This window comes from Chionomys nivalis, chromosome 23 (assembly GCF_950005125.1).
Source record: "Chionomys nivalis chromosome 23, mChiNiv1.1, whole genome shotgun sequence".
Taxonomy (NCBI): Eukaryota; Metazoa; Chordata; class Mammalia; order Rodentia; family Cricetidae; genus Chionomys; species Chionomys nivalis.
The window spans coordinates 45,159,469-45,231,557 of NC_080108.1; the positions used below are offsets into that span (position 1 = coordinate 45,159,469).

A 72,089-nucleotide genomic window follows, 5' to 3' on the forward strand; every position below is an offset into this window, starting at 1 on the left:
GAACAACCACAGACTCACACGAGGGACATCTGTCCGATGAAATTCTATTCTCATGTATCTGATATAAAGATTTTAAGAATAAACTGTATTACATGAAAAAACAAAACATGCCGTTAAATAATTTTTTCTGTATAAAGAATGAGCCTCATGCCTAGTAAGGATGCAATTCCTTTGAGTCTTGTGTCTGTTTGTCATTGGCTGACTACTTACCCACCTGATCCTGTGACCCTGTCCCGTTGGTCCCAGTGCCCCATTGGTTCCAGTGTCCCAGCCAAGCTGGTCCATCACAGTTTTGAGCTGTTCTTGAGAAAGTTGGTGCCCTTTAATGATCTGCACAACATGTCACCACAATTGAAATTAAGGAATGTTAGGAAGTTTGTATATAACTTGTTTTACATCCCCAAGATTTCCACTGCTCCTTTTTAATTGCCTGATGTTAATAGCTGTAGGAATTGGAGATTTCATGGTCAACACACCATTATAGAGATTGTTTTCTTCTGTATTCAGAACTCCAAAACATGAAAAATAACCTCACTGAGTCCTGCTGTTTGTTATTTGTGTGCATGTCATTTATTTGTTCACATTATCCTTCTTCCCAAGTAACTGTAGTGCTCACCTACAGTCTTAGGATGGAAGAACTTTGCTGTATTTGAGCAGAATGCACTACTCTTATTTCATTAAACACATTGTGTTCAGCTTGCAGTGGTGTGTCTATTAGTCATTTCAAACACTACCTCTCCCCATAGATTTAAAACTTGAGTATTTTCATGCTGAATCATACAATATAGAAAGCACATCAGGAAACAATATTTAGGAGGAGTTAGATAAACACATAAAATCATTACTGCTCACTTCAGACTTTTAAACAATATGGCATTTATTTTAGTCTTTAAAAAATCATCAAACTACAATTTGAATAAAAGTTATATGCAGTTTAGGTTTCAGTTCTGTGTCAACCAGAAGATTTTAATCTTACTTTATTATTTTTTTGGTACAAAAAATAAAATTAATTTATTTTATCTGTTTTTGTGTGTTCTGGCTACACATATGTTTGTGTGCCACATATGTTCCTGGTGCCAAGGAAGTTAGAAGAGGGTACTGGATCTCCTGCAATCAGAGTGACAGATGGTTGTGAACCACCATGTAGGAGCTAAAATCAAAGGTTGCGTCCTCTGGAAGAATAGCCTGTTCTCATAACTGTTCAGGCCTCTCTCCAAAGTAAATAAAATTATTTAAAAAAGCCAGTCCCATAAGTAATTTGCTTCAACACCAAAATAGAGGTAACATCAATTTAAAGAGAATAGTTAGAGGTATAGATATAAAATGAATCACAGTAACCTGCCTCTTTGTGATGGCATTGCCTGTGGCCAAGCAGTTTCAAAGCTGATGCAGGAATATCAGAAATTCCAAGAAAGCCTGGGCTACTATAAATTCTAGGACAGTCCATGACATATGTTTAAACTTATCTAAACAATTAAAAATACCTAAATGTTTTCCTTTTCTGATCTTCAGGCTAGCTTTATTTATTAAAATACAAAAGAAATTCTCATGTGGGATTTTTTCTGTATGCTATGAATACCATTGATTAATAAAGAAACTGCCTTGGCCTGTTGATAGGGCAGTACTTAGGTAGGCAGGGAAAACTAAACTGAATGCTGCGAGAAAGGAGGCAGAATCAGAGGAGAAGCCATTGTAGCCTTGCCAGAGACAGATGCCAAAATTTTATCCAGTAAGCCACAGTCACATGACAATATACAGATTACTAGAAATGGGTTAAATTAACATGTAAGAATTAGTCAATAAAAAGCTAGAGCTAATGGGCCAAACAGTGTTTTAATTAATAAAGTTTCTGTGTAATTATTTTGGGGCTGAGCAGTCAAGGACAAACTAGAATCCTCCTGACAACAAACTGGTGTGCCAATTTGGTCAAATAAATCTACACAATACCTGAGAGGGCTTGGCAAAGAATTCTAGACACTAAAAAACAAAGTTTAGCCACAATTATTTTCCTGGATGGGCTTTGCTTGCTGGTGGCATGCTGCAGCTCCTTTAAGAGTTTTCCTGATTCAGCAGTAGCAGAAAGAAGCTCTGGTTTCGAAATGCTGGCTTTCTGGGCCATATTGCCAGTGAGAACTCCGACTCTGGAGGCCTAGATATGGAACAATTAAGTGGGGTTTCTGAACAGAGTGCTGCAACCTGATTAATGGCATGACTTAGACCCACTGTGTGCCTTAAAATGGGCGATATGCATGGCTATCAGAGACAGTGAAATGTCTTTGCCATGTTGGACTGGGTGAAGCAATAAGGCAGGCCGTATTTCCTCTACCAAGGCAGCAGCTTAAGCTTTTGAGAAGCATTTAGCATTTTAAGAAGTAGTCCTGGTCATAAAATAATTATAAATACACAATAAAGACAAATTCAAATGGAAAAGAACTCTACATGGGTCACAGTGTTGGATAAAAGTACATAGACTTGGGAGAAAGAAGAAAAAGTAAGTCAGCACAGCACATAAAATGTGAGTTAGTGTTCACTAAAGGAGTATGCCTGCTTACTTTATCTGCTCCAAGTCCTTTTACTATGAAGTCTGCTCCCTGCATCCTCACAGCCTTGAACCAACAGACTGCAGCTGCTGGCATTCTGGAATGCAGCTTGCTGGGAGTTTCTTCCCTCAGCAGGACACTGAAACTCTGCCATAATAGTAAATGGGGTTCCCACTCAAGAACAGCATTTGACAGCTGCAGAGGCTGTGTCCAAATGTTTGCGCAGCTCCTAGTCTCCAAACCAAACACAAACACACTGTGTTCAATAAAGTTAATTAGCAGGTTGTCCTTTATTTTGGTCTCTTAACAATCTGTCACTGTTTTCCTTAAAATAGCATTCTAAAAGAATAAAAATTGTATCACTTAGCTATTCTCCATTCCAGTGATTCTAGAGAAACTATTTTACCAATAATATTATAATTTCCCAACAGTCTATCATTCATTATTGACTATTCATTCAAAAATAAAAATAATGCATGTATATTTAATTTGAATGCATGTAATACATATATAATCATGTAAATATATGTGGCATATTTTATACCCAAACATAAATGCAATATACTATATAATATATAAAATGTGTATAAGTATACAGATAGCCTTGGGAAACATAACTCTACATGAAAACATTTTTATTTTGACTGTAAATGTTTCAGAGTTAATATATAAAATTCCAGTTTTTCTTTGGAACCATTGAATATCTCCTTAGTTCTAGAATACAGGCCAAGGGGTGATTACAATCAGTTTCTGTGGCCCAGGTCGAACCCTCCTCTGCTTCTTTTGAGCTATGTGGCCATGGGTTCCTGCTTCCATTCTCCTGTATCTCAGAAAACTCTTCTGTACAATGAGAGTGGCAACCACATTGACCTCAGCGCATGGCTGGCATGATCACTCGGCCTTTGCGTGGCTCTGTAAGACTCCAATAAACATTGCCTATTTCTGTTTCTATTGCCTACTCATTGAGCTCAGAGAAATTGCATTAGAAACAAGAATGGTGTGTATAAAAATCACCTTTAAAAGAAGCAAATGAAGCTATGCCTGGCATTTCATTTAACAAACACAATTAGTTGTAGCAATTAAGGCTGTATCTGTGAGTATCCAAAAGCCCTGTTAATCTTGAAGCCATAGAACTGCTTTCCTGTCCTATTGTAATTGGGGAGATTTGCAGTTTCTAGCCTGTGTTTAGCTGCCTGGCTCTGTTGTCAGAGAAGATGGCTTGAACTCCAGCAGTTTCAAGACAGCTGGTGCTCAGTTACAAATCACAGAAACTTTCAAGGGTGGGATGAAGCTGGAGTGGGGCAATATCTCTGCATCTTGCCTTTCCATTGGGAAACTAATATTTTCCTGACTTTCTATTGAAATAATGCTAACATCTTGTTCACATTATCTATGTCAGAAGCTTATTCCTGACTGTGAGATGTTCTAAAATAGCAGAATGGGACCTCACTCTCTCTAACAAATTCAAGATTATATTAAAAGGAAGAATAGGAATGAGATACGAGATGATATTTTATTGTCTTTTGTAATGGCTATCATGGGAAATATTATCATTTGGTTGGAGTTTCCTGTACTCATTTTACAGCTTAGTATTTATTGTTTTAATATTGAATTGCCTATGGGACTATGGTGCTACAAACTTTTCATTGCTTAGTTCCTCTGAAGCTTAACAAGGAGCTGATGTAAGGAGATTTTATTTTGTACCTGAATTTTTTATGTGTTTTGTTGTTTGTTTATTTTCCTTGAAAAAAAAATAGTTGAGCAACTTGAGAAGTTAAACAACACTGCTCATCTCTCTCAGGTGTTCTGACTAGACTGGCTTTCTATATTTCTCTCAAATATGCAAAACACATGCCTACCTCACAGTCTTTGTCACTATTCTTCCTTTAAACTTGGAAGTCTCTGGAAGTCAAAATCTCTACTGACACTGTTAGTTTCTCAAGTAGGATCCTCCATTAGGTCTGGCGCACGCTTCTGCTCCTTGAGGAAATTAGTCTGACCCAATAGCTTTTTAACTTTTCTGTGTCTCATTGGTCAAATTTTATTTGTTGGTTTTCCATTTTTATAGTTCTTCCTGTGACCCTGTTACTCATGTTAGTATATAATCAGACATGCCCAGCATTAAAGTAATTCCTCTTGATACTTGTCTGGCTAATTCGATAGTTTTCCAAACCTAAAACAGAGCCAACCACAATTATTTAATATATGTTAATCAAATGCAAAAAGAGGAACATGGGATGTACTCACTCATATTTGGTTTCTAGCCATAAATAAAGGACATTGAGTCTATAATTCGTGATTCTAGAGAAGCTAAATAAGAAGGTGAACCCAAAGAAAAACATATAAGCATCCCCCTGAATATTAACCTTCATCAGGCGATGAAAGAAGACAGAGACAGAGACCAACATTGGAGCACTGGACTGAAGTCTCACGATCCAAAGGAGGAGCAGAAGGAGAGTGAGCATGAGCAAGGAACTCAGGACTGCGAGGGGTGCACCCACACACTGAGGCAATGGGGATGTTCTATCGGGAACTCACCAAGGCCAGCTGGCCGGGGACTGAAAAAGCATGGGACAAAACCGGTCTCGCTGAACATAATGGACAATGAGGACTACTGAGAACTGAAGAACAATGGCAATGGGTTCTTGATCCTATTGCACGTAATGGCTTTGTGGGAGCCCAGGTAGTTTGGATGCTCACCTTAATAGACCTGGATGGAGGTGGGTGGTCCTTGGACCTCCCACAGGGCAGAGAAACCTGCTTGCTCTTTGGGCTGAGGAGGAAGGAAGACTTGATTGGGGGAGGGGGAGGGAATGGGAGGTGGTGGCAGGGAAGAGGCAGAAATCTTTAATAATTAAATAAATTAATTAAAAAAAATACTTTGACTAGCCGGGCGGTGGTGGCGCACGCCTTTAATCCCAGCACTCGGGAGGCAGAGGCAGGCGGATCTCTGTGAGTTCGAGACCAGCCTGGTCTACAAAAGCTAGTTCCAGGACAGGCTCCAAAAATACACAGAGAAACCCTGTCTCGAAAAACCAAAAAAAAAAAAAAAAATACTTTGACTAGCTTATTTCAAAATAGATTCAGGTGACACATGTTGTATTTGACAAAGATACCAGATTTAATTTCTTTGATTCTTGTTTGTGCAACCATTTATCAGATCATCAATAGATTTGGATCAGCTATTTATTAAGAAATTTAAGATAACAATTTCTACTAAGATTTCTATTCAAGCACATTAATATTTGTGACTTTATATACAGATATAAAAATCAAGCTTAGCAAATAATATGCACATTCAAATTATGTATAATTATGCATAGAAGCATTCTCTGTCTTCTAATTTTGATTAAATTTCTTTGCTTTGTTTAATATGCTATATTAACACACAATGTCTCTTGAAGTTAAAATATTTGAAATGAGTTGTCTGGATTATGACTTTGGTTAACAATGTGAACCTGCATGTGAACTAGCAAGTTATTATGATCTTTTGAAAATAAACTCTAAATTTTGAAAAAAAAAAAAGAAACATTCCCTCCTTACCTACTTTTCAAGGTGGAAAAGATAGTGGAAAAGATTGTGAGAAAAAAATTTGATTTTTCTAGACAGTTTTTCTCTGTGTAGCTCTGGCCATGCTCAAACTTCCTCTGTAGACCAGGCTATCATCAAACTCAGATATTCATCTGCCTCTGCCTCTCTAGTGCTGGGATTAAAAGCATGCACCACCACCTGGCAAAATATTTATTTAAATTTTATTTATTTTTATTTTTAAAACAATCTTATTGTACATACCAATTTCACTTTCCTCTCCCTCCCATCATCCCATTTCCTCCATCTTCTTCTCACCCCACCCCAAAATACTACACAAAGAGGGTGAGGACACCCATGGGGAGTCAACAAAGTCTGTGCTATCACTTGAGACAGTACCAAGTCCCTCCTCTCTGTGTCTAGTCTGAGCATGGTATCTCTCCATAGGGAGTGGGCTCCAAAGACCGAGTTCATGCACTAGGGGTAAATACTGGTTCCATTTCTAGTGGCCCCAGAAACTTCCTAAGACACACAACTGTTACCCACATTCACATGGCCTAGTTTGGTCTTATACAAGTTCCCCAGTACAGTGTTAGTGAGCTCCTACAAGCTCCTGTCAGTTGTTTCTGTGGGCTTTCCATCACGGTCTTCGCTACTTTCCTCATTATATTGTTCCTCTTTCTCTATGACTGGATTCCAGGAGTTCAGCCCAGTGCTTAGCTGTGGATCTCTACTCTTGTGTCCATCAGTATTTGATGAAGGTTCTATAGGAAAAATTAAGATAGTCATCAATCTGATTACAGAAGAAGAAGGTATCCTCTCCACTATTGCTTAGATTCTTACCCAGGATCATCCTTGTGGATTTCAGGAAATTTCTCCAGAGCTTTGTTTCTTGTTAACCTCATAATGAATCCATAGTTCAAGATATTTCTTTCCTTGCTCTCCCTCTCTGTCCTTCACCCAACTGAGCCTTCCAGTTCTCTCATGTTCTCCTCCCAGCTCCCCTTCCACTCCCCTAACACACTCCCCACCATGCTGCCACATTACTAAAGAGGTCTTGTCTACATCCCCTCCACAGGGGGATCCAGGTATATCTCTTTTAGGGTACTCCTTGTTTTCTGTCTTCTCTGGGGATGTATACTGTAGGCTTTTATCTTTTTTTGGTCTAATATCCACTTATGAGTGAGTACATACTGTGTTTGTCTGGGTTACCACACTGAGGATGTTTTGTTGTAGTTCCATCTTTTTTGCCTACAAATTTCAAGATGTCATTTTTTTTTCTACTGAGTATCACTTCCTTGCATAAATGTACCACATTAAAAAAAATCTATTCCAGCTTTTACAAATAATACTGCTATGAAAATAGCTGAACAAATGTCCTTACAGTATGGGTCTGCATCCTTTGGGTATATGCCCAAGAGTGGTATTGCTGGATCTTGATGTAGATTGATACCCACCTTTCTATGAAAATATCATACTGGTTTCCAAAGTGGCTGTACAAATTTCCACTCCTACCAGGAATAGAGGAGTTTTCCCTATACTCTGAATCCTTTTCAGCAAAAACTATTCTCAATGTTTTTGTTCTTAGCTATTCTGACTGATGATGTTATCTCAGGGTCATTTTGTTTTTCATTTCCCTAATGGTTAAAGATGTTGAGTGCTTTTCAGTCATTTGAGATTCCCCCATTGATAATTCTTTCTTTAGATCTATACCACTGTTTGTTGCAGGGAGGCTGCTTGTTCTTCCTGGCCGCCTGGCTAACTCAGCCCTGATATAATCACACAGAAACTGTATTATTTAAATCACTGTTTAGCTCTAGCTTCTTATTGGCTAACTCTTTTATATTAATTAACCCATTTATATTCATCTGTATATCACCATGAAGTCATGGCCTACCCTACCAGCATAGTTTCAGCATGTCTATCTCTGGCAATTGCTCCATGGTGTTTCTGTAACTCCACCTTTCTCCTTCCAAGACATTTCTATATTCATTAACCAATAAAAACAACACATAGAAAGAGGGACCTTCCACACCTCATGTTTAATTGGATTATTTGATATTTTGATATTTACTTTCTTGAGTTCTTTGTATAGGTTAGAGTTCAGTACTTTGTCCAACATGTGTAACATGAAGGGCCAGGCCTGCTTTGGGCGGGGGAGGTTTCTGTCCTGCCCAGTATCCCCAACTGTTTAGCCCCAAAGAAAATCACACATAGATCTCTATAAGTTATAAAGCTGATTGGCCCATTAGCTCTAGCCTCTCACTGGCTAACTCTCATATCTTGATTAACTCATTTTTCTGATCTATGTTAGCCATGTGGCTCAGTACCTTTTTTTCAGTGGGGCAGACCACATCCTGCTGCTTCAGTGATCTGAGCAGGAGTGGGAGGAATCAACTTCCTCCTTCCCAGAATTCTCCTGTTTTCATTACCTCATTTCTACTTCCTGCTGGTTTTCCAACCTATATTTCCTGCCTGGCCAATCAGCATTTATTTATAACATGATTGACAGAATACAGACAATGCTCTAGCACCAAACATGGGGTTGGTGAAGATATTTTTCCCATTCTGAAGGTTGTTTTTTTATTATTATTATTATTATTGTTATTATTATTATTATTATTATTATTATTATTATTGACTGTTTCCTCTGCCTTACAGAAGCATCTTAGTTTCAGGAGATCCCATTTATTAATCGTCAGTGTCAGTGTCTGTGCTGTTGTTTTATATTCAGGAGTTGGTTTCCTATACCAATATATTCAAGGCTAATTCCCACTTTCTCTTCTATTAGCTTCAATGTGCCTGGATTTATGAGGTCTTTGAAACATCTGGACTTGAGTTTTCTGCATTGGGATAGATAAAGATCTATTTGCATTCTTATACATGTCAACATCAAGTCATACCAACATCATTAGTTGAAGATACTTTCTTCCATTGTATAATTTTAGCTTCTTTGTCAAAAATCAGGTGTTCATATGTTGCCAGCAGAGACTGCTTGAAGTTTACCTGTAAGATTCCTGCCATCCCAATCCAAAATAGTTACTCAAAAATTATATTAAGTCACTCCTTGGCCAATCACCTAAGCGTATTGGTAGCTAGCTCTTATATCCTAAACTAACCCAACTCTATTAATCTGTGCATCACCATGAAGTCATGGCCTACCGGCAAAGTTTGAGCAGGCTCCAGCAGGGCATTTACATCTGGTGGCAGCTACATGGTTTCTCACTGACTGCCTACTATATATATATATATATATATATATATATATATATATATATATATCTTTCACCCTGGTTTTACTCTTTTAAGCCTTTTGACAAAGCAGCTTCTTTATTAACCAATAAAAGCAACACAGAAGGATTTCCCACACCATTCATAGGTGCCTGGATTTATATCAGCATCTGATTCAATTTCAAAGGTACACCTGTCTTTTTTGTTCCAATATTAAACTGTTTTCATTGCTATAGCTGTAAAATAGAGCTTGAAATCAGAGATTGTAATACTTCCAGAAGTTTCTTTATTATACATAATTGTTTGGGTTTCCCTGTTTTTGTTTTTTGTTTTTCCATAAGAAGTTGCTTATTTTTCTTTGAAGGTCTGTGAAGAATTGTGCTAGAATTGTGATGGGGATTACATTGAATTTGTAGGTAACTTTTGGTAAGATTGTCATTTTACTATGTTGATTCTACCTATCTAAGAGTATAAAAGATATTTCCATTTTTTGATATTTTCTTCAATTTCTTTCATTAAAAACTTCAAGGTTTTGCCATACAGGTCGTTTACCAGTTTGGTTTGAATTACCCCAAGATATTTTATGTTGTTTGTAGCTATTTTAGATGATGATATTTCTCTGATCACATTGTCAGCTCATTTGTCATCTGTATATAGGAGGGCTACTGATATTTTTGAGTTAATCTTGTATCCTGCCGTATTACTAAAGTTGTTTATATAGTTTCCTAGTAGAATTTTTCAGGCCACTTGTGTAAACGACACATATCATCTGCAAATAGTACATGTCTGACTTTTTCCTTTCTGATTTGTATCCCCTTGATCTCCTTTAATTGTCTTAACACTGAAAGATTTTCAGCACTAGGGGAGGGACCATTGGGAAACAGAATATGCCATGCAGAAAGAAAGTGATTATGGAGAGCTTATTGACTGGATAAGGGTGAGGAGGTAAGGGGGGAAGAGAGAGTAAGGTGGGATTGGAGAGAGATGGGAAGAAGAGGAAGAAGGAAGGCAGAGGCTGCCTTTTCAGACGAATAGCAGGCAGAGAGAGATAAAAAGGGAAGAGGGCCAAGATCTGCTTGCATCAGAGAGAAGGGAGAGTTTGGGAGTGGCAGAGCTTCTATCTTAAAGGCTCAGGGTACCTATGTGGGTGGGCAGGCCACCATAATTATAATTATAACATTCCTGTCCTTTCCTTATAATAAAGAGGCAATGAGTTAGGCATGGCAGGGTAAAAGGATGGAGGTGTTGATTTCTCAAGACTGCTTCCTGCTGATTTGTGGACATTTAAATCTTGTAGGACCTGAGAAAGCTGGGATGCTGGCCACATTCTGGGGTAGCTGGTTGCATCACTGATCTCCAGGATTTCTGTTGTGGAACTGTGAGGTTCTCTTGGACCTGGTGAGGTATTGGCAGAGCACAACAAGGGTAAGTTTAGAAAGAAAAAAAATTTCCTTAGGTCCTGGTGATTGAGGAGGCTGTCAGGACCAGGAAAAGGTGGGGATATTTGGGATCTTACGGTCTTGTAATTGAGAGAGGGGTGCATCTGACCTGTTTAAGATCAATCTTTTGATTTTGCTCCCTGGAACTCAGAAGAATTCTTTGAGTTTGTGAAAATATAAGTTTTAGACACATATGTTGTATAAACAGCAGCATATATATGCCAGAATGACTGTAACATATGTTGCTCAGTCAAAAGTATCTTTAGAAAACAACCAAGGAGAATTTACAATCTTTATCTTGGAGTATAGTAGTGGCAGTACTCTTCCAGAGTTATATTAATAACTTATCAGCACTTTATTGATGTTAAAACTGTGAATGGCAACATAGTAAGAGAGAAATTTGATAACTTGCATTTGTCCTCAGACCTGTATAACTTGTAGATTCACACCTTAAGTAACTTATACTTGTATACCTTAAAACACCTTTTGGTTTGAGCTTTGTATCTTAAAGCACCTTTGATTTCAACATGGTAAGAAGTTATGATGAAATCTGTTTTGTGAGGTTGTCCCTTTATAAACTGGCAAAACCTCTCAGCCATCAAACTGCAAAAGAGATCTTTAAGAAAAATGAAAGTTTACTTGAATTATTGATTTAAAAACTGACAGAGAACTTACTTGACTGGCTACATAGAGCCACTCCTCAGGGTCCTTCATGGTCACTGAGGACAGGGGCTTCAAGTCTGCAGTTGCCTTTTGTTGTTAGCATAGGGCCTGCCAGACTTCAGATGATCCCCTCGGTTAGGAATCTGTAGGAAGAGAAGCCTATCTTGCACTGAGCAGCCAGGCAGTCAGTTTCAGTAGATTTCATCCACTGTCTGTAGATCTTTAGGGAGTTTAGATGAAAGGCAGTCCAGCCCAGTAGTTAGCACTTTACTTGGTGAAGTGAATTATGGGTGGATGTTTTTCTGTGCCAATCTGTCTTCTTTGGAGGAAATGGGGTGGTGCTGCTAGGAGCCAACTTATCTCTATGTTAAGAAAAGCCTGAGCTGTTTCTCATATATAATATATATATTTCATATATATGTTTCACACACATATGAATATGTATATGTATATTCATATGTGTATGTCTTATGAATATAGTACAGAATCTGCCTGGAGAGTTGGGTCCAAGCTGAGAGGTTGTGGTTGTAGAGGAATGTTTTATCCAGTGTCCTTCAACTTGACTGTATTGTATTATAACTTACCAGGTGAGATTAATGTTTGTGAAGTACAAAGAAGAAAAAAACTGTTTGAAATAGAAGCTTAACAATAAAACTGACAATAGTGGAAAACATCTTGCAGAAAGGGCTGCAGGCTAGATTTTGTGGATCAAAATTAGATCTGTACAACCTTAAGATTTTATGATTATATACAAAGTAGAGTTGAATCACTTATACAGTATGTTGTAACAGATTTAAACATAAATTTATCATTATTTCAAAGTACATAACAATTTAAAATACTGAGGCTTACTGTATTGTAGTCTGGAATGGGATGCAATGACTAGAGTGCATTAGAACTTCTTGAGACACTCAGCAGAAAGTGCACGGATGTATACATACAGTTGGATTTAAGTTACACATAAAGTTAAATGAAAAATGAGTGAGGGAAAGATGGCTTTTTTCTTTATTTCTGAGTGACACTTTTTTTTGTTTATTTTTTGTTTTTTGAGACAGGATTTCACTATGGTTTTAGAGCCTGGCCTGGAACAAGCTCTTGTAGACCAGGCTGGCCTCGGACTCACAGAGATCCACCTGCCCCTAACTGACATTTTTTTTTTTTGCATTTTCAAGACAGGGTTTCTCTGTAGCTTTTGGACTGACACTTTTTCTAACAAGCAGACAGGGCATTTAAAGGGGGAGAGAAAAAAGAAAGAAACTGGAGAGTTGAAGTCATAGATGTTTAACAGTGAAAGAGAACAGATCGCTGCAGGTGAGTGGGGTCCCAGTGAACTACCATAGCTAGTAGGCAGCGGCAGTGGTCACCCATTGCAAAGATGGTACTGAGGTCATCTGACCGCTGTCCTTGCCCTTAGTCATGATGGTGGCGATCACATTGTGCAAGGCATAGAAAAAACGTGGGAATGGTTGACCCTAACAAAGGTGGTGCTTGGAATTGTGGAAGTCATGTGGTTGCCCACGTGCTGTAACTCTTTCCATTTAACTGTCTGCTGGCAGAAGTTAGAAATGTTTTTGGTTTTGTCAGCCTGTTTCCCAGGCTTAGAAAGAAAGATAAATGACTGACTCAGGCTGATATCTGTACATCCACAAGATACTGGACACTGAGAACAGGCAGTGGTCTGAGAGGCACTAGACTGAGAGGGGAACCTTATCCTGAAAAGGATCAGTAGATCTGAGATGCAAAGCCTCTGTGCAGGTGGTGTTAGGGCCCTGGGGCAAAAAGGACTGCACTATTCAGTGATTGTAGTGCTAGGGCAAAGCGGGGAAAAAATTGTTCATGGGAAGTGCTGGAGGTGATTATCAGCAAAAGCTGACCAGGAAGACAGGATTCGACCAGTTGTAGCCAGTATTGGGTGGAGTATCCCCGTGGACAGAGAGTTGGAAAGTGGGCTGATAGCAGGCGAGGGTCCAGGATTCCGGTGTGCCTTGGACCATCCACCCTCGGGTAGGAAGAGGGATCCATGGTTGCAGTGGTTGCAGAGAGAGGGTTCCATAAACAGAAGATAGACAGATTCTGCAACAGATAGGCTTAGCCCTGCTGGGAGGTGGCGGGGCCCAATGGCAGGACAGAGTTTAGCATGGCTATGATTACATTCCAGGACTGAAAAGTAGACAAACATAGAAAAAGGAGAAAGCATAGGAGCTGCATTCCCAACTAATGATCACCAGCAGAATGTAAGCTGATGATAGGAAACTGTGCGGGGAGGCCGAGTTCGCATGAGTGTGGAAAGAAGGAGGTCCAGGAAACCAAACTGCAGTGCCTCCCGACTAAGATCAGGCTGGCCTTGGGTTAACAGGTACAGAGGTCTTGAGAATGGGTGGGTACAAACCAAATCCATACATCATCATGTGGAGGCAGGGGACCAGACCCGAGCAAGAGGTTTTAAGGCAGATAGGCAAGTGGTGACCAGTACTGGGTCTTTTCACATGGGGGGACACTGCCCGGGCAAATCTACACTCACAGAGGAATGGCTGGAGGTAAGGCGAGGGATCTACCATTAGTGTCAATTTTGGGTGTAGAATTCCAGCGATTTTCAATTGGAAAAATGACCTTATAGGAGGGTTAAAAGTTACAGGATCCCTAGCATTCCTCAGCTGCAAGGGAGAGCCTGCCCAGCTTATGGAATCCATGGAAGATTTTTGGTACAAGTGACTCTGGAGGGCAGGAAAGGGGCCATGTAGGAAACAGAGTAAGCCGTGCAGAGAGAACTTAGGTTTGGAGAGCTTATTTAGTGACTATTGGGAGGATATAGGAGTAAGGAGGTATGGGAGAAGAGAGAGAAAGGGGGAAGCTGGCTCTTGAGAAGAGTAGACAGAGAAAGAAAAGGGAAAGAGGGGCAAGATCAGTTTGCCTTGGAGGGAACAGGGAGATCGGGAGTGGGCAGAGCTTGTCTCTTAAAGGGACACGGTACCCAGGTTACAAGGAAGGCCAGCATAATTATTATAATAATAATTGCTCTAGCTAGAACTTTGAGTACTGTATTAAGTAGACAAGGAGAGACTGATCAGCCTTGTCTTGTTTCTGATTTTAGTGGAATCACTTTGTCTCATTGATTCTTTGTATTGTTTTCTTTGTTTCCATTTTAGCCCTCAATTTAATTATTTACTGCTGTCTTCTCCTCCTGGGTGAGTCTGCTTCTTCTTGTTCTAGAGCTTTCAAATGTACTGTTAAGTCACCAGTATAAGATTTATCCACTTTCTTTATAAGGATCTTAGTGCTATGAACTTTCCTCTTAGCTCTGCTTTCAAAGGTTCCCATAAGTTAGGATATTTTGTGCTTTCATTTTCATTGAATTCTAGGAAGCTTTTATTTTTTTTTCTTTATTTCTACCTTGACCCAAGGGTGATTCAGTTGAACACTGTTCAATTTCCATGAATTTGTAGACTTTTTGCAATTAATATTTTTGTTGAATTCTAACTTTAAGCCATGGTGATCCAACAAGATACATGTTTCCCCCACACACTTTTTTCATGTCTGCTGATGTTGGCTTTGTTAGTTAGTCAACTTTAGAGAAGGTTTCATGAGGTGTTAAGAATAAGGTCTATTCTTTTGTATTTGGATGGAATATTATATAGATGTTTGTTAAACCCCTTTGAGTAATAACTTCTAATATTTCCTTTATTTCTCTGTTAAGTGTCTAGCTTGCAGTCCTATCCAGTGGTAAGAGTGGGGTGTTGAAGTTTCCCTCTATTTGTGTGTAGTGTTTGATATATTATTTGAGATTTAGTTTGAGATTTAGTAATTTTTTTTTTACAAATGTGGGTACCCTTGTATTTGGGGCATAAATATTCAGAATTGGGACTTCATCTTGATGGTTTTTTTTCCTGTGACAAATATGAAATCTTCTTTATCTCTTTGATTAATTTTAGTTTGAAGTCTTTTTTGTTAGATATTAGGATAGGTACACCAGCATTTTCTTCTTTTTTTCCATTTGATTGAAAAATCTTTTACCAATTCTTTACTCTGCAGTAATGTCTGTCTTAGAAGTTTAGGTGTGTTTCTTGTATGCAACAGAAAGAAGAATTCTCTTTTCTTATACTTTCTGCTAGTCTGTGTCTTTTTTTTTTTTTTTTTTGGTTTTGGTTTTGCTTTTTGAGACAGGGTTTCTCTGTAGCTTTGGTGCCTGTCCCAGAACTAGCTCTTGTAGACCAGGCTGGCCTCGAACTCCCAGAGATCTGCCTGCCTCTGCCTCCTGAGTGCTGGGATTAAAGGCATGTGCCACCACCGCCCGGCTTAGTCTGTCTTTTTAGAGGTGAATTGAGACTATTGATATTAAGATATTAATGACCAGTGATTGTTAATATCTATTACTTTTGGTTTTGTTGTTGGTGGTGGTGCTCTGTGTTTTACTCCTTTGGGATTAGCTGGTGTGGGATTATCTATTACCTGTATTTTTGTGCATGTAAATAAGTTCCTTGGGTTGATGTTTTCCTTCTAGTATTTTCTGTATGATTGGATTTATGGATAGGTATTGTTTGAATATAGTTTTGTCATCTAACATCTTGTTTTCACCATGTATGGTGATTGAAAGCTTTGCTGACTGTAATAGTCTGGGCTGGTGTCTGTGGTTCCCCAAGATCTGCAGAAGAACATCTATCTAAGACCTTTTGATCTTCAGAGTTTCCATTGAGAAGTTGGGTGTAATCTGGTAGGTCTGCCTTTATATGTTACTTGGCCATTTTCTTTTATAGATCTTAATATTCTTTCTTTATTCTGTGTGTTTTGTGTTTTGATTATTATGTGGTAAGCGGACTTTATTTATTTGTTTATTTTGTGCCAATCTATCTGGTGTTCTCTAAGCTTATTGTACTTTCACAGGTATGTCCTTCTTTAGGTTGGGAAAGTTTTCTTCTATGATTTGGCTGAATAATTTTTCTGTCCCTCTGATTGTGGTTGAGAGTTGCATGGCTGGGGTAGACTGATGCACCCCTGGCAGTGACACCAGGATTTATCTCTACTGCATGTACTGACTTTCTGGGATCCTATTCTATTTGGATGTATACCTTGTTCAACCTACATATACTAGGGAGGGCTTTGAACCTTCTACAAAGCAATGTGCCTTACCCTCTTTTAGGATTAGATGGGGGTGGGGTGGGAGTGTGTGTGGAGGGAAAGGGAAAAGGAGAGGGAGTGGGAATTTGGATTGGTATTTTAAAAAAAAAATCTAATAGATTAAAAAAAGAACAACAAAAAAAGAAAATGTATGCTTTCAAAAAACTGTATTTAGAAGTTTATTTATAATTTATTCATAACCACAAGCAATCAAAATAACCTCCAGTAAGTATGTGAAATTGAAAGATCAAATATTGGTTATTAATAAAATTTGGAAGTATCCAGTCATAAAAATGATAATCTAATATAGGTAAGTGAGAGAACAATATGAAAAGATTAAATAATATATGATATAAAATTGATATTTTCCAAAAGGTATTGCTATGAAAGAACTAAAGAGATTTGTTGTTGCCAGTTTCTGAGGCTGTAAAGACAGATAGACACATGGTGTATCCAGATTTGATTAGAGGGCATAATTGTGTGAGTTGAAACATGTGTTTTTAAGGAATCTGGCTAACAGAGACGTCTACTATGGTATTGTCATGGTAGATACACCTAATAGTCTAAGAATGGTTACCTTTATTTTTGATATTTCCTCTTCATAATTTACTATCCAGTGACCTTCCCACTGTATCCTGGTTACACATCCCCACTACCATGTCACATGTAAAATCCTGACTCCCCATCACTGTACAACACACTGAGGCCATCCATAAAACCATTAGGAAAGACCTGTTGAAAGGAACCTTCCTCAAATCCTCAACAAAACATAGGATGTCTTCCTTTCACATCCATGTATTTGTTTTGTCCTCTTCACTCCTTAGCATATTTAATAAGCAAAACTCAAAAACATCTCCAAGTGCTAAATCATAAGAATCAATTTTATTAATTAAAATTTCGTTTTTAATGGCTTTTCATGATTGTTAACCAAACAAAACATCCATCATCTCCTTGGGGACAAATTTGGATCAGGAAACTTAATGAAAAAATAATTATAACACTATTGTCCATAGCTAAACTGAAAATATTCTGTTTTTTTTTAATGTAAGAGGAAAACAAGCAAGCAATAAATTAATTAAATAATTTAAAATATTTTTTTACCATCTTGTAATTAAGTTTTATTATTCTCTGTGCATAGTATGTTACATTATTTCACACCAAAATTAGTGAGACATTATCACTTCTAGCAGGCTTGAGTCCGTGAAATTTTTTTTAATATTTTTTTTATTTTATTCTTTTTTAATAAAAATTTACGCATCCTACCCATTTCCCATTTCCCTCCCCCTCGTCCCACACATTGCTCCCTCCCCCCCTCCCCCTTTCCCCACTCCCCTTCCCCTCCCCCACTCCATTCCCCCTCCCTCTTTGTACTGAACAGCAGTCCAAATTCCTTGCCCCGCAGGAAGTCCAAGGTCCTCCCACTTCTATCTAGATCCAGGAAGGTGGGCATCCAAACAGGCTAAGCTCCCACAAAGCCAGTTCATGTATTAGGATCGAAACCTAGTACCATTGTCCTTGGCTTCTCATCAGCCTTCATTGTCTGCCATGTTCAGAGAGTCCAGTTTCATCCCATGCTTATTCAGTCCCAGTCCAGCTGGCCTTGGTGAGCTCCCAATAGTTCAGTTCCACTGTCACAGTGGATGGGTGCACACCTCGTGGTCCTGACTTCCTTGCTCATGTTCTCCTTCTTTCTGCTCCTCATTTGGACCTTAAGAGCTCAGTCCCTTGCTCCAAATTGGGTCTCTGTCTCTACCTCGATCCATCGCCAGATGAAGGTTCTAAGATGATATGCAAGATATTCATCAGTATAGGATAGGGTCATTTCAGGTTCCCTCTCCTCAGTTGCCCAAGGTACTAGCTGGGGACCTCTCCCTGGACACCTGCGAGCCCCTCTAAGTCAAGTCTCTTGCCAACCCTAAGACGGCTCCCTTAATTAGGATATATATTTCTCTGCTCCCGTATCCACCCTTCCTATATCCCAACCATCCCATTCCCCCAAGGTCCCCTCATCCTCCCCTTGTCACATTTCTCACCCCATTTCCCCTTAGCCATATGCCACCTCACCCAGAAGTTCCCAGTTTTGCCCAGCAATCTTGTCTACTTGCCCTATCCAGGTGGATGACTATACGTTTTTCTTTGGGTTCACCTTCTTATTTAGCTTCTCTAGGATCACAAATTATATGCTCAATGTCATTTGTTTATGGCTAGAAACCAACAATGAGTGAGTACATCCCATGTTCCTCTTTTTGGGTCTGGCTTACCTCACTCAGGATAGTGTTTTCTATTTCCATCCATTTGCATGCAAAATTCAGGATGTCATTGTTTTTAACTGCTGAGTAGTACTCTAATATGTATATATTCCACACTTTCTTCATCCATTCTTCCATTGAAGGGCATCTAGGTTGTTTCCAGGATCTGGCTATTACAAACAATGCTTCTATGAACATAGTTGAACAAATGCTTTTGTCATATGATAGGGCATCTCTTGGGTATATTCCCAAGAGTGGTATTACTGGATCTTGGGGTAGGTTGATCCCAAAATTCCTGAGAAATTGCCACACTGATTTCCAAAGTGGTTGTGCAAGTTTGCATTCCCACCAACAATGGATGAGAGTGCCCCTTACTCCACAACTTCTCCAGCAAAGACTGTCATTGGTGTTTTTGATTTTAGCCATTCTGACAGGTATAAGATGGTATCTCAAAGTTGTTTTAATTTGCATTTCTCTTATAGCTAAGGAGATTGAGCATGACCTTAAGTGTCTTTTGGCCATTTGAATTTCTTCTGTTGAGAATTCTCTGTTCAGTTCAGTGCCCCATTTTTTAATTGGGTTAATTAGCATTTTAAAGTCTAGTTTCTTGAGTTCTTTATCTATTTTGGAGATCAGACCTTTGTCTGTTGCAGGGTTGGTGAAGATCTTCTCCCAGTCAGTGGGTTGCCTTTTTGTCTTAGTGACAGTGTCCTTTGCTTTACAGAAGCTTGTCAGTTTCAGTAGGTCCCATTTATTCAATGTTGCCCTTAATGTCTGTGCTGCTGGGGACATACGTAAGAAGTGATCTCCTGTGCCCATATGTTGTAGAGTACTTCCCACTTTTTCCTCTATCAGGTTCAGTGTGTTGAGACTGATATTGAGGTCCTTAATCCATTTGGACTTGAGTTTTGTGCATGGCGATAGATATGGATATATTTTCATTATTCTACAGGTTCACAACCAGTTCTGCAAGCACCATTTGTTGAAGATGGTTTCTTTCTTCCATTGAATACTTTTAGCTCCTTTATCACAAATCAGGTGTTCATAGGTTTGTGGGTTAAAATCAGGGTCTTCTACTCGATTCCATTGATCAACTTCTCTGTTTTTATGCCAATACCAAGCTGTTTTCAATACTGAAGTTCTGTAATAGAGTTTGAAGTCAGGGATGGTAATGCCTCCAGAGTTTCTTTATTGTATAAGATTCCTGGGTTTTTGGTTTTTCCATATAAAGTTGATTAATTTCCTCTCAAGATCTGTGAAGAATTTTGATGGGATTTTGATGGGGATTGCATTGAATCTATAAATTGCCCTTGGTAGAATTGCCATTTTTACTATGTTGATCCTCCCAATCCAAGAGAAAGGGATATCCTTCTATTTTCTGGTATCCTCCTCAATTTCTTTCTTCAAAGACTTAAAGTTCTTGTCAAACAGATCCTTTACTTCCTTGGTTAGAGTTACCTCCAAGATATTTAATGCTATTTGTGGCTATCGTGACGTTTGATGCTTGTGTGATTTCCCTCTAAGCTTCCTTATACTTTGTGTATAGAAGGGCAACTGATATTTTGGAATTGATCTTGTATCCTGCCACACTACTAAAGGTGTTTATCAGCTGTAGAATTTCTTTGCTGGAGTTTTTGGGGTTGCTTATGTACACTATCATACCGTCTGCAAATAATGAAAGTTAACTTCTTCCTTTCCAATTTGAATACCTTTGATCCTTTTATGTTGTCTTATTGCTATCGCTAGAACTTCAAGCACTATTGAAGAGGTATGGAGAGAGTGGACAGCCCTGTCATGTTCCTGATTTTAGTGGGATGACTTTGAGTTTCCTTCCGTTTAATTTGATGTTAGCTGTCATCTTGCTATGAAAAGCTTTTATTATAGTTAGGTACGACCCTTGTAACTCTAATCTCTCTAAGACCTTTATCATGAAGGGATGTTGAATTTTGTCAAATGCTTTTTCAGCATCTAATGAAATGATCATTTTTTTCTTTCAGTTTATTTATATGATGGATTACATATCAAGATTTATGTATGTTAAACCAGCCCTGCATCCCTGGGGTGAAGCCTACTTGATAATAATGGGTAATTTTTCTTTCCTTTTTTTTAAATTTTTTTAATTAATTTATTTATTTATTAAAGATTTCTGCCTTCTCCCCACCACCACCTCCCATTTCCCTCCCCCTCCCCCATCATGTCCCCCTCCCTCATCATCCCTAAGAGTAATCCGGGTTCCCTGCCCTGTGGGAAGTCCAAGGACCACCCAGCTCCATCCAAGTCTAGTAAGGTGAGCATCCAAACTGCCTAGGCTACCACAAAGCCAGTATGTGCTGTAGGATCAAAAACCCATTGCCATTGTTCTTGACTTCTCAGTAGTCCTTATTGTCTATTATGTTCAGCAAGTCCGGTTTTATCCCATGCTTTTTCAGACCCAGGCCAGCTGGCCTTGGTGAGTTCCTGATAGAACATATCCATTGTCTCAGTGTGTGGGTGCACCGCTCACGGTCCTGAGTTCCTTGCTCGTGCTCTGTCTCCTGCTCTTGATTTGGACCTTGAGATTTCAGTCCGGTGCTCCAATGTGGGTCTTTGTCTCTGTCTCCTTTCATCGCCTAAATGTTTTTCTTTGGGTTTACCTTCTTAATTAGCTTCTCTAGGATCATGCATAATAGGCTTTTTCTAATGTGTTCTTGGATTCGGTTTGCCAGTATTTTATTGAGGATTTTCGCATCGATGTTCATGAGTGAGATTGTCCTGTAGTTCTCTTTCTTGGTTGGGTCTTTGTGTGGTTTTGGTATCAGAGTAACTGCAGCTCATAAAAGGAATTTGGCAATGACTTCTCTGTTTCTGTATTGTGAAACACATTAAGGAATATAGGTATTAGGTCTTCTTGGAAGTTCTGGTAGAATTCTGCATTGAAGCCTTCTGGACCTGGGCTTTTTTTGGTAGAGAGGTTTTTATAACAACTTCTAATTCTTCGTGACTAATAGGTCTATTTAGATTGTTCACCTGGTCCTGATTTAACTTTGGTATATGGGGGGCTGGAGTGGTGGCTCAGTGGTTAAGAGCATTGACTGTTCTTCCGGAGGACCTGAGTTCTATTCCCAGCAACCACATGGTGGCTCACAACCATCTGTAATGAGATCTGGTGCCCTCTTCTGGCACCAGAGAGAGAGAGAGAGGTGAGACAGAGAGAGGAGAGACAGAAGCTGCCTCTCTGATAGGGAGCTGGAAAATCCAACCTACACAATCTTAACCCAACTTTATACCTTTGAACTCACAAAGATAACCAGAAGGTTGTGATAACCCTAAAGATGCACTATTGTCAAACATACCTTAGTGCTGACCACAAGCTCTCCAATTGCTTTTAAGACCCATATGTGAAAAGGAATACCATACATTGTAGGGGTAAACTACCTAACTACTCAGTCCTAGAGAAATTATGGTTATTATAGGAGAATGTACAGCCACTAAACCAGAATAACCTGTAACAACTATAAACAAGAATCTATACTCACTGATAAGTATAGTCATCATCCTTCATCAATGAATTTCCCTTTGCAACAGATGGAGACTACTACACAAAACCACAATCAATCAAACCACAGGGTTGTGTAGTTCACACTCCCACACCCCAGATAAAGTTGAGTAGGAGGAGGTGGAAAGATTGTAAGGGACAGAGAGTCAGGGAGTTTGCTGTGAGACGGTGCCTCCCAGTAGCATATAACAGAAGCATTTAACATAATGTCTCACCAACATGTATGTACTAATGAAAATCCAAGGACTCAAGTCTAAATAAAAACACCTCAACCAAAGAATGTTGAGGGTAGGAGAAATAGCCTTCCTCATGAGGAGCACACACTTGCTATTGGTGACCCCAAACTAATGGTCAAACCTAAAAACATGCTTACAAGAAAGATTATATAGATCCTCCGCCCCCCGACTGCCGCGCGCTCCCTCCCTCGCGTCTCCTCCGGGCCCCTCTCTCCTCCGTTCCTCCGCGCTCCCTCCTTCTCCCTCCTTCTCCCTCTTCCTCCCTGCTCCCATCCCCCTCTCCCGAGCGCCCTCCCTCTGCCGTCCGCTTTCCTGTGCGAGTCGCCGGACGCGCCGCCCAGCCCGTCCGCCTGTCCGCCCGCCCGCAGCCCGGCGCCGGGCCGGGGCCTCGGGCCAGGACGCGTTTGTAGGCGGCTGGCCTCGGGGCGGGCTAGGGGCGCGCGGCACGAGCGGCGGGAGGGTCGGGGGTCGCGGGCCTCGCTGTGGCCGCGAGTGCGGGCGGAGGCGGGCGGCGCGGCGGGGGCGGGCGGCGCGTTCCGGGCGGGCGGGGAGTGCGAGAAGCCGATCGGGGCTGCGCTGGGAGAGAGGCATGGGGGCCACCCTCCGGGGGGGCCGGGGCCGCCGCCGCCGCCGCCGCCGCGGCAGCAGCGACTGAAGCCGCGCAGCGAGGAGGGGCGGGGAGTGGCCGCCGCCGTCCCCGGGAGGCGCCGGAGCCCGACTGCACTCGCAGCCAGCCAGCCGTCCCGAGCCGCTCACAGGTCACCTCTGACCCTGTTTTCCTAATCCCAGACCTAGTTACTTCGTGAAGGGGGCACTGAGGCTCGGCAGTGTTTCACAGAGAAAACCCTGCGAGTACCACGTGCCTACAACTGCTTCCAGCTTCCCAGACCACAGCTGTGGGGAGCTTGGGGTACAGCATACGAGATTCTGTATTAAGCTGCCCAGGCAGAGGAGAATGGGGTCTCCACAGCCTGAAGAATGAAGACACGACAGAATAAAGACTCAATGTCAATGAGGAGTGGACGGAAGAAAGAGGCCCCTGGGCCCCGGGAAGAGCTGAGATCAAGGGGCCGGGCCTCCCCTGGAGGGGTCAGCACGTCCGGCAGTGATGGCAAAGCTGAGAAGTCCAGGCAGACTGCCAAGAAGGTGCGAGTAGAGGAGACCTCTACCCCAAAGGCCAGCAAGCAGGGCCGCAGTGAGGAGATCTCAGAGAGCGAAAGCGAGGAGACCAGTGCACCCAAAAAGACCAAAACTGAGCAGGAGCTCCCTCGACCACAGTCTCCCTCGGATCTGGACAGCTTGGATGGGCGCAGCATTAATGACGATGGCAGCAGTGACCCTAGGGACATAGATCAGGATAACCGAAGCACATCTCCCAGCATCTACAGCCCTGGAAGTGTGGAGAATGACTCCGATTCATCTTCCGGCCTGTCTCAGGGCCCGGCCCGCCCCTACCACCCACCTCCACTCTTTCCTCCTTCCCCTCCACCACCAGACAGCACTCCCCGACAGCCAGAGCCCGGCTTTGAACCCCATCCTTCTGTGACACCTACAGGATATCATGCTCCAATGGAGCCACCCACATCTCGATTATTCCAGGGCCCGCCTCCTGGAGCCCCTCCCCCACACCCACAGCTCTACCCTGGGAATGCTGGTGGAGGTGTTTTATCTGGGCCCCCCATGGGTCCCAAAGGGGGAGCAGCTGCCTCTTCAGTGGGTACCCCTAGTGGAGGCAAGCAGCATCCCCCACCCACCACCCCAATTCCAATATCAAGCTCCGGGGCCAGTGGTCCCCCTCCAACAAAGCCACCTAATGCTCCAGTGGGTGGTGGGAACTTACCTTCTGCTCCACCATCAGCTACTTTCCCCCACGTGACCCCAAACCTGCCTCCTCCACCTGCCCTAAGACCCCTCAACAATGCCTCAGCCTCTCCTCCTGGCATGGGGGCTCAGCCAATCCCTGGGCATCTGCCCTCTCCCCATGCCATGGGTCAGGGTATGAGTGGACTTCCTCCTGGCCCAGAGAAGGGTCCAACTCTGGCTCCCTCACCCCACCCTTTACCCCCAGCTTCTTCCTCCTCTGCCCCTGGGCCCCCAATGCGGTATCCATATTCATCCTCCAGTAGCTCTGCAGCAGCTTCTTCTAGTTCTTCCTCCTCCTCGGCCTCCCAGTACCCAGCTTCCCAAGCTCTGCCCAGTTATCCCCATTCCTTCCCTCAGCCCACAAGTATGTCTGTCTCTAATCAGCCACCCAAGTATACCCAGCCTTCCCTCCCATCCCAGGCTGTGTGGAGTCAGGGTCCTCCACCTCCTCCTCCCTATGGCCGCCTCTTGGCCAACAACAACACCCATCCAGGCCCTTACCCTCCTGCTGGAGGCCAATCCACAGCCCACCCACCAGCCCCTACACATCACCATCACCAGCAGCAGCAGCCACAGCCACAGCAACAACATCATCCTGGAAACTCCGGGCCCCCTCCACCCGGGGCATATCCTCACCCCCTAGAGAGCAGCAGCTCCCACCATGCACACCCTTACAACATGTCTCCCTCCCTGGGGTCTTTGAGGCCCTACCCACCGGGGCCAGCACACTTGCCTCCTCCTCATGGCCAGGTGTCCTATAGTCAAGCAGGTCCCAATGGCCCCCCAGTTTCCTCCTCTTCCAACGCTTCCGGCTCTTCCTCTCAAGCCTCCTACTCCTGCTCGCACCCCTCCTCATCCCAGGGTTCCCAAGGGGCATCCTACCCCTTCCCACCCGTTCCTCCAGTCACTACTTCCTCAGCTACACTTTCTACTGTCATCGCTACCGTGGCTTCCTCGCCTGCAGGCTACAAGACGGCCTCACCACCCGGGCCCCCTCAGTACAGCAAGAGAGCCCCATCCCCTGGGTCCTATAAGACCGCCACTCCGCCTGGATACAAACCGGGGTCACCACCCTCCTTTAGAACAGGGACCCCGCCTGGCTTTCGAGGCACCTCTCCGCCAGCAGGCCCAGGGACCTTCAAGCCAGGCTCACCCACTGTGGGGCCAGGGCCCCTGCCACCTGCGGGGCCTTCGAGTTTGTCATCTCTGCCTCCACCACCCGCGGCCCCAGCGACAGGGCCGCCCCTGACTGCCACGCAGATCAAACAGGAGCCAGCTGAAGAGTATGAAGCCCCCGAGAGTCCGGTGTCCCCGGCCCGAAGCCCCTCGCCCCCTCCCAAGGTGGTGGACGTGCCCAGCCACGCCAGTCAGTCAGCCAGGTTCAATAAGCACCTGGACAGTGGCTTCAACTCGTGCGCGCGCAGCGACCTGTACTTCGTGCCGCTGGAGGGATCCAAGCTGGCCAAGAAGCGCGCGGACCTGGTGGAGAAAGTGCGGCGCGAGGCCGAGCAGCGCGCACGCGAAGAAAAGGAGCGCGAGCGCGAACGGGAGCGCGAGAAGGAGCGCGAGCGCGAGAAAGAGCGCGAGCTGGAGCGCAGTGTGAAGCTGGCCCAGGAGGGCCGTGCTCCAGTGGAGTGCCCATCTCTGGGTCCAGTGCCCCATCGGCCTCCCTTTGAGCCTGGCAGCGCTGTGGCTACAGTGCCCCCTTACCTGGGTCCTGATACTCCAGCCCTGCGCACTCTCAGTGAATACGCCCGACCTCATGTCATGTCTCCTGGCAATCGCAACCACCCATTCTATGTGCCCTTGGGGGCAGTGGACCCGGGGCTTCTGGGTTACAACGTCCCAGCCCTGTACAGCAGCGACCCAGCTGCCCGCGAAAGGGAGCGGGAAGCCCGTGAACGCGACCTCCGTGACCGGCTCAAGCCTGGCTTTGAGGTGAAGCCTAGTGAGCTGGAACCCCTACATGGGGTCCCCGGGCCAGGCCTGGATCCCTTCCCCCGACATGGGGGCCTGGCTCTACAGCCTGGGCCACCTGGCCTGCATCCCTTCCCGTTTCATCCGAGCCTGGGGCCTCTAGAGCGAGAACGGCTAGCGCTGGCAGCTGGGCCAGCCCTGCGTCCTGACATGTCTTACGCTGAGCGGCTGGCAGCTGAAAGGCAGCATGCAGAAAGGGTGGCAGCCCTGGGCAATGACCCTCTGGCCCGACTGCAGATGCTCAACGTGACTCCCCATCACCACCAGCACTCCCACATCCACTCCCACCTTCACCTGCACCAGCAGGATGCCATTCATGCAGCCTCCGCCTCGGTGCACCCTCTCATTGACCTCCTGGCCTCAGGGTCTCACCTTACCCGGATCCCCTACCCAGCTGGGACCCTCCCTAATCCCCTTCTTCCTCACCCTCTGCACGAGAACGAAGTTCTTCGTCACCAGCTCTTTGCTGCTCCTTACCGGGACCTGCCAGCTTCCCTTTCTGCTCCCATGTCAGCAGCTCATCAGCTGCAGGCCATGCACGCCCAGTCAGCTGAGCTGCAGCGCTTGGCACTGGAACAGCAGCAGTGGCTGCACGCCCATCACCCATTGCACAGTGTACCACTGCCCGCCCAGGAGGACTACTACAGTCACCTGAAGAAGGAGAGCGACAAGCCGCTGTAGAACCTGCGATCCAGAGAGCGCCCACTGCTCTTTCACCCAGACCTTGGAGGACTACTCCACCCTTTTGCCGCACCCCCACCCCCCCAGAGCCGAGGAGAGGATGCTGCCCACTGGCAGAGCTTCTGCAGCTGGGCAGAGGGAGGGAGGGAAGAAGGGACAGACAAGGTTAAGGCCCAGGGTTGTGTGCAGAGGTGGTAAGTGGCAAGGGTGGGGACAGAAAGTGCACAGTATCTTGGACCAGGTCCCTCTTCCTTATCCCCTGCTTTTCTTCTCCTCCATGCCCAATCCTTGGTGCCACTGCTCCTCCCCTAACCCATTGGTGTGATTATTTCATCTGTTAGATGTGGCTGTTTTGCGTAGCATTGTCTGCTGCCCCTGCCCCATCCCCCTGTGTGCACCCCCCTCGGCGATGTGTGCCCCTTGCCCGTCCCACATTAATAATTTATATATATAAATATCTATATGATGCTCTATAAAAAACATCCTGACCAAAACCAACCAAACAAAAACATCCTCACACTTCAAAAAAAAAAAAAAAAGAAAGATTATATAGTCTGAGTAGGTTGTGTTTGTGTACATAGAAATACATATATGTATATAAATGAATGTGTGTAAAAGTGAGCAAAGAGGCCATGGTTTGAAAGAGAACCAGGCAGAGTACACGGGAAGGACTGAGATGAATAAAGGGAAAAGGTATATGATGTAAGTATAATCTCAAGAAATAATTTTCTAAAAAAATCACAAGGCTAGACAGTTCTGAAATCTATGAACCAGGAAACCCTAATGAAATGGGTAAAATTCTAGATCAGAGATCAAAATTCTGGGTAAGAGAAATTAAATCAAAAATAGGTTCAAAACGTAAACAGACCTTTAGAAAAAAATGAGAACCAACTGACATAAGCCTTCCTTTAAATTCCATTTTATAGAAAATAGGGCACATCTTCTTCCTTCCTAAGCAGCTTAGAGGTGTTGTAATCCAGAAGTTTTATTTATTTTAATTGTAAAAAATATGGTGTCTCCCTTTACAATCTGACTGGTAGCATGGACATTATCTGTGGTAATAGAGTTGGTTGCTCATTCCTGGACTCTTAAAATGGTTAAGTCCTAAACATTAGATTGCAAAATCACTCACCCAGAAAAAAATAAATACTACAACTTGAAAGATATGAAAACCTACTACATCCTTTAAAACATCTGCAGAACAGCAGCGTGGGGCTTATGGAGATTAGCAGGGCTGTAGATTGAATAACTAATCTCTACCTCCAAGGATCTTGGCCACCACAGAACATATACTTTCCCTGAGAAGTGCACCATGATTGTAAAATAACTCTGTGTCCAAACAGAAATAAAACAAGAAAGTGCCCTCATCTGCAGGGTTCAGGATCCTGCATGGCCCCCAGTAGTGAGCACCACTCCTCTGGCATGCCGTGGCAACAATGGACACATAAGAAGGGAAACCGGTTACTGATACCAGGCTGCCTGTCCCACTAGAGCCCTCCACAAGGAACCAGAGACAAGGACGGCACAGGGTGCTGCAGCAGGACTTGTGCTTTATTGTGGGAGATATGAGGAACATGGGTGGGCAGCTGGGCTTTGTTCTTGGTCCTGACCACACAGCCCTTGGCCTCCATACATAAATAGGGGCAGACTCTGCACAGGTGGCCCCTCCAGCCCCGGAACAGGAACCCACTGTGTAAGGGGCCTCATGTCCAGACTGGCACTGAATCCGTCCCAGTGGTGCTGGTCATGCACGTCTCCATGCTGGCCAGGCAGCTTCCAGGCAGGCTGATGAGGCTTCTGTCATCCTCGTACTCATCCCCATCCTGCTCTGAGGAGTACACGAGGCTGCTCAGCTTGTTCCCAGGTTGCCCTCTCTGGTGGAGGTCTGCTTTGGCAGCTCCCCTGTCCAGGTACACTTTGTACATGGTGTCCCCATGTAGGTAATCAGGCTGTGCTCACTGTGAACACAGTCATCTTGTCCACAGCCAGCAGCAGAAACCTGATGAAGTTGAGCAGGGATTGAAAGAAAGTCCCCTCGATGGACGGGACCTTCTGTGCGCACCTTGTAAAGATCCCGTGGGCACCTTTCTTGTTTTTCAAACAGAGAAACAGTTGTACACAGCCTGGGCCATGAACTCACCCACCCGCTTCAGAAGCCTTGTGCAATAGAGTACCTGTCTGTCATGTTGGTACAGCCCTTGCCCTCAGTGGAGGGCAGGAAGTAATACTGAGACTTACAGTAGTATTGCAGACCCCACAGTGTGAGGGGCTGGTGGAAGCTGGGATGGCCCAGTTTCCCAGATCCTCCACTGGACCACTTCAGCTCTGGCCACCAACACTACTTGCTCTTGAGAATTTAGATCCACCAAACTGAACACTGTAGCTGGCTCTACAATTCTCTAACAGTTCATCAGCTATATACACTATTACCTTCTCCAGGGATTCGAGGACCGGCATGGTCATGTCAGCCTGGACTGCTCTGCTGGCCATGACCGAAGAAGAGAAATACTCCTGAGTACCTGAGATCTCAGGATTCTGAATGCTTGTTTTAGACATGTATCTGAAGAAGAGCATCAGGTACATCTTGTGTGCCTTGTGGTAGTCGCCCTTCTCGATGCTTGCACACAGTTTGCCTCCATGTGGTGGGGGCATCTTTCTGGGTGACCAAAATCAATACCATGAGCCTCTGCACTGTTCAGAACTGGTGCTGTGGCAGGCGATGTTGGTGGAGCCTCCTTGCTCCCTTCCCTGTGGCTGCTACATGCACTCTACCAGAACTGATTTGTTTTTTGGCAGAAGCTACTATTGATGGCTACTTCCCCATCTGCCTGTATCACTGTGGGAAACACTATTTTCCTAGATAATACAGCAGTGCTGAGCCTCACCCTTCATCTATAGTTCAGAGATGTGCAAATTTACATTTTTTGAGGCTTCTCTGGATCCAGAGAATGTAATGGAGATTCTAAGCCTCAGTGACTTGTTTGAGTCTTTGCAGTAGTTCAGGAAAACTCTGGGAGGGCTCCCCTCCATCTGCTGGACAAGTAAATGTTATTGCCAATGCCGTTTACACTCCTCAGGGCGCAGGTGAGTCTGGCTGTTGATCCAAGAGGCACAGAGGAGGAGGGTGTTTCTGTCAATGTAGTCTGAGAAAAGGAACCTGCCAAAGCAGAAACCACAGTGAACAGCAGAGTTGAGGTACAGCATTTTGGGGATCTGAACCAGAAGGGATTGACTGAGTTTAGGAGTTCTCCCCAGGACTCTTGGACCTGTCCGTACCTGTACATTGAGATGGAAAAATGAAGATGAGGGGAGTCCAAGCAATGGCAGGCTCAGCACACCTTCTTCTCAGACCAGGGTCTTCTGTCTGGGCTGTCTCATTATCTCATCATCTGGACCCCATAGAGGAAGATGTGCTAGTCAAGCAAATGAGTTCTCACTAACTCCTCCTAGTTCAGTGTGGGTTCCTGAAAGAGCAAGCCAGGTGAAGTGAATTACTTTCTCCATGGAATATAAAGTAGATGGTAAAACACCCAGGCCTGTGTGCAAAGACCTCTTTGAGATCCACAGGAGAGCGAGCAGCTGCTGATTCCTCACAAATTGGAGGACTCAGTCATGGGCCGCCTGTCTGTTGGGGTTATCGCATGTGGGCACCTGTCCTGCAGAAACTCCAGAGAGAGACTCAGCACACTCCTGTAAGTCGCAGAGCAGCCATCTCTTCCACAGGTGTTCACTGTATCAGTGCTGCTGTGGGTTTCAGACTTATGAAAGGAAAACTACAGGGAGCATGGCGATGTGTCCTAGCAAAGCCATCGCTGATGCATTTCCTGATGAATGTGGACAGGGACAGCACACGGGCAATCAACACAGGAGAGCTTGGGACCCACCCAGGAACTGAGGATGACAAACCCTGAACAGAGACAAATGAGTCTGATAATATGAACAATTCTGTTGCCTTTAATGGATCAAGGATGATTAGATCTGTCTTTATTTTAGAGGAGGAGGCACTTGTTCAAAATGCTGTGGGTGAAAAGGGGTTCATACAGTGAAGTAGGCCTTGATAAATGTCACAGGAGATGACACATCATGGCCTAGAATGCAGATCAAATACCAACATAGGGTCTGCAGGTAGCAGGCAGAGTGCAGAACCAGGCAATATGTCAAGATGTCATGTATGGCTTTCAGGCAAATGTGTTAATATGTTCAAGAGATATTTAACCAAAATGCTGCCTGTTGTTTCTTCTGACATTAGACACCCTACTTTGATAGATGTAATGGGCTGAACTTGCACAGAAGGGGCCTTGAAGAATGCATTTGCCAGAGGCTGATACAGTCCAACAGCTGAGAACCAGGGAAAGGCTGAAATGGGACAGATCTTGAAGGTGCAGCAGTGATGCAGTAAGCAGGCGTTGCAAAAAGAGGAGATGGTGCAGGGTACAAGATGCGTCGTAGACCTTGACTTAGGAAAGAAAGCAGGTTCAAGGACCCACTTAGGGGTTAGTGATATATTAACCACATGACACATGATAATGTGGAAACAGGAGTGTATTCAGGCATAGAGCTTTCCAGAATCATTTTCCATTAGTAAAATGTACCAAGCACAGGCTGATATTTCTATATTTAAGAGAAAAATGCCAACTCCATGGGATTCCCTTTAAACAATAGGTTCAATGGAAAGTACTTGGATTAGTAAACCAATCATAACCTTGATGTCTGTTTTATTGGCATTTTATGATCACTTAGAATCATTGAATGTGAACGAATAGAAGATACTGTAAGCAGAAGCTGTGTACAAAGGCAGCAGTGTAGACAAATACTGTTGCAGATGTGGAGATGGATCGAGGCCCAGGAGTTTGAGTATCCTGCACTGTTTCTCTTGTCTCTGTCATCTTGAGAAACTCACCTGTGCCAGACTTGAATGTAATATCCAGGTCCACCACCAGGCCACAACCCAAAGGTGTGTGCGGTGCCTATATTACCTGATGCATAGTTAGATTCACAGAAAGAGCTGGAGTCTGTTAAAAGTGGTCTTGAGAACACAAAGAAAGAGACCACCACTCCCACTAAAGCATCTTACTGATGCAACTTCTAATGAGGAGAATAGATGCTCACAGAAGTGGCAGAGCAAGCATACCTGGAGAGTAAGCTGTACTTTTTATCCCTGTTAACACTATTATCCATGACCAAAGGAAGGAAAGTAGTTGTTTGGATGAGCTGAGGTCCAACTTCACAGTGTATGCACAGTTAGAGCTAGTCTGGAAAGGAATTATGAACAGTGAAGAAGGCAAAGAGAAGAGGAGGTCACTGGATGTATAGATATTCTGTTTTCCTTTTTAAAAAAGGAAAGGAAATTGGTTCCATCTGTCTGGAAGAACATGTCTAACACTTGAAGAGAAGTGGGCATTTAGAATGGGACATTGGGAATGGAGGAAGAAAGTCTAAAAGGCTCAGGAGTGTTCAGGGTTGAAGGAAAAACAGCATTTGTTTTATAGTATTTGACAAGAAAAATGATCATTTAATATTTCTTACAGGACTGGTTATTATTGACTCATAGGGGTATCCAAGGAGATATGAGGAACAGATATTTGACTTTTTTACCTCATTGTACCCTAGAGACAATGGAACTGATTTCCATGATCAAGGTGCAGGCAATGTTAGCCAAGAAGCAGAGGGCAGGATGGACTGGGAAAGGATCCTTGCAGTAATAGAGACGAACAGATGGTAGATGAGATGCTGTGGTAAAGTGTAGTAGTGATCTGTGCTTCAGATGCAGATACAGCCAGGGTGACAGCAGAGCTCTTATGCCTGTCCCTGCCCTGCAGTGAGAAAGAAGCAGTTCAAGACCAAAGTTCTCCTCAGGGAGTCCAGGTTGTCCTAGGCCTCCTTTCCCACCCCTGCAGAGAAGTGGCTCTTCCTTTGGGAATGTTTCCACTGAGGCTGCCAAGACCCTTGTGAGCCCTGCTGCTAAAGCTCAGCTTCCATGGGAGCCTGAGGAGTAGCTAGGTAGGATTTCAGTTTTGGGGAGTCATAGCAGTAATCACTAGCTCTGGCTGACTCCTTTCACCCTGGGCTCTGACAGGACAGAAGGACAGCACTGCTGAGTCTCCTCAGTGAGCACAGGGTGAGCTCTAACAGGATCATTAGTCACCACAGAACACAGGCCTCAGAATCCAGCTGGATTCTACTAGATCATATCCTTTGATCTTCTGAAAAGATTGCCACATCCAGAAGACATCTTTAACACTCTTACAAAAATAAAAGGAAATAACACATTGTTAACTTTCCCACAGAGAATGCCATCAGATTATTTCATTGGTATGTGATTTACCACAAAGATATATATATTTGGGGTTCCTCAAAGAATTCATTATTCAGGGAACATATTCCAGTAACTATCAAATGAATTTACTGCACTACAGTCTCAACTTTTCGCCTATACAATAGTCTGCCCCATACACGATCAGACACTCATTTATGAGATTCCTGCACTCACTTCCAGTGTCTGTATGTTTTGCTAGTCGATGTACAAATTTCAAATCCATCATTCTTCTCCTACACCACTGCATCCAATTCCCACCACTTTATCTCAGCCAGCAACACCAGAGACACTATGTCCCTAGACACACTTGCAAGTAGGTGAACTTCAATCTCATTCTCATCCTCCAATCCCAGTTCCCCAGTCTTATTCCCAGATTTATAGCAGGCCACCTGTTCTGGACTCTCCTTTTTCTGTCCCCATTCCTGGAGTAAACAAATCCTCTCTCTCAGCCTTCTCTTCATCCCATTCCTTTGTCTTGGTCTCCTTCACTGGAGACAGTCTGTCACTGCAGCCCATGCTGACCATGGAAGCAAATAGGCAATATTTCCTCTCCTTTCCGTCCTCCATTTTCAAACACTCAGTCTCATCCCTAAGACTGTACAAGACCACGTGCTGGACAGGGATGTGATTTCACCTCTTAATCCAACTCCCTAAGGACTTTAGAGATCCAGATGGCTGACCAAACTTTTCTCCCTCCTTATGTATCTGCTGAGACACTTGCCAATCTAGCTCATCCTACTCTTTCCTGCAATCTCCCAATACTAGAAACACTGCCCACCTGCAACCACCAGTGGCCACACCTGGGAGAGACTCAGAGCACTCTCTAAAGGCTACCCACAGCCACCACACCCCCTCCAGAAATCCTGTGAGGGCAACAGAAACTAAGGAATGAAAAACCTACCCAACAGACAGGCAAGACCAGATATCAACTACTGGAAGTGAAATTTTTCTAAGCCCAGATGGCTGGATGTCAGCATGAGGACAGAATCAAAACAGCCCAACAGTGTGTCTCCATTAGAGCTCATCAATAGGACTTCAGTAGTTCCCAAGCAAGGCAAACAGCTGACACACAGAACAAGGACTTCAAAATAGCTATTATGAGAATGGTCAAGGACCTTAGGAGGACATGAATGAAATCTTTGGAACACAAACAATGGATTTGAATGAAGAAGACAGGTCAAGGGTACACATGAAAAAAAAAGATTCAATAAAGACAAGTGGAACCAAGGGAGAACTGGAAACAGTGTAAGGGACTGGAGCAAGAATCCTAGAGGTAAGACTTACTGACAGAATGTAAGAGATAGAAGCAAAAATCGCAGACATTGAAGACAAGATAGAAGAAAATTGTTTTCCCAGTCAATAACAATGTTAAATCTAATAAAATTTCCACCACAAAGCACCAGAAAAATTGGGATATTATGTAAAGGCCAAGTCCATGATTAAGGGGAATAGAAGGCGAAGAAAGCAAAGTCAAAGAAACAGAAACTATTTCCAATAAAATCATAGAAGAAAACTTCCCTAACCTAAAGATTGAGCTTCCTATTAAGGTAAAAGAAGCATACAGAACTCCAAATAGACTAGATCATCAAACAAATCATACTTGGCACAATATAATCAAATCAATAAAACAAAGAATGTTCAAGGGTATAATAAAAATAATCAAGTAACATATAATGGCAGGAATTATTAGAATAAAATGATGACTGACTGTACTAACACTGACTATTATTATGACTGGGGTGAACAGGGCACCATATAGGACTCGGTCAAGATTTCATCTACATGATGTAGCCAATGAAGTGGATTCCGGACAATTGATAAACTGTCACAAAGAACCATACTCCCATTCACCAGGACAGGACCATTGGCCTCTGCAGAGGAGAGCACACAATTGGGATGGTTGGTGTACATCAAGACCATGATACAGAAACTCATCATCTACCACAAGGAGATGCACATTGGACACGAATTCACTACACCTGACTGATCTCAAGATTGGACCCCTGAAAAGCTTGTCAGCTGGCTTGCCCCTGGTGACCCAAGAAGATGCTCCATATATGTATGGTGGGCAGGAGAAGACTGCAGGCAGCTCCCTCAACAAGGCTGCACACCATACCACTGGCCATCATCTGCAGCTCCTTGGCAATCAGGTTTCCTTCTAAACTAAAGCCTGATGATGGCCCTGGGCTCAAAGATGTTCCAAGTTTGTTGACTTTTTCTGGGCAGTGATGTTTCCCAGTCCTTTTAAGCACTGTTTACCTATTTCTAGTACAAACACCTATCTTGCTGTTTACTCAAAGTCAAGGAATCCCCCATGGGGACATCAAATTTATCTGTCTGAATAATCATTGGCTGAGACAACAGCACCTTAGGGCATGAAAGATGAAGGCTTGAACTCGGTCAAGCAGAAAGAAGAAGAGGCTCCTGAAAACATGTGGCTTCTCTTCTCTGCAGCCACACCCTCTCTGAGCACCTCAGGACGAGAACAGATTTCTCAGGCAGCACTCACCTGCTGCAGCTTGGAGCAAGCTGGAACCCATGAGGAAGATAGGGTCGTCTTCTCGGGGTACACATGCACCATTCACTCCTAACCTCCTCTTCAGGGGAATTTTGCTCCTCTCCTTCTTGGTTGTGGACCCTGTCACCACCCACACATTCATTCCTTACTTTTCTGCTCTCAGAATGGAATTTCCTCTGGATAAATCACCTCCTCCCCATCCAGATGCAAGCCCTTTCTTCTGCCCTCTCTCACTGCTTTTATCCTTTGACATGTCCCACTTTCCCCACTCCTCCTTCCCCCTCCTCTTCCTGTGCCTCCTTACCACCTAAGAGGAAAGTGTGCAAGCGCTTCTTTACAGGTGCTCATTGATTCTGTTGATGGAAGTGAGGGGAGAAGGAGATGGGGACCCAGAGTCATCTGGGACACTTAACTTTTCTCATGTGGACTTGAAGCAGGATGGATGCCTCGTCATCGCCCATGATGATGTGACAGGCTTCTATGTCCAGCTACTTCTTCTGGGAACAAATGAAGTTCACCCTTGCACCCAGTAGGAGAGGAGGGGTACAGAGCTCATGCCCTGGTGGCTGGAGCTGTCTATCAGGTAGATGTTTGGGGCACACCTCCTTTCATGCTCTGGCCTGGCTTGCTCCAGAAACTGTTATGCCCCAACCAGGCCGAACACAGACCCGGGGTTTAGGAATCCCGGGTCAGGGCCGCATCGTCAGCCCTGGAAAAGAGATGAACAAAGGACTGTTTTAGTGACATTGACATAGAAAGACTTAGCAAAAAGCTGAACTGAGGAACCAGAGTTCTCCACATACTTCTTCCATTCCTAAACTGTAGTCCCTTTGAAAGCTCTTCTCCCTCCAGTTCCCCTGCATCCGCAAGCCCTGCCAGCAACCTCTGCTATCTGCTTCTGTCTCAACTATGCTAGTCTCTTCATGAATAGGATTCAGTGTGAAAGCTCCTTTTGGGGTTCCAGAAACCTTAATGTTTAAGTCCTGTAAATGACTGAAGCCTGCCCATGGCAAAGTGCCTTCGAAAAGTCAGCTCAAATCATAAGAGATTAACTGGCCTCACCCACCACATTTCCTTAAAAGTGCAATTTCCATTCTTTTGTTATTCCTTACCTGGATGTTGTCTCTTTTGTCCTTGGCATGCAGAGGCAGCAGAAAAACCTTCGAAAAAGGTTTCTGGTGGCCTTCACCTTAGCGTCCTTGTGTGTCCCCTCAGATGTTAAGTTTGCAGCATTTTCTGCTGACTTGGGTGTCTCTGATGACTTCATATCAGCACCCTGTGGGGCAGAATTCGCAGGTGAGTTAAGATCTGATGTATAAATCAGGGGAGCTGGACTTAGAGAAACCCTTGCTAGTTTTTTCATTTACCTCCTGGCCTTTCTTTACTTTGGGTTCTGTCATGAAGGTTGGCAGAGCCAGCTCACTCCACCTTCTCAGTGGAAAGCGAGGGAGGGTGAGATGAAGAGAGAGCCTCCTGGAGTAGCAGACCTGTGGATGATATTTGCTTTTCCACCTGTAGATATGATTTTTCTGAAAAAGGGCGTCATTTTTGGCTAAGGTCTCATAAAATCTATTTGGCAAAATTGTGTCACAGTTCTCTTCTGCCACTATGTTAGTCAGTGAGCAGGTTGTGTTGACAAGGCTTGAAATAGAGTACTCCGACGCTAATTTTTTGGAAGACTGTAAACTGTCATCAGTGAGATGGACCCAGGATAGTTTATCTGCCATGTCCTCCACCTTTTCTGGTGGGGATTGGCTCTGCAAGAAGATGCTAGAAATGAAAAAAAAAGCAAAATCAACATTAGGAGACAAAGTGCCATGGGCAAAGTGCCTTCGAAAAGTCAGCTCAAATCATAAGAGATTAACTGGCCTCACCCACCACATTTCCTTAAAAGTGCAATTTCCATTCTTTTGTTATTCCTTACCTGGATGTTGTCTCTTTTGTCCTTGGCATGCAGAGGCAGCAGAAAAACCTTCGAAAAAGGTTTCTGGTGGCCTTCACCTTAGCGTCCTTGTGTGTCCCCTCAGATGTTAAGTTTGCAGCATTTTCTGCTGACTTGGGTGTCTCTGATGACTTCATATCAGCACCCTGTGGGGCAGAATTCGCAGGTGAGTTAAGATCTGATGTATAAATCAGGGGAGCTGGACTTAGAGAAACCCTTGCTAGTTTTTTCATTTACCTCCTGGCCTTTCTTTACTTTGGGTTCTGTCATGAAGGTTGGCAGAGCCAGCTCACTCCACCTTCTCCTCAGTGGAAAGCGAGGGAGGGTGAGATGAAGAGAGAGCCTCCTGGAGTAGCAGACCTGTGGATGATATTTGCTTTTCCACCTGTAGATATGATTTTTCTGAAAAAGGGCGTCGTTTTTGGCTAAGGTCTCATAAAATCTATTTGGCAAAATTGTGTCACAGTTCTCTTCTGCCACTATGTTAGTCAGTGAGCAGGTTGTGTTGACAAGGCTTGAAATAGAGTACTCCGACGCTAATTTTTTGGAAGACTGTAAACTGTCATCAGTGAGATGGACCCAGGATACTTTATCTGCCATGTCCTCCACCTTTTCTGGTGGAGATTGGCTCTGCAAGAAGATGCTAGAAATGAAAAAAAAAAAGCAAAATCAACATTAGGAGACAAAGTGCCATGGGCAAAGTGCCTTCGAAAAGTCAGCTCAAATCATAAAGAGATTAACTGGCCTCACCCACCACATTTCCTTAAAAGTGCAATTTCCATTCTTTTGTTATTCCTTACCTGGATGTTGTCTCTTTTGTCCTTGGCATGCAGAGGCAGCAGAAAAACCTTCGAAAAAGGTTTCTGGTGGCCTTCACCTTAGCGTCCTTGTGTGTCCCCTCAGATGTTAAGTTTGCAGCATTTTCTGCTGACTTGGGTGTCTCTGATGACTTCATATCAGCACCCTGTGGGGCAGAATTCGCAGGTGAGTTAAGATCTTATGTATAAATCAGGGGAGCTGGACTTAGAGAAACCCTTGCTAGTTTTTTCATTTACCTCCTGGCCTTTCTTTACTTTGGGTTCTGTCATGAAGGTTGGCAGAGCCAGCTCACTCCACCTTCTCCTCAGTGGAAAGCGAGGGAGGGTGAGATGAAGAGAGAGCCTCCTGGAGTAGCAGACCTGTGGATGATATTTGCTTTTCCACCTGTAGATATGATTTTTCTGAAAAAGGGCGTCGTTTTTGGCTAAGGTCTCATAAAATCTATTTGGCAAAATTGTGTCACAGTTCTCTTCTGCCACTATGTTAGTCAGTGAGCAGGTTGTGTTGACAAGGCTTGAAATAGAGTACTCCGACGCTAATTTTTTGGAAGACTGTAAACTGTCATCAGTGAGATGGACCCAGGATAGTTTATCTGCCATGTCCTCCACCTTTTCTGGTGGGGATTGGCTCTGCAATAAGATGCTAGAAATGAAAAAAAAAAAGCAAAATCAACATTAGGAGACAAAGTGCCATGGGCAAAGTGCCTTCGAAAAGTCAGCTCAAATCATAAGAGATTAACTGGCCTCACCCACCACATTTCCTTAAAAGTGCAATTTCCATTCTTTTGTTATTCCTTACCTGGATGTTGTCTCTTTTGTCCTTGGCATGCAGAGGCAGCAGAAAAACCTTCGAAAAAGGTTTCTGGTGGCCTTCACCTTAGCGTCCTTGTGTGTCCCCTCAGATGTTAAGTTTGCAGCATTTTCTGCTGACTTGGGTGTCTCTGATGACTTCATATCAGCACCCTGTGGGGCAGAATTCGCAGGTGAGTTAAGATCTGATGTATAAATCAGGGGAGCTGGACTTAGAGAAACCCTTGCTAGTTTTTTCATTTACCTCCTGGCCTTTCTTTACTTTGGGTTCTGTCATGAAGGTTGGCAGAGCCAGCTCACTCCACCTTCTCCTCAGTGGAAAGCGAGGGAGGGTGAGATGAAGAGAGAGCCTCCTGGAGTAGCAGACCTGTGGATGATATTTGCTTTTCCACCTGTAGATATGATTTTTCTGAAAAAGGGCGTCGTTTTTGGCTAAGGTCTCATAAAATCTATTTGGCAAAATTGTGTCACAGTTCTCTTCTGCCACTATGTTAGTCAGTGAGCAGGTTGTGTTGACAAGGCTTGAAATAGAGTACTCCGACGCTAATTTTTTGGAAGACTGTAAACTGTCATCAGTGAGATGGACCCAGGATAGTTTATCTGCCATGTCCTCCACCTTTTCTGGTGGGGATTGGCTCTGCAATAAGATGCTAGAAATGAAAAAAAAAAAGCAAAATCAACATTAGGAGACAAAGTGCCATGGGCAAAGTGCCTTCGAAAAGTCAGCTCAAATCATAAGAGATTAACTGGCCTCACCCACCACATTTCCTTAAAAGTGCAATTTCCATTCTTTTGTTATTCCTTACCTGGATGTTGTCTCTTTTGTCCTTGGCATGCAGAGGCAGCAGAAAAACCTTCGAAAAAGGTTTCTGGTGGCCTTCACCTTAGCGTCCTTGTGTGTCCCCTCAGATGTTAAGTTTGCAGCATTTTCTGCTGACTTGGGTGTCTCTGATGACTTCATATCAGCACCCTGTGGGGCAGAATTCGCAGGTGAGTTAAGATCTTATGTATAAATCAGGGGAGCTGGACTTAGAGAAACCCTTGCTAGTTTTTTCATTTACCTCCTGGCCTTTCTTTACTTTGGGTTCTGTCATGAAGGTTGGCAGAGCCAGCTCACTCCACCTTCTCCTCAGTGGAAAGCGAGGGAGGGTGAGATGAAGAGAGAGCCTCCTGGAGTAGCAGACCTGTGGATGATATTTGCTTTTCCACCTGTAGATATGATTTTTCTGAAAAAGGGCGTCGTTTTTGGCTAAGGTCTCATAAAATCTATTTGGCAAAATTGTGTCACAGTTCTCTTCTGCCACTATGTTAGTCAGTGAGCAGGTTGTGTTGACAAGGCTTGAAATAGAGTACTCCGACGCTAATTTTTTGGAAGACTGTAAACTGTCATCAGTGAGATGGACCCAGGATACTTCATCTGCCATGTCCTCCACCTTTTCTGGTGGGGATTGGCTCTGCAATAAGATGCTAGAAATGAAAAAAAAAAGCAAAATCAACATTAGGAGACAAAGTTCTGACAATCAGTTTGTACGTCAAGAAATCAAAAGTCTCACAAACATCCTAATGACGCATCTTGGTGGTCAAAGATGCAAAAAGCAAACAAACAAAGCACAACATTCCAGTCTCAAAACTGTTATGAGAAAGGATAAGAAAGAACAGAGCTAGAGATCACTTGGCAGTTGAAACAAAGAGCTGGTCCTTTGAAAGGATGAACAAATCTGACAACACTTTACATGAACCCCCCAGAGGAAGACACATATTATTGAAATGTGAGACAGGAAAGAGATGAGTAAGATCCATGGGAACTCTAGGGGCTGTGAGAAAACCTTGTACTCCAAAGTGTTGACAATCCTCAAAGAAAGATATTGCTAAATTCATGGACCAGACACAAACAGAGATGTAAAAGGTTACCAAACATGCACCACCAGCTGCCTTTCCACTGCTGCACCTGGTTATGATGATGAATTGAGGAGCTTATGAAATGTGCTAAGATCTATATGAGTACAAGATTGAAAGAATATAAGTCTTTCCGTATAAGGAGAGCCAGGACCAAAGATTGCATAAAGGAACATACCTGCTGTCTTTAAAAACAATGGAGATCAATGATCCTCAAGCTGCTTCACCAGTGAAAAAAAATATCTTTCTAAACATTCTAAGATGGCAGTAGTACCCCGATGCCAAAACAATGAATACACACACACACACACACACACACACTCATGCACATTTGAGGGTGCACACACACAAACACACATACACAGACACACAAACACACACACTACTACACACACTCACAAAATGTATATTGTAATGTTCTTGATGTCCATCATCTGAAATAAGATTCCCTGTTCAACACTGTTTAAGAATACCTAAGAGATATCTCATGTTCTCAGGGCTTCAGCAAGGAGTACTAGGGGTTAGTCCACACAAAAAGGATCATCAGTTAACAGACAAGTTTAGCACTAAGAGTCCATACTCTTCCATGAAGAATGAAATGTTGTAGTTTTCTGAAATACACACGGACACAGCATTGGATGTACTGTGCAAGTTCCAGACATATCCTGAGCTAACTAGAGCCATGGATGTGTTTGTGGATTCTTAAAAGGGGAGTGCAATATGCACATGCCAGGGGATTTTGCAATATAACCAGCAGATGAAAATGATCCATGCTCATAGATACATGTCTCAAGGCATATTTTCTACATTTCATAGTTAAGGTTTGAAATAAAACAACAAACCCCAAAAGAAATTATAGTACCACATGGCCAAACAAAATTGAAAAAAGGGATCAAATCTAGAAAAAAAGTCAAATGGGCACAAGTAGAAATCAATGTCTCAGACACCAGCAGTGACTCTGTGACTTCAAAGATTGCACAAAACATGAAACTCATGGCAACGAGAGGAAGACTCCCAATGTTAATGTCCGAGAGACTGGGAAATCCCAATTGTATCAGGACCAATGCTACATACAAAGCCTCTCCATCCAACATGACTTTCTCTTCAGCTTCACAATCAAGTCCAAACCACTGAATGTCCTTTGGGAACAAATTCCTATCATTTCTCACAAAGGACAAGTTATGTAACTGGCAAGGTTGGACCAGTAACAGCAAGGAGTAACACAAGGTAAGTTCTCTGTCTAATAATAGGACTGCATTATTTTTATCATGGCAGTGAACATATCCTTAACATAATGCAACTTAAGGGACAAAAGGTCTCCCTTGTCTCATGCCCTCTGAATACAGGGGAGGCATGGCAGATAGAGGAGCTAGGGAAGTTGACCTGGCAAGATGAGGCTGAAGGAACTGGTTCCATGGCTTTGGCAGGCCCTTGCTGCATTCAGTCACCTAATTCCTCCTGCTTCTTTCCAATACTTTAATGTTTTCTGTCTTCCCAAACCAATTAGCATTCCAGAGATCAAGCATTCAGGCCCATATCGAAGTGTGAGTCCTTTCACATCAAACCCTGCGGATGTATTCCCCCAGTCTTGGGTGAGCACCATAGTCAGAAGAAGGATAGAGTCAGAAACTCTTGAGTTGAGCTAGACTAGGGTCTTGGGTCTGCATTATCTGAGGTTGGAACTGCTTCAGTGGTTTTTTTCACCGTGTCTATAAGTTCTCTCAGAACTCTCTAAGATAAACGTCATCACCTCTCCACTACAGATATTCATTTTTTTCTTACCCTTACATGGATGTACTCTAAAAGATGGTAGGTCTCATTGAACATAGTATTGTGGTGGGAGGTCCCTAATTGAAATTTTGTTTTGTGGTGGATGGGACATGGCTATTCAACAAGGCCATCAAGAGAATATGTGACATTTGGGGCTCAACAAAAGATTGGAGGATGTAATCAAACTGGGGGTATATTCACAGTGCCCCTCATTGTAAAGCTTACTTTCTGCAATTATCTCCTACTAGTGACGACTTAAAATTAGAATAGAATATTTTTGAAATGTCAATGAATCATACTCATTTAAGAGAAAAAATAAAGGTGGTTTGAAACAAGAAACTAATTTGAAAGCACAAATCAATTCAAACACCATTCAAATATATATATAAAAACCAACAATTCAGGAAAGAACCACAACACTTTTGGTCAAATCAGATCAACATGTCTGTTTCCAAGTGATCAAAGTAACCATGTGAACTTGACCCAAATTCTGAGTCCAAATTCCCTAAAGCTAACAAGGCAATACCTTCTCTGCAGTGTAAGGCAAGACCCAGACTGGCCAGTGCCTTCAATGAGCAGGGTCTGCAAGACCTCACAATCTGTCCATTGCATTCATGCTCTTCAGGACAAAAGGAATTTCTTTCCTTGTGTCTCCCAGAACTGCATTTCTTTCTTCCTGAGAGTGACCCAGTCCTTAGAAGAAGCAACATCACTTCCATAAGTCCTCCACTCACACCCTGGGTAACAATGCACAGGAAAGGCACGAATGGAGACCAGGGAATGAGGATCTCAAGCATGCTTGCATGGCTGTTCCAGGTTCCATTTCCTGTAATGCCCAATTTCTCCTTCTGGGTTCTACTACCTGACTGTTTCACAACTTCTCCAGATAGCACCCCCTGTAGTGACCAGGAATTCAGAGATGATGAGATAGTGTTAGACCTCTATCATTAGATCGTTTAGGAGAACATTTTGACTCTAAAGAAAACAGCAGTAATGCCTAGAATGCACTCAGTGAGCTTTCTGCTGACCTGAGTGAGAGATGTGTTATTCACTGGAGAGTGAACACATGGGCTTTGTCAATATTGCTTTCACCTAGACCCTCAAGTTCTCTAGTGAATCTGACTGCCACAGACCTCCTGGTTTCTAAACTAGTGACAGTCCGTTCCCTTCTTATTAAACTCCCAATTATGGGAATCATAGGCTTCGTAGCCTGTCCTGGACACTGCGATGTCATAGAAAATGTGTTGTACCTCAAGATTCCCAGCCATATTTTGTCTCACGTATGGCATGGTGGCTGGTGAAGAGTCTTACAATTATAAGGGAATTGATCAGACCAGGGAAATGCTGTGGGAAGTAACAAAGCTGGTGAGTTGTTGAATGCTTTAATTTTACAGCTAATATGTACTGACAACAGCTTTAAGGTTTAGAAATAAACCAATGTACAAAATGGCAAAGATAAATGCATAGATAGTAGAAAATGGTTGGTAATGAAAAGAGAAAAGTTGAAGTAAATGTAGAAAGTAAAGAAAAACAAGAAAAGAAAGAGAAAAAAAAGAAAAATCTGCTCTGTGGTGCCAGAGCTTTCCATAAGATTCTTCCTTCCTAAACTGTTGTCCCTTTCACAAAGGCTCCTTCCTCCTGTCTCACTGCACCCCAGACCCTGCCAACACACTCTCCTGTCTGCTTCTGTCTCAACCACCCCAGTCTCTTCATGAGCAGGCATCACTGTGAAAGCTACTTCTAGGTTGCCGGATATCTTAACGTTCGTATCCTACAAATGGCTGATGCCTGCCTGTGGCAAAGTGCCTTGCTAAGAACATATCAAAGACAAATGTTAATTTTGTCATCCAAGTACATCATTTTCTTGGATCTCCATTTCCCAGTCCTTGTTATCCTTACCTAGATGTTGTATACTCTTTGCTTCGGGTAGGAAGGCAGCAAGAAAGCCTTACAAACAAGTTCTTGATCTTCCCTTTGACACACTTACAGCCCCTTCTAGTGTGCTTGTTGGCAGCTATGGGTGCTTTCTGGAGCTGCTCGTCTGGAGATTTTGATGGTAACACCCTCCTCATAACGTCTTCGACTATTTCATAATCGTTTTCATGCTGGGAAGGGGATGGAGGGGACACAGCATAAAGGATATCCCTTGTGTTCAGGTGGTTGATGTCGGAACAGGTGGTATTGTTCTGTGTGATGTCAGGAACATCTCCTTCAAGATCTTTTTGTTCGTTGATGTCTTCCACGATCTCTAACACATCTAAATTTGTGTTAGTATAAGTGATGTCCTCCATCGGTAACACCCTCCTCATAACGTCTTCGACTATTTCATAATCGTTTTCATGCTGGGAAGGGGATGGAGGGGACACAGCATAAAGGATATCCCTTGTGTTCAGGTGGTTGATGTCGGAACAGGTGGTATTGTTCTGTGTGATGTCAGGAACATCTCCTTCAAGATCTTTTTGTTCGTTGATGTCTTCCACGATCTCTAACACATCTAAATTTGTGTTAGTATAAGTGATGTCCTCCATCTTAGTGGCCTCAGATGATTTGTTTGCAGCATTTTCTGCCTTCATATCAGCACCCTGTGGGGCAGAATTCGCAGGTGAGTTAAGATCTTATGTATAAATCAGGGGAGCTGGACTTAGAGAAACCCTTGCTAGTTTTTTCATTTACCTCCTGGCCTTTCTTTACTTTGGGTTCTGTCATGAAGGTTGGCAGAGCCAGCTCACTCCACCTTCTCCTCAGTGGAAAGCGAGGGAGGGTGAGATGAAGAGAGAGCCTCCTGGAGTAGCAGACCTGTGGATGATATTTGCTTTTCCACCTGTAGATATGATTTTTCTGAAAAAGGGCGTCATTTTTGGCTAAGGTCTCATAAAATCTATTTGGCAAAATTGTGTCACAGTTCTCTTCTGCCACTATGTTAGTCAGTGAGCAGGTTGTGTTGACAAGGCTTGAAATAGAGTACTCCGACGCTAATTGTTTGGAAGACTGTAAACTGTCATCAGTGAGATGGACCCAGGATACTTCATCTGCCATGTCCTCCACCTTTTCTGGTGGGGATTGGCTCTGCAATAAGATGCTAGAAATGAAAAAAAAAAAGCAAAATCAACATTAGGAGACAAAGTTCTGACAATCAGTTTGTACGTCAAGAAATCAAAAGTCTCACAAACATCCTAATGACGCATCTTGGTGGTCAAAGATGCAAAAAGCAAACAAACAAAGCACAACATTCCAGCCTCAAAACTGTTATGAGAAAGGATAAGAAAGAACATAGCTAGAGATCACTTGGCAGTTGAAACAAAGAGCTGGTCCTTTGAAAGGATGATCAAAATGTCATCACTCGATATGAACCCCCCAAAGGAAGACACATATTATTGAAATATGAGACAGGAAAGAGATGAGTAAGATCCATGGGAACTCTAGGAGCTGCGAGAAAACTTTGTGTTGACAATCCTCAAAGAGATTACTTAATTCACAAAGCCAACACAAACAGAGATATAAGAAGCTACCTATAATGCAATAGCAGCTGCCTCCCACTGCTGCACCTGAGTATGATGAGGAATTCAGGAGCTTATAAAATATGCTAAGATCCATATGAGTACAAGATTGAAAGAGAATAGGTCTTTCTGTATAATGGAGATCACTCATCCTCAAAAGCTGCTTTACCAGAGACAAAAAGATCGTTCTAAACATTCTAAGATGGCAGTAGTACCCTGATGCCAAAACAGTGAATGTACACACACACACACACACACACACTCACACACACACAAATTTGTGCACACTGTGGGCTTACACACTCACACAAAAACACAAACCCAGACACAGACAAACTTACATGCACACTCAAATACACACAGTCAAAATGTATAATATTATGTACTTGTTGCCCATCATCTGAAGTGAGATTCCCTATTCAACACTGTTCAGTAACACATTAGAGATACCTCATGTTCTCAGTATGTTCAGCAATGAGTACTAGGGGTTAATCCACACAAAAACTGATCATCAGTTAAGAGACAAGTTTAGCGGGAAGAGTCCATGTTCATTCACAACGAATGAAATGTAGTTTTCTGAAATACACATGGACACAGCTTCGGATGTACTGTGCAAGTTCCAGACATATCTTGTGCTAACTAGAGCTGTGGATGTGTTTGTGGATTCTTAAAAGGGGAGTGCAGTAAGCACATGCCAGGGGCTTTTGCAATATAACACAGCAGCTGAAAATGATCCATGCTCAGCTCACTATATGTATAGATACATGTCTCAAGACATATTTTCTACTTTTCATAGTTAAGGTTTGAAATAAAACAACAAACCCCAAAAGAAATTATAGTATCACATGGCCAAACAAAATTTTTGAAAAGGGACGACCAAATTTAGAAAAAAACTGTCAAATGGGAACAAGCAGAAATCAATGTCTCAGACACCAGCAGTGACTCTGTGACTTCAAAGATTGCACAGAATATGAACCTCATGGCAACATAGAAGAAATCTCCCAATGTCATGGTCCATGAGACTGGGAAATCCCAAGTGTATGAGGACAGATGCTAGATACAAATGCTCTCTATCCAACATGACTTTCTCTGCAGCTGCAGGATGCACTGAATGTCCTTTAGGAACAAATTCCTATCATTTCTCACAAAGGACAAGTTATGTTACTGCCAAGGTTGGACCAGTAACAGCAAGGAGTAACCCAAGATAGTTTCTCTGTCTAATAAGAGCGACTGCATTATTTTTATCATGGCAGTGAACATTTCTTTAACAGAATGCAACTTAAGGGGCATAAGGACTCCCTTGTCTCATGCCTTCTGAGAACAGCAGAGGCATGGAAGATGGAGGAGATGGGGAAGTTGGCCTTGGGAATATGCAGCTGAAGTAACTGGTTCCATGGCTTTGGCAATCCCTTGTTGCGTCCAGTCACCTAATACCTCTTGATGCTCTAGTGCTTTATTGATTTATGACTTCCCAAACCAATCAGCACTCCATCCTAGAGACCAAGCATTCAGGCACATGAGGAATTGTAAGGCTTTTCACATCAAACCTTGAGGACATTTTCAACTCTTAGGTAAGCCCCAAGTTAGAAAAATGACAGACTCAGGAACTCTGGGCTGACTTAGACTAGGGACTTGGGTCTTGAGGTTGGAACTGCGTCAGTGGTTTTTTCACTGTGCCTGTAAGTTCTCTAAGAACTCACTAGGATAGACATCATCACCTCTCCACACCTGATATTCAATTTTTCCCTTAAATTCATATGGATGGATCTAAAAGGTGGTAGGCCTCATTGAACATAGCAGTGTGTTGGGTTGTCTCTAGTTGAGATGGCATGGTTTTGTTTTGTGGTGAATGGGACATGGCTATTCAGGAAGGTCATCAAGAGAATAGATGACATGTGGGGCTCAACATAGCTTGGAGAATGGAATCGTGCTGGGGTGTTGACAGCGCACACCATAGTGAGGCTTACTTTCTGTAATTATCTAGTGAAGACTTAAAATCAGAAAAGAATATTTTAAAAATGTCAAAGTATCATGCTCATTTAAGATGAGAATTAAGCATGGTTTAAAACAAGAAACTAATTTGAAAGCACAAATTAATTCAAACACCATTCAAAAGATATAGATAAAAGCCAACAATCCAGGAAAGAATCACAAATTCTTTTGGTCTAATCAGATCAACATGTCTGGACAGGTGGCGCACAGGCCCAAGCGGTGGAGACACCGGCACACAGGCCCAAGCGGCTTAGACACCAGGACGCAGGCCTGAGGACCAGCTGGATATGGAAAATCTAGGTCAATGAGCAGAAACTACAGAAACAAGCATAATCAATAGAATACAAGAGATAGAAGAAAGAATCTCAGGTTCAGAGACATGATAGAAAAAATAAACACACTGACCAAAGAAAACAGCAAACAACAAATTCTCATCACAAAACATTCTGGAAATATGGGAAACAATAAAAAAGACCAAACATAAGAATAATAGGGATAGAAGAAGGAGAAGAGTCACAGCTCAAAGGCCCAGAAAATATTTTTAACAAAGTTATGGAAGAAAACTTTCCCAACATAAAGATATTCCTTTGAGTATTCAAGAAGCATACAGAACACCAAACAGACTGGATCAAAGAAAAACATCCCCTCACCATACAATAACCAAAACATAAAATATACAGATTAAAGAAAGAATATTAAGAGCTGCAAAGTAAAAAGGGCAAGTAACTTATAAAGGTAAACCAATCAAACTTACACCTGACTTCTCTATGGAAACCATGAAAGCCAGAAGGTCCTGGATAGAGGTACTGCAGGAACTAAGAGACCATGGATGCAAACCCAAACTACTATACCCAGCCAAGCTATCGTTCAATATCAATGGAGAAAACAACATTCCAGGATAAGAACAAATTTAAACAATACGTAGCCACAAATCCAGCCCTACAGAAAGTAATAGAAGGAAAATCACAGTCCAAGGAATCCAACATTGCCAACACTGCCTACAATAACTCAGGCATCTAGCGACCCTTCAACAGCACAACTCAAAGAAGGGAGACACACAAACTCTACTACCAAAAACAACAAGAATAACCAGAGTAAACAACCACTGGTCATTATTATCACTTAATATTAATGGTCTCAATTGACCTATAAAAAGGCATAGGCTAAGAGATTGGATACGAAAACAGGATCCAACATTCTGCTGTTTACAAGAAACACATCTCAACCACAAAGACAGGCATCTACACAGAATAAAGGATTGGGAAAAGGTTTTTCAAGCAAATGGTCCTAAGAAAAAAGCAGGTGTGCCCATACTAATTTCTAACAAAACAGACTTCAAACTAAAATCACTCAGAAGAGATTAAGATGGACACTTTATATTCATACCAGGAACAATTCATCAGGATGAAGTCTCAATCCTGAATATCTACACTCCTAATATAAAAGCACCCACTTATGTAAAAGAAATATTACTAAACTCAAGGCAGACATCAAAGCACACACACTAGTAGTAGGAGACTTCAACACACCTCTCTCACCAATGGACAGGTCAATCAGACAGAAACCTAGTAGAGCATTAAGAGAATTGTTGGAGGTAATGAAGCAAATGGACTTAACAGACATCTATAGAATACTCCACCCAAAGAGGAAAGAATACACCTTCTTCTCTGCAGCTCATGGAACCTTCTCGAAAATTGACCACATACTAGGAAACAAAGGAAACCTCTACAGATACAAAAAAAATCAGTGTCCACCTGTGTCTAATCAGATCACCAGAGATTAAAGTTAGAAGGCAACAGCAATGCTAACCCCAGAAAGCCGACAAACTCATGGAAACTGAACAGTCAACTAATGAACCACACCTGGGTCAAGGAAGAAATTAAGAAAGAAATTAAAGTCTTCCTTGAATTTAATGAAAATAAAGAGACAACACACTCAAACCTATGGGACATGATGAAAGCAGTGCTAAGAGGAAAGTTCATAGCACTAAGTGCCCACTTAAAGAAAACAGAGAAAGCATACATTGGGGACTTAACAGCACACCTGAGAGCTCTAGAAAAGAAAAAGAAGCAGATGCTCCCAGGAGGAGAGGAAGACTGGAAATAATCAAACTGAGGGCAGAAATCAACAAAATAGACTCTCAGCCGGGCAGTGGTGGCGCACAACTTTAATCCCAGCACTCAGGAGGCAGAGGTAGGCGGATCTCTGTGAGTTTGAGACCAGCCTGGTCTACAAGAGCTAGTTCGAGGACAGGACAGGCTCCAAAACCACAGAGAAACCCTGTCTCGAAAAACCAAAAAAAAAAAAAAAAAACCAAAATAGAATCTCAGAAAAAAGTCCAAAGAATCAATAAAACAAAAAGTTCATTCCTGGAGAAAATCAATAAGATCAACAAACCCCTATCCAAACTAATTAAACGACAGACAGAGAACACACAAAAAACTAAGATCAGAAATGAAAAGGGGGACATAACCACAGACACAGAGGAAATTCAGAGAATCATTAGATCTTACTACAAAAGCCTGTATGCCACAAAACTGGAAAATGCAAAAGAAATGGACATTTTTTTTAGATAAGTACCATATACCAAAGCTAAACCAAGACCAGGTGAACGATCTAAATAGACCTGTTAGTCGTGAAGAATTAGAAACTGTTACCAAAAATCTCCCTTCCAAAAAAAGCTCAGGATCAGATGGTTTTAATGCAGAATGCTACCAGAACTTCCAAGAAGACCGAATACCTATACTCCTTAATGTAATTCACAATATAGAAAGAGAAGAGTCACTGCCAAATTCCTTTTATGAAGCTACAAATACCCTGATACCAAAACCACACAAAGACCCAACCAAGAAAGAGAATTACAGGCCTATATCACACATGAATATCGACACAAAAATTTTCAATAAAATACTGGCAAACCGAATCCAAGAACACATTAGAAAAATTATCCATTATGATCAAGTAGGCTTCATCCCAGAGATGCAGGGCTGGTTCAATATATGCAAATCAATGTAATCCACCATATAAATAAACTGAAAGAAAAGAACCATATGATCATTTCATTAGATGCTGAAAAGCATTCTACAAAATTCAACACCCCTTTATGACAAAGGTCTTGGAGAGATTAGGGATATAAGGGTCATACCAAAATATAATAAAAGCTATTTACAGCAAGCCGACACCTAACATTAAATTAAATGCAGAAAAACTCAAAGCCATCCCACTAAAATGAGGAACACGACAAGGATGTCCACTCTCTCCATACCTCTTCAATATTGTGCTTGATGTTTTAGCAATAGCAATAAGACAACATAACGGGATCAAGGGGATTCGTATTGGAAAGGAAGAAGTTAAGCTTTTGTTATTTGCAGATGATATGATTGTATAATTAAGTGACCCAAAAAACTCTATCAAAGAACTCCTACAGCTGATCAACACCTTTGGTAATGTGGCAGGATACAAGATCAACTCCAAAAAATCAGTTGCCTTCCTATACACAAAGGATAAGGAAGCAAAGAGGGAAATCAGAGAAGCATCACCTTTCACGATAGCCACAAATAGCATAAAATATCTTGGGGTAACTCTGACCAAGGAAGTGAAAGATCTATTTGACAAGAACTTTAAGTCTTTGAAGAAAGAAATTGAAGAGGACACCAGAAATGGAAGGATATCCCTTTCTCTTGGATTGGGAGGATCAACATAGTAAAAATGGCAATTCTACCAAAAGCAATCTATAGATTCAATGCAATCCCAATCAATGTCCCATCAAAATTCTTCACAGATCTGGAGAAGACAATAATCAACTTTATATGGAAAAAAAAACCAGGAGGGTCAAGACAATCTTATACAATAAAGAACTGTTTGGAGGCATCACCATCCCTGACTTCAAAGTCTATTACAGAGCTACTCTATTGAAAACAGCTTGGTACTGGCATAAAAACAGAGAAGTCGACCAATGGAATCGAATAGAAGACCCTGACTTTACCCCACAAACCTATGAACACCTGATTTTCGATAAAGGAGCAAAAGTATACAATGGAAAAAAGAGAGCATTTTCAACAAATTATGCTGGCAAAACTGGATGTCAATCTGTAGAAGAATGAAAATAGATCCATATCTATTATCATGCATAAAAATCAAGTCCAAATGGATTAAAGACCTCAATATCAGTCAGAACACACTGAACCTGATTGAAGAGAAAGTGGGAAGTACTCTACAACACATGGGCACAGGAGATCACTTGCTACGTATAAGCCCAGCAGCACAGACACTAAGGGCATCATTGAATAAATGGGACCTCCTGAGACTGAGAAGATTCTGTAAAGCAAAGGACACTGTCACTAAGACAAAAAGGCAACCCACTGACTGGGAGATGATCTTCACCAACCCCGCAACTGACAAAGGTCTGATCTCCAAAATATATAAAGAAGTCAAGAAACTAGACCGTAAAAGGCTAATCAACCCAATTATAAAATGGGGCACTGAGCTGAACAGAAAATTCTCAACAGAAGAAGTTCAAATGGCCAAAAGACACTTAAGAGCATGCTCAACTTCCTTAGTGATGAGGGAAATGCAAATCAAGACAACTATAAGATACCATCTTACACCTGTCAGAATGGCTAAAGTAAAAAACACCAATGATAGCCTTTGCAGGAGAGGTTGTCGAGAAAGGGGTACACTCATCCATTGCTGGTGGGAATGCAAACTTGTGCAACCACTTTGGAAAGCAATATGGCAGTTTCTCAGAAAATTTGGGATCAACCTATCCCTGGACCCAGCAATACCACCCTTGGGAATATACCCAAGAGATGCCCTATCATGCAACAAAAGTATATTCTCAACTATGTTCATAGCAGCATTGTTTGTAATCGCCAGAACCTGGAAACAACCTAGATGCCCTTCAATGGAAGAATGGATGAAGAAAGTATGGAGTATATACATATTAGAGTATTACTCAGCGGTAAAAACCAATGACTTCTTGAATTTTGCATACAAATGGACGGAAATAGAAACCACTATCCTGAGTGAGGTAAGCCAGACACAAAAAGAGGAACATGGGATGTACTCACTCATATTTGGTTTCTAGCCATAAATAAAGGACATTGAGCCTATAATTCGTGATCCTAGAGAAGCTAAATAAAAAGGTGAAGCCAAAGAAAAACATATAATCATCCTTCTGAATATTAACCTTCATCATGCAATGAAAGGAGACAGAGACCCACAATTGGAGCACTGGACTGAAATCTCAAGGTCCAGATCAGGAGCAGAAGGAGAGAGAGCACAAGCAATGAACTCAGGACCGGACCATGAGGGGTGCACCCACACATGGAGACAATGGGGATGTTCTATCTGGAACTCACCAAGGCCAGCTGGCCCGGGTATGAAAATTCATGGGATAAAACCGGACTCGCAGAACATAGCGGACAATGAGGACTACTGAGAACTCAAGCACAATGGCAATGGGTTTTTGATCCTACTGCACGTACTGACTTTGTGGGAGCCTAGGCAGTTTGGATGCTCACCTTACTAGACCTGGATGGAGGTGGGTGGTCCTTGGTCTTCGCACAGGGCAGTGAACCCTGATTGTTCTTTGGGATGACAAGGGAGGGGGACTTGATTGGGGGATGGGGAGGGAAAAGGGAGGCGGTGGTGGGAAGGAGGCAGAAATCTGTAATAAATAAATAAATAAATAACAGATCAACATGTCTGTTTCCAAGTGATCAATAATAACCTTGTGAACACGACCCAAATTCTGAGTCCAAATTCACTGAAACCAACAAGTGAACACCTTCTCTGCAGTGTGAGGACAAGACTCAGTCTGGCCAATGCCTTCAATGGGCGGGGACTGCAAGACCTCACAATGTATCCAGTGAGGTCATTGCAAGAAAGTACTCATGCTATTCAGAACCTAAGAATTTTTCCTCCTTCTATCTCCCAGAATGGCATTTCTTTCTCCCTGGCTGTGACCAAATTTTTGAGAAGAAACATCATTTCTATAAGTCCTACACTCATTCTCTGGCTCACAATGCATAGGAAAGGCATGAATGGAGACTTGGGAAGATGGATCTCAAGCATGCTTGCATGGCTGTTCTGGGTTCCATTTCCTGTAATGAGCCAATTTTTCCTTCTGGTTTCTACCACCCAGCTGTTTCACATCCTTCCCAGATATCACCCCCTTGCTGAGACCAGGAACTCAGAGATATGAAATGGTGTTATAATCTCTGTCTTCCAAATTTGAATGAGAACATTTTGAGTATAAGGACAATAGCAGTAACACCAAGAATAGACTCAGTGAGCTGCCTGCTGACCCGAGTCAGTGATGTGGTTATTCACTGGACAGTGGACACATGGGCTTTGTCAATATTACTTCCACCTAGAACCTCAAATTCTCTAGTGACTCTGACTGCTGCAGACCTCCTTGTTTCTTTATGCATGATACACAGTCCTTTTTTATTAAATCCCAGTTATGGGAATCATATGGTATCCTGTCCTAAACACTGTGATGCCATTAGGAAATGTGTTGTTCGTCAAGATGTCCAAATTCATATTTTTTATGAGTAGGATGGTGCCAGAGGATGAGTCTTACAATGATAAGGGAATTCATAAGGCCAATGAAATGCTGTGCGAAGGAGCAAAACTATTGAGTTGGGTCCAAGTGCATGGTATAGTCAAACTATTTTCTAAAGCTAATATGTACTGACAAAAGCTTTAGGTTTAGAAATAAACCAATGTACAAAATGGCTAAGATAAATTGGCAGGTAGTAGAAAATGGTTGGTAATAAAAAGAGAAAATCTGAAGTAAATTCACAAAGTAAATCCAAAACTACAAACAGTAAACCCAAGTCTATACTGCAATATCAACTGTTCCTCCACTCCAGTGCCCCAGGTAACAAACTCACTGTGTTCCAGTCAGTGGCGATCACCGATGTTCAATTCCAAAGACGGATGCAGTACTAATTCTCTCAGAACAAAAGTCTGAGTCCCACTGCTTTTTAGCTTACAAATAGCTTTGCTGCAGTATAAGGACAAGGTCCAGGCCAAGCTGCTCCCTTATATAGGCTGGGGACAGTCTTTCCTCATAGTGGCTCCTTGTGAGGTCATACAAGCTGTGGACCAATCACAGCTAGCCAAAATCCTTCACTCTTTTCTAGTTCTTTTCATGGCTCCTCCCAAATCTATGTTAAAATACAACTTCGAGAGGCACAGGTTGTCTTGTATTATGCTTTCTGACTGCCAGACTTGGCTTAGTGTTGGGTTCAGCTTCTGGCCCTGACAGAAGAGTGTGAGGCAGCTGTTACCACTGTATTGATAGTTTCCCAGGGATTTTAAAAACCAACCACCTCCAGCCAGGCCACACATCCCTGAATTTCCTAATTACTCAAACAGAACTGCCTAAGGGGCACAAGGGATCAAGCATATGAGACAGTAGAGGATATATCAAATTCAACCCATGACAAAGACCTTTTACCCTCAATGGTAATAATAAATAAGGGGAAAGAAAATGATAGACTCAGGAAGATTTCTGGTTCCTTGGGTTATGGAGACTGATTTTGATTAGTTATGTAGGATTCTTTAATGGCCTTGAGAATTGTGACCTTTAATTCTGTATCAACATTTGGTTTTTCCAATCCTCATCATCTCTGTATCAAGAGTATTCAATTCCTTTTGCTTTCAACTTAAACTGACAGATTTAAAAGATGTGGTCCCTTACTGGCACTGAGAGGCTCTAATAAGATGTTCTGTTTCCAATGCAACAAAGGCCATGTGAGGAACCTCTGTGGGCCTCAGAGGATGAAGCTTCATCATAATTGTATCATAAGAACCGATATTAAGTTATATTTTTTTATATTTTAATAAATAAATCTTGCCTGAAGACCAGAGGCATAGCTAAACCACTAAAGTTCAAATAATGTTGGAACACATCTCCCCCCCACCCCAGGATTAGGGATTCAGAGGACAAAACATCTCTGAGAGTTCATTGCTACCCTGGACTACACAAGACCAATGCACAAGCAATTCCAGGTAGTGGTGCCTCACACCTTTAATCCGAGTACTAGAGAGTCACATAATTAATCCCAGTAGTATAGGTCATAAAAGTGAGAGGAGAGAGAGGCTTGGTCTGCTTAGTCTGTGGCCATCAAGCCTTGGTAGAGGTAAGACTTCTTTAGTGAGTTGCCTGCTTTTCTGCTTTTCAGGTTGAACCCCAATTTCTGTCTCTAGGATTTTATTATTAGTACTACAACCTTGATCTGATTTCCCATCAGAATCCATAGATCTCATAAAATAGTGATTGATTGTCACAATATTAATGAGAAAGTCTAGTCATTCCAGAGTACTATATCTTGTAAGGGGGGGGGGGGGGCACTTGTTCATCCCAGCTACCTGGCTATCTTAGGCCTGAAATAATCACAGAGAAATGGTATTAATTAAGTCATTGCTTGGCACATTATCTCTAGCCTCTTATTGGCTATCTCTCACATTTTGATTTAATCTATTTCTATTAATCTGTATATCTCCATGTGGCAGTGGCTTACCGTAAAGATGCTAACCGGCGACATCTGTCTCAGTTGGAGGAACCCTGGCTTCTCTCTTACTCTGCTTTTTTTCCTCCCAGAATTCAGTTCTGTGTTCTCCTCCTACCTAAGTTCTGCCCTATCAGGGCAAAGCAGTTTTTGTTATTTATTAACCAATGAAAGCAACACACAAACAGAAGGAACTCCTACACCAACTCTACACAAAATGTTTTATTTCTAGTGTCATGTGATGGAGCCATGCCATCCTTGCCCTCTGATTAAATTCTTTGTTTCCATCATTACTACACTTTGAAAATAGATTTCTTGTTATTTTGACAATAATGAAGTCAGGACGAACCTCTCAAGAGATGAAGGGTAGAAGTTATCTGCTTTTTTTCTTTGTAATTCTGTTTTGTCTCCTGCTTACTCAACAGAAGGAATGAACTCAGTCCTTTATTTATGTGGCTTACACTCTGCTTACTTTGTTAGGTAGTGTTTTCTTTTGTATTTCTACTGCTGTGATGAGACACCATGACCACAGCAACTCCTATAAAGGAAATCATCTTTTTGAGGTAGCAGGTTACAGTTCAGAACTTCAGACCATTATCATCATGGTGATGCACTTGGAAGCAGGCAGGCGTGCAGGCATAGTGCTGTCTATGTCTTGATCACAAGGAAACAAGAAGTAAACCTAGCAATTGGGCATGGCATGTGCATATGGAAGACCACATACTCACACCCACAGTGAAATACTTTTTCCAACAAAGTCATACCTATTCTAACAGAACTATACCTCGGAATAGTGCCACACTTATGAGCTTATTACCACCACATTCCAATCCCTGGTCCCCAAAAGCTTATGACAACACCATAATATTACATGGATTTTGTCTAACTTCAAAAGTCTCCACAGTTTATCACAGTCTCCACAATGTTTAAAGTCTAAAGTTCCTTCTGAGATTCGTTCTCTCTCTCTCTCTCTCTCTCTCTCTCTCTCTCTCTCTCTCTCTCTTTCTGGGTTTCTCTGTGTAACAAAGAGCCCTAGCTCTTCTGGAACTAGCTCTTGTAGACCAGGCTGCCCTCATACTCACAGAGATTTGCCTGCCCCTGCCTCCCAAGTGCTGGGATTAAAGGCATGCATCACTACTGCTCAGCAATTCATGCAATCTCTTAACGGTAATCCCCAGTAAAATCAAAATCAAAAAGCAGATCACCAATTCCAATAAATAATGGCACAGTACATACATTACCATTCCAATATATAGGTAAATGATCAAGCATAGTGAGGAAATACTGAACCAAAACAAGACCAAACCCTGTGGGCAACTTCCAAACTCTATACATCTCCATGTCTGATGTCAAAACTTTCTTCAGATCTTCAATTCCATTCAGTTTTGTTGACTATACCATACTTCTTTTTTTTCTGGGCTGTTTCCACTTACTGTTAGCAGCTCTCCTCAGCAGATATGCTACAGCTCTTACATCTCTAACATCTTGGAGTCTCCAAGGCTGTCCAGGCTTCAACTTTGCTGTTTTACCCAATGACCTATCTTTGCCTCCATCAGGGACATTCTTGACACATACCTGGCTCAGTAGATTCACTTCATAACTCCTTTCTTCTTTCTGACCTCACCTCTCAACCAAGAACCATGTGACCAAACTGCCAAGTTCTGCTGCTTGCTGGGCCTGGAACCCACCATCCCCTTATTAATTACATCTTCACCATCTTTTTTCTAATGGTTACTTTCATTAGGTATGCTGTGCTGTCCTGAAGTTACTCTGTAGAACAGACCAGCCTCAAATTGAGAGATCTGCCAGCCTATGCCTTCCAAGTGCTGGGATTAAAAGTGTGTGCCACTATACCCAGCTCTAAGCTTCTCTTCAATTTCCTTTCATAACCACAGACACAGAGGACATTCAGAGAATCATTAGATCTTACTACAAAAGCCTGTATGCCACAAAACTGGAAAATGCAAAAGAAATGGACATTTTTTTAGATAAGTACCATATACCAAAGCTAAACCAAGACCAGGTGAACGATCTAAATAGACCTGTTAGTCGTGAAGAATTAGAAACTGTTACCAAAAATCTCCCTTCCAAAAAAAGCTCAGGATCAGATGGTTTTAATGCAGAATGCTACCAGAACTTCCAAGAAGACCGAATACCTATACTCCTTAATGTAATTCACAATATAGAAAGAGAAGAGTCACTGCCAAATTCCTTTTATGAAGCTACAAATACCCTGATACCAAAACCACACAAAGACCCAACCAAGAAAGAGAATTACAGGCCTATATCACACATGAATATCGACACAAAAATTTTCAATAAAATACTGGCAAACCGAATCCAAGAACACATTAGAAAAATTATCCATTATGATCAAGTAGGCTTCATCCCAGAGATGCAGGGCTGGTTCAATATATGCAAATCAATGTAATCCACCATATAAATAAACTGAAAGAAAAGAACCATATGATCATTTCATTAGATGCTGAAAAGCATTCTACAAAATTCAACACCCCTTTATGACAAAGGTCTTGGAGAGATTAGGGATATAAGGGTCATACCAAAATATAATAAAAGCTATTTACAGCAAGCCGACACCTAACATTAAATTAAATGCAGAAAAACTCAAAGCCATCCCACTAAAATGAGGAACACGACAAGGATGTCCACTCTCTCCATACCTCTTCAATATTGTGCTTGATGTTTTAGCAATAGCAATAAGACAACATAACGGGATCAAGGGGATTCGTATTGGAAAGGAAGAAGTTAAGCTTTTGTTATTTGCAGATGATATGATTGTATAATTAAGCGACCCAAAAAACTCTATCAAAGAACTCCTACAGCTGATCAACACCTTTGGTAATGTGGCAGGATACAAGATCAACTCCAAAAAATCAGTTGCCTTCCTATACACAAAGGATAAGGAAGCAAAGAGGGAAATCAGAGAAGCATCACCTTTCACGATAGCCACAAATAGCATAAAATATCTTGGGGTAACTCTGACCAAGGAAGTGAAAGATCTATTTGACAAGAACTTTAAGTCTTTGAAGAAAGAAATTGAAGAGGACACCAGAAATGGAAGGATATCCCTTTCTCTTGGATTGGGAGGATCAACATAGTAAAAATGGCAATTCTACCAAAAGCAATCTATAGATTCAATGCAATCCCAATCAATGTCCCATCAAAATTCTTCACAGATCTGGAGAAGACAATAATCAACTTTATATGGAAAAAAAAACCAGGAGGGTCAAGACAATCTTATACAATAAAGAACTGTTTGGAGGCATCACCATCCCTGACTTCAAAGTCTATTACAGAGCTACTCTATTGAAAACAGCTTGGTACTGGCATAAAAACAGAGAAGTCGACCAATGGAATCGAATAGAAGACCCTGACTTTACCCCACAAACCTATGAACACCTGATTTTCGATAAAGGAGCAAAAGTATACAATGGAAAAAAGAGAGCATTTTCAACAAATTATGCTGGCAAAACTGGATGTCAATCTGTAGAAGAATGAAAATAGATCCATATCTATTATCATGCATAAAAATCAAGTCCAAATGGATTAAAGACCTCAATATCAGTCAGAACACACTGAACCTGATTGAAGAGAAAGTGGGAAGTACTCTACAACACATGGGCACAGGAGATCACTTGCTACGTATAAGCCCAGCAGCACAGACACTAAGGGCATCATTGAATAAATGGGACCTCCTGAGACTGAGAAGATTCTGTAAAGCAAAGGACACTGTCACTAAGACAAAAAGGCAACCCACTGACTGGGAGATGATCTTCACCAACCCCGCAACTGACAAAGGTCTGATCTCCAAAATATATAAAGAAGTCAAGAAACTAGACCGTAAAAGGCTAATCAACCCAATTATAAAATGGGGCACTGAGCTGAACAGAAAATTCTCAACAGAAGAAGTTCAAATGGCCAAAAGACACTTAAGAGCATGCTCAACTTCCTTAGTGATGAGGGAAATGCAAATCAAGACAACTATAAGATACCATCTTACACCTGTCAGAATGGCTAAAGTAAAAAACACCAATGATAGCCTTTGCAGGAGAGGTTGTCGAGAAAGGGGTACACTCATCCATTGCTGGTGGGAATGCAAACTTGTGCAACCACTTTGGAAAGCAATATGGCAGTTTCTCAGAAAATTTGGGATCAACCTATCCCTGGACCCAGCAATACCACCCTTGGGAATATACCCAAGAGATGCCCTATCATGCAACAAAAGTATATTCTCAACTATGTTCATAGCAGCATTGTTTGTAATCGCCAGAACCTGGAAACAACCTAGATGCCCTTCAATGGAAGAATGGATGAAGAAAGTATGGAGTATATACATATTAGAGTATTACTCAGCGGTAAAAACCAATGACTTCTTGAATTTTGCATACAAATGGACGGAAATAGAAACCACTATCCTGAGTGAGGTAAGCCAGACACAAAAAGAGGAACATGGGATGTACTCACTCATATTTGGTTTCTAGCCATAAATAAAGGACATTGAGCCTATAATTCGTGATCCTAGAGAAGCTAAATAAAAAGGTGAAGCCAAAGAAAAACATATAATCATCCTTCTGAATATTAACCTTCATCATGCAATGAAAGGAGACAGAGACCCACAATTGGAGCACTGGACTGAAATCTCAAGGTCCAGATCAGGAGCAGAAGGAGAGAGAGCACAAGCAATGAACTCAGGACCGGACCATGAGGGGTGCACCCACACATGGAGACAATGGGGATGTTCTATCTGGAACTCACCAAGGCCAGCTGGCCCGGGTATGAAAATTCATGGGATAAAACCGGACTCGCAGAACATAGCGGACAATGAGGACTACTGAGAACTCAAGCACAATGGCAATGGGTTTTTGATCCTACTGCACGTACTGACTTTGTGGGAGCCTAGGCAGTTTGGATGCTCACCTTACTAGACCTGGATGGAGGTGGGTGGTCCTTGGTCTTCGCACAGGGCAGTGAACCCTGATTGTTCTTTGGGATGACAAGGGAGGGGGACTTGATTGGGGGATGGGGAGGGAAAAGGGAGGCGGTGGTGGGAAGGAGGCAGAAATCTGTAATAAATAAATAAATAAATAACAGATCAACATGTCTGTTTCCAAGTGATCAATAATAACCTTGTGAACACGACCCAAATTCTGAGTCCAAATTCACTGAAACCAACAAGTGAACACCTTCTCTGCAGTGTGAGGACAAGACTCAGTCTGGCCAATGCCTTCAATGGGCGGGGACTGCAAGACCTCACAATGTATCCAGTGAGGTCATTGCAAGAAAGTACTCATGCTATTCAGAACCTAAGAATTTTTCCTCCTTCTATCTCCCAGAATGGCATTTCTTTCTCCCTGGCTGTGACCAAATTTTTGAGAAGAAACATCATTTCTATAAGTCCTACACTCATTCTCTGGCTCACAATGCATAGGAAAGGCATGAATGGAGACTTGGGAAGATGGATCTCAAGCATGCTTGCATGGCTGTTCTGGGTTCCATTTCCTGTAATGAGCCAATTTTTCCTTCTGGTTTCTACCACCCAGCTGTTTCACATCCTTCCCAGATATCACCCCCTTGCTGAGACCAGGAACTCAGAGATATGAAATGGTGTTATAATCTCTGTCTTCCAAATTTGAATGAGAACATTTTGAGTATAAGGACAATAGCAGTAACACCAAGAATAGACTCAGTGAGCTGCCTGCTGACCCGAGTCAGTGATGTGGTTATTCACTGGACAGTGGACACATGGGCTTTGTCAATATTACTTCCACCTAGAACCTCAAATTCTCTAGTGACTCTGACTGCTGCAGACCTCCTTGTTTCTTTATGCATGATACACAGTCCTTTTTTATTAAATCCCAGTTATGGGAATCATATGGTATCCTGTCCTAAACACTGTGATGCCATTAGGAAATGTGTTGTTCGTCAAGATGTCCAAATTCATATTTTTTATGAGTAGGATGGTGCCAGAGGATGAGTCTTACAATGATAAGGGAATTCATAAGGCCAATGAAATGCTGTGCGAAGGAGCAAAACTATTGAGTTGGGTCCAAGTGCATGGTATAGTCAAACTATTTTCTAAAGCTAATATGTACTGACAAAAGCTTTAGGTTTAGAAATAAACCAATGTACAAAATGGCTAAGATAAATTGGCAGGTAGTAGAAAATGGTTGGTAATAAAAAGAGAAAATCTGAAGTAAATTCACAAAGTAAATCCAAAACTACAAACAGTAAACCCAAGTCTATACTGCAATATCAACTGTTCCTCCACTCCAGTGCCCCAGGTAACAAACTCACTGTGTTCCAGTCAGTGGCGATCACCGATGTTCAATTCCAAAGACGGATGCAGTACTAATTCTCTCAGAACAAAAGTCTGAGTCCCACTGCTTTTTAGCTTACAAATAGCTTTGCTGCAGTATAAGGACAAGGTCCAGGCCAAGCTGCTCCCTTATATAGGCTGGGGACAGTCTTTCCTCATAGTGGCTCCTTGTGAGGTCATACAAGCTGTGGACCAATCACAGCTAGCCAAAATCCTTCACTCTTTTCTAGTTCTTTTCATGGCTCCTCCCAAATCTATGTTAAAATACAACTTCGAGAGGCACAGGTTGTCTTGTATTATGCTTTCTGACTGCCAGACTTGGCTTAGTGTTGGGTTCAGCTTCTGGCCCTGACAGAAGAGTGTGAGGCAGCTGTTACCACTGTATTGATAGTTTCCCAGGGATTTTAAAAACCAACCACCTCCAGCCAGGCCACACATCCCTGAATTTCCTAATTACTCAAACAGAACTGCCTAAGGGGCACAAGGGATCAAGCATATGAGACAGTAGAGGATATATCAAATTCAACCCATGACAAAGACCTTTTACCCTCAATGGTAATAATAAATAAGGGGAAAGAAAATGATAGACTCAGGAAGATTTCTGGTTCCTTGGGTTATGGAGACTGATTTTGATTAGTTATGTAGGATTCTTTAATGGCCTTGAGAATTGTGACCTTTAATTCTGTATCAACATTTGGTTTTTCCAATCCTCATCATCTCTGTATCAAGAGTATTCAATTCCTTTTGCTTTCAACTTAAACTGACAGATTTAAAAGATGTGGTCCCTTACTGGCACTGAGAGGCTCTAATAAGATGTTCTGTTTCCAATGCAACAAAGGCCATGTGAGGAACCTCTGTGGGCCTCAGAGGATGAAGCTTCATCATAATTGTATCATAAGAACCGATATTAAGTTATATTTTTTTATATTTTAATAAATAAATCTTGCCTGAAGACCAGAGGCATAGCTAAACCACTAAAGTTCAAATAATGTTGGAACACATCTCCCCCCCACCCCAGGATTAGGGATTCAGAGGACAAAACATCTCTGAGAGTTCATTGCTACCCTGGACTACACAAGACCAATGCACAAGCAATTCCAGGTAGTGGTGCCTCACACCTTTAATCCGAGTACTAGAGAGTCACATAATTAATCCCAGTAGTATAGGTCATAAAAGTGAGAGGAGAGAGAGGCTTGGTCTGCTTAGTCTGTGGCCATCAAGCCTTGGTAGAGGTAAGACTTCTTTAGTGAGTTGCCTGCTTTTCTGCTTTTCAGGTTGAACCCCAATTTCTGTCTCTAGGATTTTATTATTAGTACTACAACCTTGATCTGATTTCCCATCAGAATCCATAGATCTCATAAAATAGTGATTGATTGTCACAATATTAATGAGAAAGTCTAGTCATTCCAGAGTACTATATCTTGTAAGGGGGGGGGGGGGGCACTTGTTCATCCCAGCTACCTGGCTATCTTAGGCCTGAAATAATCACAGAGAAATGGTATTAATTAAGTCATTGCTTGGCACATTATCTCTAGCCTCTTATTGGCTATCTCTCACATTTTGATTTAATCTATTTCTATTAATCTGTATATCTCCATGTGGCAGTGGCTTACCGTAAAGATGCTAACCGGCGACATCTGTCTCAGTTGGAGGAACCCTGGCTTCTCTCTTACTCTGCTTTTTTTCCTCCCAGAATTCAGTTCTGTGTTCTCCTCCTACCTAAGTTCTGCCCTATCAGGGCAAAGCAGTTTTTGTTATTTATTAACCAATGAAAGCAACACACAAACAGAAGGAACTCCTACACCAACTCTACACAAAATGTTTTATTTCTAGTGTCATGTGATGGAGCCATGCCATCCTTGCCCTCTGATTAAATTCTTTGTTTCCATCATTACTACACTTTGAAAATAGATTTCTTGTTATTTTGACAATAATGAAGTCAGGACGAACCTCTCAAGAGATGAAGGGTAGAAGTTATCTGCTTTTTTTCTTTGTAATTCTGTTTTGTCTCCTGCTTACTCAACAGAAGGAATGAACTCAGTCCTTTATTTATGTGGCTTACACTCTGCTTACTTTGTTAGGTAGTGTTTTCTTTTGTATTTCTACTGCTGTGATGAGACACCATGACCACAGCAACTCCTATAAAGGAAATCATCTTTTTGAGGTAGCAGGTTACAGTTCAGAACTTCAGACCATTATCATCATGGTGATGCACTTGGAAGCAGGCAGGCGTGCAGGCATAGTGCTGTCTATGTCTTGATCACAAGGAAACAAGAAGTAAACCTAGCAATTGGGCATGGCATGTGCATATGGAAGACCACATACTCACACCCACAGTGAAATACTTTTTCCAACAAAGTCATACCTATTCTAACAGAACTATACCTCGGAATAGTGCCACACTTATGAGCTTATTACCACCACATTCCAATCCCTGGTCCCCAAAAGCTTATGACAACACCATAATATTACATGGATTTTGTCTAACTTCAAAAGTCTCCACAGTTTATCACAGTCTCCACAATGTTTAAAGTCTAAAGTTCCTTCTGAGATTCGTTCTCTCTCTCTCTCTCTCTCTCTCTCTCTCTCTCTCTCTCTCTCTCTCTCTCTCTCTTCTGGGTTTCTCTGTGTAACAAAGAGCCCTAGCTCTTCTGGAACTAGCTCTTGTAGACCAGGCTGCCCTCATACTCACAGAGATTTGCCTGCCCCTGCCTCCCAAGTGCTGGGATTAAAGGCATGCATCACTACTGCTCAGCAATTCATGCAATCTCTTAACGGTAATCCCCAGTAAAATCAAAATCAAAAAGCAGATCACCAATTCCAATAAATAATGGCACAGTACATACATTACCATTCCAATATATAGGTAAATGATCAAGCATAGTGAGGAAATACTGAACCAAAACAAGACCAAACCCTGTGGGCAACTTCCAAACTCTATACATCTCCATGTCTGATGTCAAAACTTTCTTCAGATCTTCAATTCCATTCAGTTTTGTTGACTATACCATACTTCTTTTTTTTCTGGGCTGTTTCCACTTACTGTTAGCAGCTCTCCTCAGCAGATATGCTACAGCTCTTACATCTCTAACATCTTGGAGTCTCCAAGGCTGTCCAGGCTTCAACTTTGCTGTTTTACCCAATGACCTATCTTTGCCTCCATCAGGGACATTCTTGACACATACCTGGCTCAGTAGATTCACTTCATAACTCCTTTCTTCTTTCTGACCTCACCTCTCAACCAAGAACCATGTGACCAAACTGCCAAGTTCTGCTGCTTGCTGGGCCTGGAACCCACCATCCCCTTATTAATTACATCTTCACCATCTTTTTTCTAATGGTTACTTTCATTAGGTATGCTGTGCTGTCCTGAAGTTACTCTGTAGAACAGACCAGCCTCAAATTGAGAGATCTGCCAGCCTATGCCTTCCAAGTGCTGGGATTAAAAGTGTGTGCCACTATACCCAGCTCTAAGCTTCTCTTCAATTTCCTTTCATAACCACAGACACAGAGGACATTCAGAGAATCATTAGATCTTACTACAAAAGCCTGTATGCCACAAAACTGGAAAATGCAAAAGAAATGGACATTTTTTTAGATAAGTACCATATACCAAAGCTAAACCAAGACCAGGTGAACGATCTAAATAGACCTGTTAGTCGTGAAGAATTAGAAACTGTTACCAAAAATCTCCCTTCCAAAAAAAGCTCAGGATCAGATGGTTTTAATGCAGAATGCTACCAGAACTTCCAAGAAGACCGAATACCTATACTCCTTAATGTAATTCACAATATAGAAAGAGAAGAGTCACTGCCAAATTCCTTTTATGAAGCTACAAATACCCTGATACCAAAACCACACAAAGACCCAACCAAGAAAGAGAATTACAGGCCTATATCACACATGAATATCGACACAAAAATTTTCAATAAAATACTGGCAAACCGAATCCAAGAACACATTAGAAAAATTATCCATTATGATCAAGTAGGCTTCATCCCAGAGATGCAGGGCTGGTTCAATATATGCAAATCAATGTAATCCACCATATAAATAAACTGAAAGAAAAGAACCATATGATCATTTCATTAGATGCTGAAAAGCATTCTACAAAATTCAACACCCCTTTATGACAAAGGTCTTGGAGAGATTAGGGATATAAGGGTCATACCAAAATATAATAAAAGCTATTTACAGCAAGCCGACACCTAACATTAAATTAAATGCAGAAAAACTCAAAGCCATCCCACTAAAATGAGGAACACGACAAGGATGTCCACTCTCTCCATACCTCTTCAATATTGTGCTTGATGTTTTAGCAATAGCAATAAGACAACATAACGGGATCAAGGGGATTCGTATTGGAAAGGAAGAAGTTAAGCTTTTGTTATTTGCAGATGATATGATTGTATAATTAAGCGACCCAAAAAACTCTATCAAAGAACTCCTACAGCTGATCAACACCTTTGGTAATGTGGCAGGATACAAGATCAACTCCAAAAAATCAGTTGCCTTCCTATACACAAAGGATAAGGAAGCAAAGAGGGAAATCAGAGAAGCATCACCTTTCACGATAGCCACAAATAGCATAAAATATCTTGGGGTAACTCTGACCAAGGAAGTGAAAGATCTATTTGACAAGAACTTTAAGTCTTTGAAGAAAGAAATTGAAGAGGACACCAGAAATGGAAGGATATCCCTTTCTCTTGGATTGGGAGGATCAACATAGTAAAAATGGCAATTCTACCAAAAGCAATCTATAGATTCAATGCAATCCCAATCAATGTCCCATCAAAATTCTTCACAGATCTGGAGAAGACAATAATCAACTTTATATGGAAAAAAAAACCAGGAGGGTCAAGACAATCTTATACAATAAAGAACTGTTTGGAGGCATCACCATCCCTGACTTCAAAGTCTATTACAGAGCTACTCTATTGAAAACAGCTTGGTACTGGCATAAAAACAGAGAAGTCGACCAATGGAATCGAATAGAAGACCCTGACTTTACCCCACAAACCTATGAACACCTGATTTTCGATAAAGGAGCAAAAGTATACAATGGAAAAAAGAGAGCATTTTCAACAAATTATGCTGGCAAAACTGGATGTCAATCTGTAGAAGAATGAAAATAGATCCATATCTATTATCATGCATAAAAATCAAGTCCAAATGGATTAAAGACCTCAATATCAGTCAGAACACACTGAACCTGATTGAAGAGAAAGTGGGAAGTACTCTACAACACATGGGCACAGGAGATCACTTGCTACGTATAAGCCCAGCAGCACAGACACTAAGGGCATCATTGAATAAATGGGACCTCCTGAGACTGAGAAGATTCTGTAAAGCAAAGGACACTGTCACTAAGACAAAAAGGCAACCCACTGACTGGGAGATGATCTTCACCAACCCCGCAACTGACAAAGGTCTGATCTCCAAAATATATAAAGAAGTCAAGAAACTAGACCGTAAAAGGCTAATCAACCCAATTATAAAATGGGGCACTGAGCTGAACAGAAAATTCTCAACAGAAGAAGTTCAAATGGCCAAAAGACACTTAAGAGCATGCTCAACTTCCTTAGTGATGAGGGAAATGCAAATCAAGACAACTATAAGATACCATCTTACACCTGTCAGAATGGCTAAAGTAAAAAACACCAATGATAGCCTTTGCAGGAGAGGTTGTCGAGAAAGGGGTACACTCATCCATTGCTGGTGGGAATGCAAACTTGTGCAACCACTTTGGAAAGCAATATGGCAGTTTCTCAGAAAATTTGGGATCAACCTATCCCTGGACCCAGCAATACCACTCTTGGGAATATACCCAAGAGATGCCCTATCATGCAACAAAAGTATATTCTCAACTATGTTCATAGCAGCATTGTTTGTAATCGCCAGAACCTGGAAACAACCTAGATGCCCTTCAATGGAAGAATGGATGAAGAAAGTATGGAGTATATACATATTAGAGTATTACTCAGCGGTAAAAACCAATGACTTCTTGAATTTTGCATACAAATGGACGGAAATAGAAACCACTATCCTGAGTGAGGTAAGCCAGACACAAAAAGAGGAACATGGGATGTACTCACTCATATTTGGTTTCTAGCCATAAATAAAGGACATTGAGCCTATAATTCGTGATCCTAGAGAAGCTAAATAAAAAGGTGAAGCCAAAGAAAAACATATAATCATCCTTCTGAATATTAACCTTCATCATGCAATGAAAGGAGACAGAGACCCACAATTGGAGCACTGGACTGAAATCTCAAGGTCCAGATCAGGAGCAGAAGGAGAGAGAGCACAAGCAATGAACTCAGGACCGGACCATGAGGGGTGCACCCACACATGGAGACAATGGGGATGTTCTATCTGGAACTCACCAAGGCCAGCTGGCCCGGGTATGAAAATTCGTGGGATAAAACCGGACTCGCAGAACATAGCGGACAATGAGGACTACTGAGAACTCAAGCACAATGGCAATGGGTTTTTGATCCTACTGCACGTACTGACTTTGTGGGAGCCTAGGCAGTTTGGATGCTCACCTTACTAGACCTGGATGGAGGTGGGTGGTCCTTGGTCTTCGCACAGGGCAGTGAACCCTGATTGTTCTTTGGGATGACAAGGGAGGGGGACTTGATTGGGGGATGGGGAGGGAAAAGGGAGGCGGTGGTGGGAAGGAGGCAGAAATCTGTAATAAATAAATAAATAAATAAATAAATAAATAACAGATCAACATGTCTGTTTCCAAGTGATCAATAATAACCTTGTGAACACGACCCAAATTCTGAGTCCAAATTCCCTGAAACCAACAAGTGAACACCTTCTCTGCAGTGTGAGGACAAGACTCAGACTGGCCAATGCCTTCAATGGGCAGGGACTGCAAGACCTCACAATGTATCTAGTGAGGTCTTGCAGCCTATGCCTTCCGAGTGCTGCGATTAAAAGCGTGTGCCACTATACCCATCTCTAATCTTCTCTTCAGTTTCCTCTCACAAGTTGGAAACTTAGTTGGGTGGAATCTTCCCTTGATCACCACATCCTTTGTTTCATTTTTAATCTGTTTATCTTTTTGAACACAGGACTTAGTTCCATTCCCCTTTCTGTGTTCCATTTCCCTTCAAATTTTATATTTTATAATTTTCCCTCCTCAGCCTGCTCCTTTTTACTATCAATCTTCTTTAGAGTTACCACTAACATTCACAGGACCTAGCCTGTACTAGGAAGTTTTGGGATTTCTCTGCCAGTGGAATTAATTTAATCTCTTCACTTTAGACTCGGGCAGATGCTTCAGACAATGGTAAAATGCAGCTGCATTCTTTACCAAAATATCAAAAGAACAATCTCTAGGCATCATTCTAAACTTTTCTGAATCCTCTCAGGCCAGTCCCTGACAGTTCAAATAACTCATAGCACCACTGTTTTCCATGGTTTACTATGGCCCATTAAGCAGTACTTAAAGTATTCTATTGCTTTCTTAACCCAAATCACCAAAGCCCACATTACTCCAAACAGAAACATGGTCAGCCCTATCAGAGCAATACCCCAGTTCATGGTACCAACTTTTGTCTTAGTTAGGAATTTCTATTGCTGTGAAGAGATGCCACGACCATGGCAACCCTTATAAAAGAAGGCATTTAATTGAGGTGTCTGTTTATAGCTCAGAGATTCAATTAATTATCAACATGGCAGGGCACTTGGTAGAGTGAAGGCAGACATGTTGAGAGCTACATCTTGATCAGAATGCAGTAGGAAGCAAACTGAGACATTGGGTGTAGTTTGGGCTTGTATGAACCCTCAAAGCCTACCCAACAGTGACATAATTTGTCCAAAAGGTCATGCCTTTTTTTTAAGAAAGAAAGCCACACCTTCTATTAGTGCCACTCCATGTGAGTTTGTAGGGGCCAATTACCTTCAAATGACCAACATGGGTTTCTCCAGGCATTGGACATGATCTGCCTCTCTGTTCTGCATGGACACAAACTGTCTAAATTGAAGGAAGATCATAAAAGTATCATTTAACAGATTTCATACAAAACTTCTGGTTGTCAACCCTGTATACTTTTCAAGGATTGATAGATGGAGAACTCATGACTGTCCCTAGAATTTCAGCTTGGGTGATTCATCCCATTCATATAGCTTAATCCACTGCCATTTTCTTTTTTTCCACTTGTAGAACCTGATGTCCATATGTCTGGCTAGTCCTTCATTGGACCTTGTCCTGTTTTCTTTCTTTTGCAGCTGGAGTCAAGTCTGTAACTCTAATCTTACCCCCAGGCTGTTTTCCCAGGTCTACCAAGTCTTGATTTCCATTCTTCCCTTTTCACTGCAGACTATGTTTTCATTCTATATCCTGCTTCTGAAGCTGAAGTCTGCTGAAGTCTGACTTTGAGCCTTTAAAGTCACTGTGTAACCTACGTACAGCTAGCATCCAACCAAGAAAGCAGAGAGAAAGATAGGGTAAAAGGAAAAACAAAGAAAGAAAGATTATGGGACAGAGAGACTGATAGATCACCTTTGTAATATGTGATTGATTCCTGATATTCCTATTTAATGTTATAATAATCAAAGCTGTTCTCTTCAGCATAGAAAATTGCATATGTCTTACAGAATC

The 72,089-nt window shown here is 42.2% G+C and overlaps 1 protein-coding gene, 1 long non-coding RNA gene and 1 pseudogene across 2 annotated transcripts; 1 reads left to right on the forward strand and 2 right to left on the reverse strand.

The window, feature by feature from the left end:
• The first annotated feature begins 23,158 nt into the window (after nucleotides 1–23,158).
• On the forward strand, nucleotides 23,159–27,237 carry LOC130865455 (atrophin-1-like). Its single transcript, XM_057756516.1, has one exon. The coding sequence runs from the start codon at nucleotides 23,512–23,514 to the stop codon at nucleotides 27,052–27,054; it is 3,543 nt and encodes a 1,180-aa protein (XP_057612499.1). The 5' UTR covers nucleotides 23,159–23,511; the 3' UTR covers nucleotides 27,055–27,237.
• A 1,356-nt stretch (nucleotides 27,238–28,593) lies between these two features.
• LOC130865332 (Golgi to ER traffic protein 4 homolog) lies at nucleotides 28,594–35,868 on the reverse strand (annotated as a pseudogene).
• Nucleotides 35,869–35,932: 64 nt separating this feature from the next.
• Nucleotides 35,933–37,298, reverse strand: LOC130865333 (uncharacterized). Its single transcript, XR_009056094.1, has 4 exons — nucleotides 37,256–37,298; nucleotides 37,001–37,164; nucleotides 36,302–36,597; nucleotides 35,933–36,008 (listed from the first exon to the last, which is right to left on the reverse strand). It is a non-coding gene; the product is annotated as an uncharacterized LOC130865333 (long non-coding RNA).
• Between the last annotated feature and the right edge of the window lie 34,791 nt (nucleotides 37,299–72,089).

Excerpts from the sequence above, each read along its gene's own strand:
- LOC130865455 (XM_057756516.1), top strand. The coding sequence starts at position 23,512 with ATGAAGACACGACAGAATAAAGACTCAATGTCAATGAGGAGTGGACGG.